The sequence below is a fragment of the Protopterus annectens genome, chromosome 7.part0, assembly GCF_019279795.1.
Source record: "Protopterus annectens isolate FY-2018-M chromosome 7.part0, PAN1.0, whole genome shotgun sequence".
Lineage (NCBI taxonomy): Eukaryota > Metazoa > Chordata > Ceratodontiformes > Protopteridae > Protopterus > Protopterus annectens.
The window spans coordinates 1,889,163,512-1,889,235,600 of record NC_056739.1 but is presented as its reverse complement, the minus strand read 5'-3'; positions in this window follow the sequence as shown (position 1 = coordinate 1,889,235,600).

Here is a 72,089-nt window from a genome sequence, read left to right as displayed (position 1 = left end):
GCATGATTGTGACAGCTAATATTTCACAGTGGATTCCAGTGAATGTGAATGCATGCATTCATTTTTATTGCCCTATTCTGCACTGTAATCTGTATGTCCAACTCTTCATCTTGTTTAAAATTACATTAAACTGATTAAACATAGCTTAGCACAGCACGGCAGAGTGTGACAGAGTAATGTGGATGAAGACAATAAAATCCCAAGATATTGCCATAGGCTGTGTGCTTCCATTTAACATTGTTGCTTGGTGCCACACACTGCGAAAATGCAGAGGTGGAAGAATAATGATATAGAATGGAAAAGCTACATCGTCAATGTGACAAGGAGGCAGAAACAAAATAAATTATCACTGAAGAAGGATAAGGGTGGCTCACAATATTATGCAGCCAATGGGTACACCTAAATTAGTGAACCGAAAACATTCAGTAATGCTTAGCTATGGGCTGAATTAGATCCCCTGAAATTATTCAAAAATCTTTCTACACTTTTCAGCATTAGCTAATCACACCATGAAGAAATCACTACGTCACTGTATTAATATAACACTAATGAAGCACACCAACAACTTATTGAAGTAGAAGGGGAGAACAGAGGGAGTTATAGGCATATGCAAAGAGGAATGGAACAATATGTTTTGTGTGATATGTAGGAACATCTATATGGCAATCTAGTCTTTCTTATTAAATTGTCAATAATCTGTCATGCAGTGTGCGATAAACTGATTACTATAAGTTCAAATATGAGGTAGGAGAGTGCAATAAACATAAATACTTATCCAAGATAAGGTTGGCTTACCGTGTCTCCCTGCTGAGGTTGCAGTGCTTTTGAAAATGTCGTCTTGCTGCACTTTTCCAATGCTATGTTAATGAACTGTGCCATATTTAGAGAAACAAAGATTTTTTTCCAAGTAAATACAGGATGGGAATATGAGCTATCACGAAGTAATACATTGATATATGACTGTAATCGATCCCATGACACTATGTCAAAACATCAGGCTGTAAACAGGGTAATTATTTCAACACATCACTTAGCAGCCTAAGAATTGTTTTAATTAACTGTATCCCAGTACTGCATTTAGTTTGACTTTACTCTGTATTCCCATAGCACAGCAGTGTTAAGCACATGTGTGCGGCAGTAGCTGGACCAGTGCAGATTAAACTGAAATCTTCACCTTTTGCTATAAGAAGTTAAGCAACATAACATGTTGTATATGAGTCTATTTTTTGACCAGATTAAATTTGTGAAAAAAGGGGTTAATAGAACAGTTGTGAAAATGGGGTTGGCAAGCAAAGGGCAGCATAGAGGGAAAAGAATACAGAATTTGCAGGAGGGTCATGAGAGAGCATCATGACTATCAACTTCTTCCCCTACTTATATGTACAATTGCACACACAATTTCATGACTTTGCAGTGTCACCACAGCACTGATGGGTAACAACAACAGAATAACATTGTATGGCCAATTAGACTGAATCAGTTGTATCAAGATGACAGGATGAAACATAGGTGATGTGGAGAGCTATGTATGGAGTATATATATATATATATATATATATATATCTATGTATATATATATATATATATATATATATATATATATATATACATATATACATATATTATATATATATATATATATATATATATATATATATATATATATATGGGAACACTTCACATAATCGAATGTCTGAAATCTCGAATTTCATATGGTCGAGACCATATGATCGATATTTTAGCAAATCGAATGTGTGTAGTGTTCAGAAATAAGATTTTACTTACCTTAATACATTAGGTACACACAGAGACAAGTACTGTTGTACTCTCTGTGTGTACGTAATGTTTTATTTGTTTTGCGGCGTTGGCAGGAAATGAGAAATCTCCTGTTTTGCGCTTCTGCATATAGCGGAAGATGGGAGATTTCCCATCTCCCCACTGTAGCGCAATCTTGGAGTTGGTATATTTAATTAGGGGGTGCAGGGGCAAAGCCCCCATGCAAAAGTGAAGTTTGTTTTTTTTTTTTGATGGTTTCGCTTCAGAAGTTCGAGTTTCCGAAACTCGAGCTTTTGGTTTCGGTTATTTGCAGTTCAAGATTTTGGCAATTCGATCTTCTGAAGTGAATCTATATATATATATATATATATATATATATATATATATATATATATATATATATATATTTTTTTTTATATATATATATATATATATATATGTATATATATATATTTCTTTCTTTCTTTTTTTTTTTTTTTAGAAGGGGGAGGAAGAGAGAATAATGCTGGGAAAGGTGTTTTTAAATTAGAGGATCAGATTCAATTTTAACAAAGGAATTGTAAAAGTTGTGGGGATGCGTATTGAAATAAGAACAACCTTAGTTACTGTAGATGAGCTAAGGAATCGCCACAATATTCCATGTTGCTAGTTCTAGTGCAGAGCTGCAGCGATTGTGCTTTTCAGCTAGATCTGTCTACAGCAAAGTAGTGCTGCAGCCTTCTGGTTTCAGCCATGTAGCTCACAGGGAAATTTTTTGCGGCTACTCACTGGAACCCAGGAAGGACAGATGCACTAATTGGTTCTCTGAAGGACTAGTTGATGAATGGAATAGACAAACAAATTATATTTAAGCAAACACTAGTTTAAATATTTTTAAGAACAATTTGGACCCTTATTATGGGAGTGATATTTTTTGTTGGTATATATTGGCAGCTTTAATGTATTGGTAAGTATTACTTATCATAACATCTGTTGGTAGATGTGACACCCTCGGTCCTTCCCAGTCTCCTTGTCCTGTATTTTCTTATTTTGGCAGAATTTGCTCTGGTAATCTGACAAGTATTTAGATAATTATTTTAGCATTTAAACTGATTACAGAGATTGTGTGGTTATTAAACATGTCAAGTGTGTTGCCTTTTCCCTTTTGAATCACTACAGTTCTCATTTTTATCATATCCTTGGGAGCTATTGATGCTCCTCTAAATGTAAATGTAAGGCTTTAGCCACTGTGTCTTCCCCCATTTCTAAAACTCTGCAGAAAAATCAGGTGCTAATGTGGTTTTGTTAACTCCTTAGTACCTTATTACATCCATTATTTATTTTTCTCTTATGTCACCTTTTTTATTTGATTTTATTTCCACGATAATTGGATTTATTTCTAGTATAAATGCTACTGTTATCATCCACTTGCTATATTGTTAAACCATTTGTCCACCTTCAAAATTCTATGCCCCATGTTTAGCCTTCACCAATACTTGAATAATTTTACTAGCATCATCAAGCTATAGACATAGGTCTGCGACACTGCTCATGAGCCAAATCTATATTTCTAATATAAACCTCATGACAGGCATCTCTCTCTTTCTTTGTGTGTGTGTGTGTGTGTGTGTGTGTGTGTGTGTGTGTGTGTGTGTGTGTGTATACATATAAGGATCTATGTCAGTTTATTGAAGTTTTGGAACTTCAAACATTAAAAAAATTAAAAAACAAAACAAAAAAAAATCTATTTTTAACATTTTTGCAGGGGTGGGGCAAGCCCACCTGCACCCCCACACCCCCTGCTAATTAAATATACAAACTCCAAGATCACACTACATTGCAGAAAAGGATAAATTTCCTGTTCTGCATTGTACTGCCATCTCCATTAAAAAACTTTGAAGTTTCAAAACTTCAATCATCCCAACCATATGACTTCGAAGTTTTTAAACTGATAATCTGTTAGGGATCCATATATTTACTGTATATCTAGCTATCTCTCTCTCTCTCTCTGTCATGTATATATATATATATATATATATATATATATATATATATATATATATATATATATATATATATATATAAATATGTGTGTGTGTGTGTGTGTGTGTGTGTGTGTGTGTGTGTGTGTGTGCATGTCTCTCTCTCTCTCTCTCTCTCTCTCTCTATATATATATATATATATATATATATATGCAATTGTCTTTGAACTTATGTCATGCTATGTCTCTTTTCTACAGTATTAACATTGTTTACCCTACTTAGTTCCTTTGCTCACCCCCATTTCTTTGAAATTTTAAGCACTAATCAAATAATCTATTATCTGTTTGACAAACCAACTAATATACCTCTTTAAATGCTCAATGTTCAATATCTATTAACGCATGAGTATCTTTTATGCTGCAATAGTTGTCTCTATTTCATATGAATGTTATCTAATTATACATTAATGGTTCACTTTCATTCAAAAACATGCGCACTGTTTGGACCACCTGACCAGTGTTTCCATTGTAAATTGAGCATATACTAATACAAAAAAGTCTAGATCATTGAGAGCACATACTTTTCTATTGGAATAGACTGCAGAGGGCAGAACATAATACAAAAAACAAAAAAAATCAGGTACATTATTTAAGATCTGTTCATGGCTATTACTGAATGTCTGTTTAAAAATGTTTGCAATATGTCCTTCTCTCATTTTTGTCTCTGGGCCTCAAAGATGCATGCATAAATATATTTACATATTTCATATTTTTCTCAGTCTTTCACTTTTCTGTTATGTATGCATCTTCTAAGATGAATAGTGTAACTCTACATAATACTGCCTAAAAACTGATTCTATATACTTTAATTAAAAGACTGTTTTCCTTTGTTTAGTCTTGATTGTTGTGGTAAAATGTCTCTGCTTCATCTCTTTAAAATTCTAAGGTAAAGATTTTTAGTTGCTGTGCTTGTTAAAGGACTATATTCCCCCTTTTTATTAGTTTTGTCTCAAAATGAGTGACAGAGAGGAATTAATCTTCCACCTTTAATTTTTTTCTTTACTTTTACTGATTGCTAATGTCTGATTGTGAAATGTTCTATGTCTGAAGCCCATAAAGCCGTTTCTTGTTTAAGTTATAACATTATTTCCATTACACTGTATTAGTGATAGCCATTATTAGTGCTTTATTTCTATCACGCTATTCAACATCTACCCTTTTTTTACTTTGAACATTATTTAACACTTTTTACTCCATCTTATTTTTTTATTTGGTCAAATAGGGTCATAGCATCATAGGATCATAAGAAGTAAAGAGGTTAATGGCCCTAGGGCCCTTACATGCCTAGCCAAGTTCTACCCTTACTTCCACGATCAGCACCTGTTGTCCGTGTCCAAGATGGACACAGGTGGAACCCCTGGGGTGAATTTATGGTTTCCCATTCAATCATCCAGATTGCATTTGAACAGGGCCAGTGAGGTGCTCTGTTTGACATGAAGTGGGAGTCTGTTCCAAAGCTGTGGTAACCTCTGGGAGATTTTCTTTCTTTCTTTCTTTCTTTCTTTCTTTCTTTCTTTCTTTCTTTCTTTCTTTCTTTCACTGGGGTAGGGTACTGATCATAAATGGTTATTTATAGGCACAACCTATGTGAAACTGAGCTCACAAATACAAAAATCTGTAATATATAATGCAAATCAAAAGCCAAGATAACATATTGTGCATGATGTGAAAAAATGTGAAAACAGTCAGTTGAAATATGGGAAAAGCAGAATCACAGGAGGAGAAAATGAAGAGGCTGAGTATGACTGGGGTAGTAAGAAAAGGTCTGCAGAGAGTAACACATATATAGATAAATACAGTATGTTGGTCAGGATGATAAGAAATAGGTTTAGTACAAGAGAACTGTTTATGTGACAAACTGTCACTGGCTTCTTGTTGAATGAGTCTAATCAGAGCCTTTCAAAATGTAGACAGATTGACGTTATCTTTATGGGTTGACAACTGGACTGCCAGAAGGTGGGAATACCTACTGAGAAGTCATGTCTGGTAGTCTGTAGTGAATATTTCTTAGCGGAGAGTGATGGAGCATTTTGAAATTGGTTGCAAAGATTGTAATAGGAATTTTTCCATGTAGTTTACCTGACAGAGTGATAAGGATATGCAGGTGAAGAAGCAGGAATAGAATGGATCTCAGTAAGAGGCATAATAATTGTTTAATGGGGAATCATCTTGTTTGAGAGACAGAGAAAGTAAGAGGGAATATGGCACTCATGTCAGGGGAGGTTGTTAATGAATCTGTGTATGGAGTTATAGAGGATTTGGAGTTTAGTGATGTTACCTATGGATGCAGCCTCTATTAGGGAGAGTGTGTATTCCATCTGGGATTGAAGTATGCCTTTATCTACAGATGATCTGGCAGCATGGGAGAGAAAAGGAGAAATCATTCTGTCCCAGAATTGCAGTGAGTTGATTTTGGACCTGTTTCTTTTTTTTGTATGTGGATGTGAAAGTTGAGAGACTGGTCAAGCCAAAGTCCAAGATATGGAGAAGAGGTTGTGTTTTCGATGTTGGAATTGTTTAAGTCAGAGATGGAGAGGGTTGTTGTGCATTCAGAGAGGAGGGCTATGACCTGTAAATGAATGTTATCAGTTTAAAGGAGGAAGGGAGAGTGAGAAGGTCACATGGAAATGTATTTATGCAGATAGGAAACAAATGGACAGAGAGGACTGAACCATGTGGGGCTCTTTTTGAATTGGGTTTGTGTTGCAGAAAACTAGCCCTATTTTTACTTTGAAGTGTCTGCTATGTTGAAAGTACTTGGACCAGGATAGAGAATCATAGCTAATCCCAGTTTCAATGAAAACATTTTGGAGGAGATGATGGACGATCAGATCAAAAGACTTTGCAGGATCAACAAAGAGAGCTCCAGTGATAGTACCTTTGTCTATGTTTAGTACAATGTCATCTGTGAGTGCCCAGTAGTGGTAATGGCACTACAGCCAGGCCAGAAATCATGCTGTTCATGGGAAAGAGGTGGCACAGTTGGATTGTAGTGGGTGAGTTGAATGCACAACAATTTTCCAAGGATCTTGCCTAGGCATGGTTATATGGATATGGGTACAAGTGGGAAGTGTTGGAAGGATGTGGTTTAACAAAAGTGGTGTGGAAAGGGTGTGATTTTATTGAAGTGGTGTGGGAAGGGTATAATTTTATAGAAATGGTTTAATTATTGCTGTTTTCTGGATGAGTGGGATGAAATATTTGTGAGACGTAGGTTGCAGATATGTGAAATGTGATACATTATATGATTTCTGCAATTACATTTTAATCATGGGAGCAGATTGCCTGAGTCTGGTAGAGAGTCAGTTAAAACACTGTTAAAAAGATATTATACTTTAATGCTTTATATCTTTAAAGTAGAATGAAGGAATGCAGAGTGAAGGAGTTCTAGGAAGGAGGGAGAAAAAAGAGGTCCAGGAGTGCGGAGGCTTGTAAATTCATGGAGGAAGTAAGTGAGTTTGTTTGGTCTGTATTGTAAAAAGGGTGATGAGTTAGAGTAATGTGGGTTAGACTGACCAGTAATAATGTTGACATCCTTCCAAAATTTTATAGGAGAATGGAATATATGTCTTTGTTTTTTTCATCCTTGAGCTTCAGGATTTGTTTCAGTTCTTTGGTCTTCCAGTTGGGTTCATGTGGTTAAAATAGCCTTTGATTTGAAGAAATAATTTATTTTGTTGCTGCAGTAAGTTGTTAAGCCTTTAGTGTGCATCATCTAAGGAGAGAATGCTAAACCAAAAGATGAAGAAGAGGATGTTTTTACATTTCATGATGTTAAACATGGATTGAGGTCTGAAAGCTTAAGTATTGTGGGGCTATGGACTGGTTAGTGATAGAGAATGTTATGGGAAGCATCACTAAGGGAGGGAGAATACAAATGTTGGAGATTAAGGATGGAATGCTTCTGGAGAGATAAAGTGTGGGGTGTTAAAGTCCTAAGGTTAGCTTTAGTGGCTTTGGTTATAAACTCTGTTATGCTGTTTTAGGCAGTTACTGGCTATGGAATGAGATGTCATATGAATGTGGATCAAGAAATTGAGCCTGAAGTTCCTGAGAATTACAATGTTGTTGTTTTGAGGATGAAAGTTAATATGGTAGTTCAGTTAGAGAATCTGAGTAGAGAGGAAGGTGATGAAATGTAAGCCGAGGCTAGGAAATGATTATTGTTAGGAGACAGAAGGTTAAGCATAATCCACTTAAGTCTTGATTAAGAGATGGATTTGCCTTGTGCAGTGATGGTGGGTTTTATATTGTGTTTGCAGCGGAATGATGATGCACTCCCCAGTGGTGTTCCCAGGTACTTGATCACTGAGGAATGCATAGGCTAGAAGGAAGTGTTGCACATATAAATTGTTGGGCTTAAGCCAAGTTTCTGTTATTGTAAGGATTTCAAGATTGTGATTGCAGTGAGTCCTTTGATTTTTTAATCTTTGAGTAATATTATATCTACTTGAATTGATGCTACATTTCATATTACTTATTTATGTGTTTACTGAATATAATGGCAGGTTTGTCAGATACAAATATCCCTTTCTTCTGTTTGTATCTTCGATGGATCAAACGTGCTTTCCTCATTATCAACTAAAGTGTTGCACTTCTCTTTGTTGAAAGATTTACAATTAAGACTTAAAACTGCGATTCTTCCTTACTAAGTTCCTGCATACATCCACCCAGTTCTCTTCCTGTATCTTTTCTACCATGGCATTTCAAACAAAATGTGTAGAATTGCTTGGGTTGAAGGGGTTTTAGTAAAGGTATTCTGCAATCCTTTCTTACACAGATTTTGTCATACATCCACCCATTTTCCTTCATCTTCTCCAGTACCACATTTTTGCTTTAGCATATTTGTTTTCCTGAAAAAAAAATATTTTTAGGAGTCTAAGGCAAAATGTAATTCCTCTGCTATGACTGTCATATAGTTAGTTTAATTCTGTTTAACCTAAGTACTAAAAATGAAAAAAAGGAACCAGAGTCACCCTAATCTGGACCGTAAATATTTACTGCCTCTCATCTCATTGGATTATTATTATTATTATTATTATTATTCATATCATCCACAGGCCTTATCCATTCATCATTACTTATTAAGTGTGTGCCAATAAATAACATCTAAAGAGAACTGGCACTTCACTTTTCCCTTCTCCTGGTTTAAAATCAACATAGAATTTTATGAAATAATTTATTAATTTAACCATGTCCTTTACTTTTAGTTTATTTTCCAGTAAATGGACTATTTGACTATTTTCCCTAGCTATTCTTTGAAAAAAAATATTCTCATTTCTGATATAATGCGAATATCTGCCTGTGTTCTATATCAGAAATCACAACATTTCACATTTTGTTAATTACTGTGTTCCATCACAAGCTATCATCCTACCCTTTGAGATTCGCTCTTGTAAAACTTTGTGTGTTAAATTCTGTAAGGCAGCCTCTGAGCAGAGGTAATATAAATACCTAAGCCAAGATACAACCTTCACCAAAATCATTACTGACAACAGTTCCATCAACACAGATGACTAACTGACAAACCCTTTATAGTGATGCAGATAACTGTCATAAAATTATAGGATATTTCAAATCGATCCAAAACAAGTAGTCATTGTTCCGGTAGTGTTGTTGCCTCACAGCAAGAGGTTCTCCAGTTTGATTCTTGACTAGGGTACTTTCTGTGCAGAGTCTGCATGTTCTCTCTGTGTTCGTGTTGCTCAGACTTTCCTTGTAAATAAATGTTAAATAAATAAATAACACAGCTCTTGAATAACTAAAACTCCTCTTAACTTGTTAATGCATATTACATTATTTAACTACTACAAGTCTTCTACACACTCAAAATCCATGTGTTAGGGAGCATTCCATTTCATATATTTGCCCCTCTGTACTTCTGCTATGTAATGAATACACTAATGTTGTAATTATGTTTGGTAACTCTTAACCACTGCAATAAAAACAGTTTTAGGTTTCTTTTAGTTATTCTTTTTCAGCATCACACTGATAACTGCTTCTAAATCTTCTATTACCCTTCAGGGCCATGTTTTAGAAAGCTTTAAGTGTCATATGTCTGTATTTTTCTATGTGTGATACCAGCTAAATAAATACATAACTTAACTTATTCAAACTAGATGTGCTACCGTTGCCATTATACAAATGAGAAATGTGTGCTGCCTTTAGTTATCTGTACAAGCCTGATTAACACCTCCTATATAATGTGCATTCATTGTTTCACTTCTTTTCTTCCAACCTAGTAATACAGATCAGCAATGTAGAAGTATCACATAAAGGCTACAATGCACACAGGCGTTCAACAAAATTTACAATATGCAAGCAATAATTCCCAGCAGGGTGCGTGTTACTGTGGAAACAACATCCCCAGAAGGGCATTTTCCACAATTACAAATACCCTGGATGGCATTATTGAGCTTAGAGAATGGGCCATCAGTTAAATTGTTTTGTATTTATTATTTATTTTTTATTACTATATATACTTTTGATGCATAGTAGTCCCTCTGCCTTATGTTTCAAACTTGCTATAGTGTATATATATAATTGTCACTGGAGGAAGTATTTTGCATACAAAAATAAGTTATATAAAATGTAATGTCTACACACACACACACACATTCAAAAGCACATACAGACAGAACCACAGACATATGCATGGCAACACACACAACCACCTTCAGAAGCATAAGCATAGATGGACGAGAGACAGAGAGCAAACTTACACACATACACACACCCAGAAGCATACCCTGCACTTCAACAGTTAGTATTGGTGGCTATATATAATATTAGAAGGCAGTATAAAAGAACATAACATGACCAAACAGGGCAAAATAATTAAAGGAAAAAATGATAAAATGTTATCTATTCATAAATGATGGTGGGAAAGAGAAGACTGCTATGAAGACATAAGTGTCTTAAATGAATAGGGCATCTGTGGGACCAGCATAGCTCTTCCCTCATGTCTGATCTTGCTTCTTGACTGTCATAATGATTTCTTCTAAAACTTCCCTGCTAATGGACTGCCTGTTGCAGTCTCTATCTTTGTTTCAGTTTCTATCACACACACAAACACATATTTAGACTTATTCATGCATGCACAGAAACACGCACTGACACCCACAGAGTTTTATTTTTTTACATTATTTACTATATTTTTGAATTTTACAATCACTAGCAATTGTAAAATGGCAGCCATTTGCTTCTTAACTGTCCAAGCTTCACAGCAGCTTAATATGATGCTGTGAAGTGGTGGACTTGTTTTTCATCTGGAATTACCTGTATATTAACATCTTCCAGGAGAATGTGCTTTCGCCAGTCAGTGTGGCAATGGACAGGCCGCTCATTCTCTAACTTTTCTTTATGTTGGCTCTTTTCATTTCCAGCTTTTACATATTTATTGTAGTTCTTTTCCTTGCTGCAGCAATAGCTGGGTGTTTCTGATTTGCAGCACTCTAACCAGAAGAGGCAATTTCATACCTCTCAACCTCTTAACACAAGAATCTTGGTCAAAGCGAAAACTATTGGGGGGATACAAAATCAGAGACAATTTCTAAACAGTGCTGTTATAAACTTAGAATGTTGTTAGAGTAACAGAGTTTGCATTACCATGTATTTTTTTTGAGGGATATTAAATCTGAAACTCTAATGTATGTCATTATTTAGTGATTGCAATCCTCGATGATTTACAAGAAAAACACAAATTTTTATATGGAACAGTCCAAACACATTAGGAAAAATCTCAGATTTATGTGACTTTCTGAACAGTTGCAAGGTCATGGATAACTTGACAACAAAAAAATTATATATATAGAATCAAGCATGTTTTGTATTGACTAGCCCTGGTGGTTGTTTTTTCTTTTTTACTACTTTTTTTTTTATTATGGTTTTACTATGCTTTGTTTAACTTAAACTAGTGAAACAGCCCTGTTGTAAATTGTAGTGTTAATTGATTGATGTATTAAAGGCAGCCTTTGGAAGGAAGGAAGTTGCATTTGTTTTGCAGAAAGTATTCACTTGCTGAAAGGTTGAAAAGTGCATGATACACTTCACGTCTATCAGTAAAGTAAAGGAAAAATAAAAATAAAATATTGTGGAGAGCATCTTGAATCCAGAGAGAACAGGACCTGTGGAAGTATCACGGTAAATGCTAGAGTACAGAACAGTGGAGTTATAAGTAGTTCCTGTCAAACCGGGTAGTACCACTACAACAGACAAGTAACAACAGAAGCGAGCAGTGCCTGGCCCTGAACAACAACAACACATTGGTGAAACAACAGGAAGAAACAACAGGAATTGGGGTCCTGGTATTGCCAGCCATTCAAGCCCATAGAAACTTCCAGCTGGATATGTACACAGACAGAGAATTTAACAACACAGGGAGTGAGGCAACTCAGTGGATGTGCTGGACAGGAGGGCCATGACTCCAACTAGGCTGACTATTTTTGACACAACACTTTTTTAAACTTTTGCAAGCTACTGGAGGTTGCTTACTTTTGAAATAGGTGAGTGGAAGTTTAAAAACAAACTATAAACTCAATTGCAACAGTAAACAGGTAGTGTACTTTAGCAAGTGTTGTCACTGCCCAGTCTTCTATATAGAAGAAGAACAGAAGGTTAAGAGAGAGAGGGGAACACCTATACAGCATTAGTGTAATAAACTGTACAATGCTTGTGAAATCACGTTGCAAGGCACGCAAACTAAACATCCAGGATTTAAGCTTACCAACAGGAGGACCATGTGGTCAAGACTCACTTAAACTCAACTGAAAGGAACCACTCACTTTGGCTCGAGTGGAAAGAATTGAGAGCTTAAGAGTAAAATGAAATGTGGAGAATGTGAATAAAATCATGGATGCTTTATATACATTTAGGCACTTACAAGACTAAATATCAGCACATATTACAACTTTGTACACTTTGTACTGATGCATAATTACGTGCAAACTAAGTAGGAAGTAGACCTATTTGCAGCAAGATACATACATAATTTTTTTTAGTTTTTTTTTTTTTTTTTTTTTTTTGCATGGTACTTCCTATTATTATTATTATTGTGTTTTACTTTTTTAAAAAAACTTCAAAAAAACCCTGCAATTTTTAGAACTCTCTAAAACCTCTTAACAAACAGTAGAAATTTGTTGAACACAGTTTACACCTTCACATCAGTGTTGTTACTTATACTGTGATGGATTCTAACTTCTAAATATTTTTTATTGTTATTATATAGAATCAATGTTTTTATCAGTAAATAAAAGGAAAATATTCCAGCATCTTTGTGGAGAGCGCCTGAATCCAACCAGTGAGTTTTGGTTCCAAGACTACGGGTCAGATTCCATAAAGGTCACTAAATTTGTCAGATTCCACTATGTTCTCAGCAAGAATTGTGACTAACTAAGTAATATGCAAATATGCCCCATTTTATGGAGAATACCTCAGAGGAAACCAGACATAACCAGAGACATAAGAGCAACTGCAATTAGTCATGTCAAAGCTATATTCCAGGAAAAGTCCTTCATAAAGTGTAACTTTCAGTAATAGGTAGAAAGTACTAAAGGAACAAAAATGTTCACCAGCCATTATGACCAAAAAGTGACAAATATCTGCAAACAATTGCAGTTACTGTCATAGTATGTAGATGGGCAAATATAAATGCGCCAGTCCCAATTTGTGGAATCTGATGTAATCCACAACATTTCTAATAAAAATTAATCCAGTAAGGTAAAAGGCAATCACAGCCACATCACCATGGCTAACATTAGCAAATAATATTATGGGTGCGGGACACATGTGTTGAACACAAATAATGCACACACCCAAGGAAATAGGGGGATAGAAAAGCAAATATGGAGTGAGGGTAAAGAAGAGAGACAAACAAGAGGTGTGATGAAATAGGAATGCCAGAGGGAGGCATGTGCATACATATATTATCCTAATGTGATTTTATGTGCATGTGTATTACATGACAAGAAAAAGCAAGGAAAAGAAAAGTACAAGTGCTGCCATGTGCCCTACATAAGCTGCTATGCACATTTAACATCACATTGTACATGATGTATCCAAAATGCATTGTGCCATATGAAATGGTGACACCTATAACATTTATGCCTAACAGAATGGAACAAATGCACCACCATTCATAACAAATATCAGTCATGTCAGGTATACCTGTTTAATATATTCAATCTGGCCAATGATGCATGTAACATCTGTGGTGAGATTTGAACAACAAAACTATACAATCATGATTGAATGCTGTCACACTGCTCACAGCAATACCCTTTTAATACAGCTATAACACTTAAGTTCCAAATAAAAGAAGTAATGGACTATAACAGACTATTGTGTAGTTTAAACTGTAGGCCCAGTATTTACACATGCATCATTGTTAACAGAAGTAGGGTGTTTCTAGAAACTTTCCAGATAAGGAGATATGTGCAGTCATCCTCAGACTGAGCACAGTAGGCTTCAATGCACCACAGCCATGCTAGATGGGTAAAATCCTTAATGTATAACTTACCAACCAACTATTGATCTCCCCTATTGGCTGCTCAATAGGAATGTGTAATTACCAAAATATCATCAAAAATAGGATACATTGAAATGTGAACCCAAGTATAGGCAAAAAAAGGATATGGACCTAATGTTTAACTATTAGAGCTAATGGACATCACACTTTCTTTAATGTTGTAAAAGTCTGTTGAATAACAAAAGAATACATATTTATCCACCTTATAAAACTATCATACATCAGCATGGTAAGTTTAGCTGTCATAGTTTGCAAAAAGAAAAATGTACTTTTAAAAAGTAAATAGCTATTATGCAATTCAAACCCACACATCTCCCTATATAATGCTAAAGCCTACAGCCATAACATTGTATAAAGATTATAGATCCACACTTCTTGTACTTGTATTGTATTTACAAGATTCATACATATTTCAGCCAAGATATCCTGAATTGGTCATACATTCATTAAACTAATGACATCAGACATGGATTATAAAAGACTGTTGTGAATTTTATAATTTAGGTCTTACTAATGAATGTATTACTCAGCATTAACACATGCAGAGGTATACTGTATGATGTTTCTAGAAGCTTTGCAGATAGAGAAATGCATAATAATCCTTAGACTATGTGGTATAGGTGTCAGTTCACCACATACACATATGTGTAAAGATCTGTGTGATGTCCCTACTCTGGGCCAGTAATCAAGTAGCCTCAATCTTCACTGCTGACACTGGAGAGGGACATTCACTTGGAAAAAATGGATATACCCAGTATTTCCAGATGCAGCTGTCTGCATCAAGCAAAATTTCCCTTAAGATCAGACAGAGAATGCACTCAGACTGGGGTCGGGATTTCTCTCCCTGTCTCTACCTAGGTCCCCATTAATATTCCCCACTAGCACAGCTGTAGAGCTAAGTCATCAGCCAAGTATCCAAGCCAAGTCCTCCAGCACCCTCTCTGTGAAACCAGTGCTTCCTATTTGTGCTACAAATAGATGACATACACACACACACACACACACACACACACACACACACACACACACACACACACACACACACACACACACACACACACACACACACACACACACACACACACACACACACCTGAGAAAGGCTGGCACAGGTTTACCTGCTGTGTCCCATTCTGCCCAGACTATACGGTAGTTATCATGGCCAACAGACACTACAAAGCCAGCTACCTAAGGCTCTTGCAGGGGCACCCAATTATACTGAGTGAAATTAATATTAATACAAATGGTAATGCTGACCAAACAGCCAGACGTAAGGAGTGGCCACACTGTAACCAATAGATGTAAGTACTCTCAAAGGTTAAAATATTCTCTAAAGGACCAGCCACAATGAAATGTTTAAATATATTTAGTAATAAAAAAGTAAAAGAACATGAAAATATGAAATATCTATTTACAGAGAATGTCATAGTGTGAATCACTGGCAATATTAAAAATAACACAGCTGGAAAGATTCACATAGTTACAGAAAAACAATATTTAACTAGTCTCACTATATTTTCCTGACTGACCTAGAGAATTACTGTTCTTACTTACTTAATAGAGAAAAGCAAGATGAAGTAGGTGGGGGATCCTTCTATGTCAGGATTCAAGAAACAGACTGCCTACTTTTCCTGGCATAGCTGGCAATACCTCACATTGTCACAATCTTTACTTTATAAGTCACCAAGCAAATATAGATCTCCCATGTCTGATGTGCAACATTACATATATCACCACCAATAATTTTACAAAAACAGGCTACACTGAGTTACAGACCCACACATAGCAGAAAAACAGTCACTTTGCCACATTGCTTAACAAGCTGAACTAAGGGACATAGCAGTTCATCAGATATTCTAAAAGCAGATGTTATGGGAAAGCGGTAATAGTCATATGTGAGATGCCCATATTAACATACAGTCCTAATCAACAGTCCTGCATAATGTGTACAGTGGCCTAGTATAATTGCAGATAACCTCAAAGTGCATCAATATGTGGATGTTAACTTTAATCTAATGTGATCCTCTGTGCAGACTCCATGTAAATTACTATTATCAATACAGACACCCATGGAATACACTTGAAAAACATACTCACAGAAATACATATACTTACTACATACATGTAAGGTGTGGATTATGTTACTTACTATAGACATCTGGTGGCTGGCATCAGACCTTTGCAACCCTCCAACGAAGATCCCCTGCATCCCTTCAGTGTAAGTCATTATAGCAATGGGGGACCTGCACACCAGAGTGGTAGATTCCAGTTCATCTATGGTGTTCCCTCACAATGAATTTGCAGATGTCAGTTATCGTGAAATTCCTGGGACATGCTCTCATTCTTTGCTCATGTCTACCATAGACATTGAGCATCTGGGCGGTCTCTTCCTGTGTTCAGTTTGGAGCCTGGACTCACTGAACCTTCCCCTCTGTTGATTTCCTTGGTATGGGTGTTGAAACTTTTACAAAAAAGTATTCCAAAAAATGCTGAGGTTTGCAGGTAACAATGCTATGGTGGGAATATGTAGCAATATTACATTTTAAAGCTGGAACATATAGGATGGTAGCAGACTATTGGAGGGCATCAGCCATTTGTTACAGATATTCCCATTAATTGATACGTATTGGGCAGTTGCATTGAGCACTGTTCACTCATGCCAAACTATTGGTTAATGTGTCTAGATTTGAGAACTTACACAGACAGTCACTATTGGGATTCCAAAACATTGATTGCTAATGAACCTCATTAATTATGTATGGTGCAAATGGTACTTAAAAGCTATGAGAATTTAGCTAACCTCATTCTGGGGTATAGGTGACTCAGTTTCCAAATGTAAGCTGTCACCTGCTGGCTTTGCTGTGGTGGGATATATTGCTATTATCACATACCCATGTTATGATTATGCAACTGAAACATGTTTTCATGCATATGTTGTTTGCAATTCTCATCATTAGACCCTGCCTGTTACATAAAAGAAGGGGGTGGACTTCAGCAATATGCATACATATGGATATATGTCTATCAGTGACAAGTAGCTTTTCCCCATATGTAAAACAAAACCAATCTCAGTGAATTACACATGCAGAAGGAATTAAAATGTATCTATAGTAATGCAGAATAACCTGTAATGTTCAGGGGTATGTTTACAGAGACTGATGACTTATGGGATTGTCTGCAAGTTATATGTTTCAGTGACTGATTACGGATACTCTCTGATGCTTGGTTATATAGTTATAGCTATAGTTGGGCTGCACAGTGGTGCAGCGGTTAACGTTGTCACCTCACAGCAAGAGGTTCTCTGGTTCCTCCCACATTCCAAAGACATGCATTTGGAGCACGGCCTCTGCTGAAAACAGGATCTGTGGAACCTAGTCGGACATTCCCGGTCAACAAATGTTAAATAAATAAATAAATAGTAGTAGTTGTGAGTACATTCAGTGGGATAGCAGCAACTTTAGGATGGCTTAACATTTACATTGCTTTTTTGTAGTGATATGTAGGCATGACTACATAAAAGGTTATTTTCATATGCTGATGTTTTACTGCCCTGTTTCTCATAAATTTCAATAGGAATCTTCACTTTTGCTATAATGTATGTCACTGACTGCGATAATGTCTGAGATACATAGTATATTCTTGAGGTAGAATTGGTACTTGTGCTTGGATGTGAATATAGCTGTGGCAAAGCCATTGTTAGAGTACTGGAGTTGTAGCACATTGGTTATATATTTAGACCTAACTTATCATAATATTAGAAGAGAAAATTTGTAGAAACACACTTTATTAAAACAAAAAAAGTAATATGATTTAGAGCTTTCATTCACGCCAAAATGTGGACTTCATCAGAATAAATTATTACTCATTCCATTCATTTAAATATCCCTTAGGCACCAATGAGATGCTAAAAACAATTAAAAAAATGCAACTTTTAAAGAGACAGAGTCTTGTCTACTGGCCATGACATGTAAAATAGTTATGATTAAATAACCTTTGTTACAACATAAATAATATACGTAGAATAAAAGTAGAATTAAAATATCAAATTGTAATGTAAAATTGTGTTCAAACTGAATATTGACTAAAAATTCCATTATGTCTATAATTAAAAAATTGTAAATGTCTTAAAAACTTTGATTAATATAAAGTGACTTCTTGTAGTTTATGTAGACAAACAGTTTTGACGCTTAAACCTATAAACAAATTTCTACAACCTTCCTTGCAAAACTGGTTTTATGGGGATACTATAATTTAATCCTGGGGCATTTGTGGCATTTAATAACAATTGCAACTTAACTTCTTTTTCCCCCAGTAATGCCTTAATATTGTCACCCCTCAGATTGGGTGTGATCTGTTCTATTATACAAAACTTAAATGTGTTGCACTCTGTACTTTTCATCAAATGTCTGTAAAGTGCACTGCATTTGTCCTTTCTTTTAATATTATACAGGTGATCATATATTCTATTCTTAAGACACCTATCAGTTTTGCCGATATAAAATCCTGGACATTTGATGCACTTAGTTAAATATATTACATGCTTAGTATTGCAGTTACCGCTCTTAATCTTTACCTCAGTCCAATTGATGTTGTCTAGTTTAATGCATTCTTCTTCCAAGATTGCATGACGTTGATCATAATTCTCACACTTCTTAGTATGCCCATCCCTAGAGGCATTGCCTTTTTAGTAACTGTTACTTTCAAACTTATTCTTTAGATTATTTCCTGTTTTGTACACAAATGTTGGAGTCTCCCCCAACTTCGATCAAAGTATTATATGTTACACAAGGTTTTTGGACAATATATTTATTTTGTGGGAGGGCACAATTGAGGAGGCTGGTAACTTTGTGGGCTACTTGAATGATTCTAGTACTTATTTGAAGTTTACTTATAATATCTATCTATCTATATATATATATATATATATATATATATATATATATATATATATATATATATATATATATAATATATTTGGATACATACATTTCACACATTACCAATGGTTTTAAATCCAGGATACATAGAAAGGATACATTTAGTAATTCATATCTGGAATTTTCTAGTTGTCATCCTATGAGTAAAAAGAGAAGTATATTAAAAGGGTAGTGCATTAGGGCTGCCAGGATGACATCCAATTATGAAGAAATATTGCAGGAAATGGACGTTATAAAGTCCTTATTTAGAGACAGAGGATACCCCAAGGTTTTGATTGAAGACGTAACTAAGTATGCTAAGAAAGAATGGGGTAATAAATACAAAACTATATTAGGCACAGGATTAGTAGATGTAAGCCTTCCTATGCAAGACCCGAAGGACAATGGTTATAGCAAAGCCTGCATATAGAATGCAATCCACATGTACAACTTGTAAGGGATATTATTGTTAAGAATTGGAATATTCTAAAGTTTGATGATGAAGTACATAAAAAGTTGGGGGAGACCCCAACATTTGTGTACAAAACAGGAAATAATTTAAAGAATAAGTTTGAAAGTAGTAGTCACTCAAAAGGCCATGCCTCTAGGTATGGGCATACTAGGAAGTGAGAGAATTGTAATCAGTGCCATGCAATTTTGAAAGAAGAATGCATTCATTTAGATGACATCAATAACACTGAGGTAAAGTTTAAGAGAGGTAACTGCAATACTGAGCATGTAATACATTTAGCTAAGTGCACCAAGTGTCCAGGATTTTATATCGGCAAAACTGATAGGTGTCTTAAGAATAGAATGTATGATCAGCTGTGTAATATTAAAAGAAAGAACAAAAGCAGTGCACTTTATAGACATTTGGAGAAAAGTACATAATGCAGCACAATTAAGTTTGGCATACTAGAACAAATCATACCCAAGCCGAGGTGTGGAAGTATTAAGGCATTGCTTGGAGAAAAAGAAGTTATGTTGCAATTGTTATTAAATGCCACAAATGCCACAGGATTAAATTATAGTATCCCCAAAAAAACAGTTTTGCAAGCAAGGTTGTAGAAATTAGTTTATAGGGCTAAGCATTAAAACTGTTTGTCTACATAAACTACAATAAGTAACTTTATATTAATCAAAGTTTTTAAGACATTTACATTTTTTTAATTATAGACATAATGGAATTTTTAATCAATATTCAGTTTTAACATAATTTTACATTACAATTTTATACTTGAATTGTATGTTTATTCTATGTATATTATTTATGTTGTAACATAACTATTTTAAATGTCATGGCCAGTAGACAAGACTCTAGCTCTTTAAAAGTTGCATTACTTTAATTGTTTTTAGCATCTCATTTGTGCCTAAGGATATTTAAATGAATGGAATGAGTAATAATTTATTCTGATGAAGACCCCATTTTGGTATGGATGAAAGTCCTAAATCTTATCACTTTTTTTGTTTTAATAAAATATTTCAAAGCAGCGGGACCTTGTACAGTGTTCAGTGTTGCTCAGTTTTATTTTTTTAGTGTTATACAGTTGGAGGAAAATTTGGTATTATTTTTATCATAATATCCACTGACATGGGTTTAAATTCTACCTCTGCATATAAGATCTTCACAAATTTGTTGAATGGTGTGATAGATGTGCAGATTGCACCTATATGCTGCTGTTACTCTGAGAAGATTTTTATGTTCGTTCAGATTATCTGTACATATACATGACACAGATTGTTTTGCATAGTTATGCACTGTGAATGAGAGTTGAGACATTAGTTGTATGCTTTTAACATTGTCATGTCAATATGCAATCCCCTATATAAACTCTAAGATGTGCATATCACAATGTCTTCCAGATGTTAAACAGAAATATAAGAAACAATTTCTCACGCAGAGAAAATGAAATAATAATTGAGGCTCTGTGCCAGCATTGCCATAATCATCTTAGATGGACAGGTAATACAGATTTGACACACATGATCAATGCTGTGGGTAGTTACAATAAATCCAGGGAGGCCTGCTGGTGGCATTTCCCTGACATGATCCTCTGTGCAGCCAACAAACTCTGCCACTATGAGAGGATGAGGACTGCCATTGGAGGTGGACCACCATTGCCTCCCCTTAGATGAGAAAATGATGTTCCTGGCCTCATATCTTACTACTAGCCACACATTTCATTACTAGTTAGGATAGCCAGATACCCAAGGAGGTACTGAGGCAAGTGTTCCATGACTTACAGGTATGTCCAACATTCATAAACACTGCGGCATACACAATCCTCAGTGGAGGACATTAATTCACAGTGTTTACTATTTTGTTATCTTTGTGTTACAGCAACAGAACTATGCTGTGAATGTCAAAGCACACCTAATGTGAATGCACAATGCAGGCATTATAGCCTAATATTTTATCAACTCAGTACATCCATGACACTCTCAGGATCATGTGCGATGTTGTGTTTTTCAGTTTCATAGACCCATAAACATCTGAACAGAAGTAGCACATGTCAAGTAAGTGTCTGCATATCCTGTTAGAGTGAGTCCATATTGTATTAGTGTGATACATAGTTACTGTTTGCCTCTGCCTCCTGTTTTGAGTATGAAGTATAGTCACATGTTGTTTATGTGCCATGTTATAATACAGGATATGCATTATGACAGATGATATGCTCCCCAACCATGGAGAACATGCCTTGTAAGGTAGGTTATATGGTTGCTACATTTCACTATTGATAACTGCATATGTGCCCTTCATGACTACTGTGGTCTTGTTCACCTGCAGAGGTCACTTGCAATCTGCACATTATCGTCACCCATCCAGTATGTGTCTTATTTCCTGTATCTTATACCTCAGGTGCAATGCTACATCACTCCTTGTATGTGTTTAATAATGATTTGTCTATGTCTATCTTTTCACATGGCAGTGGTATTTCCACCCTCACCTCCAGTGATGGAGTCACAGAGGGGGGCATGTCAAGTAGGGATTAGTAGTCATACTGACCTCATATGCCATACTTGTTTGATATGTAAATAATGTGCCATATCTCTGTTATATAAGGTAACTGAACCACCCACAGCCAAAACAACCTAGCAAGTTCATATCATCATTAGCATTTTAATTATAAAGTTGACCCAGATTTAAGTACTATGCTGCATCATTTGATTTCTGTGATGTATGTAACCTATGTCATCTGTCTCTTTTAGTAGCATGTCCACTGCCTGTGTCCTATAGTAGCCCATCCACTGATCCTGATATGGGATGTGATATGCCTCACTGTGTTATCATGGCCCATAATACACAGGCCATTGCACTGGGTTCCTTGTCTAGCCTGAAAGAAGGTGTTTGTGCTGCAGACGGGTATTTTACACAGAGCTGAATGGCACGATTTGCATTTAACTCCGTGGTATTTTTTTAGCCCACGTCTGACAGCAGTAGCTTTGGAAGCTTGGCAGTGTCTTGGATTGACATAGTGAAAAATAATAGACTAAATCAGATTAATAACTGATACATTCCCAAGAGTTTCAGTGCTGACCACCTCGATTTTGTGCTGTGCACGTATAGCAAGATCTCCTGAAGGGTTTTCCTGAGACAAATCCTTCATGACTGTGTATTACCTGTCTTATCTCAGTCCTCAGTGAATCGAAAGAGGTTGGATCGGGCTTGGCAGCACGTTGTACCCGGATCAGGAGTGTGAAGATGGACGATCGGTACTCTACGCTGGACGAGGCAGCCCTCCGAAAACTGTGCATTCTGAGGAAGTCGAGTGACGAAAGCGGAAATTAAAACTATTTTTACGCTATTGCTGCTTGGTGCTTTTTCACTGCTCTTCTGTTCCGTGACTTTTCAATTGGTTTGGTGCTCTTTTTGTTTATTTTAATTATAAAGTTGACCCAGATTTAAGTACTATGCTGCATCATTTGATTTCTGTGATGTATGTAACCTATGTCATCTGTCTCTTTTAGTAGCATGTCCACTGCCTGTGTCCTATAGTAGCCCATCCACTGATCCTGATATGGGATGTGATATGCCTCACTGTGTTATCATGGCCCATAATACACAGGCCATTGCACTGGGTTCCTTGTCTAGCCTGAAAGAAGGCAGCCATGTGATTCATAGTGTAGACTCCAAAAAGAAGGATAATAATAACTTCTAAAAAGAAGGATAATAATAACTTCCAAAAAGAAGGATAATAATAACGTTCTGATGATATGGGGACATCAGATGACAGACATGATGATGACCAAAACCCAGTGTTTCATGTACATTCTGGTAATGATGGCAGCTTTTCCTCACGTTGAACTAATATTGTTCATTAGACTGCACATGGGACTGCAGCTGATAGGCATGAATGAGTGTCAGAGGTTGTCCGCTTTTTTATTACAATCACATGAACATTCACTGAAATGTAATGGCTCTGACATGAGTCAAGACATGTCAGACATGCCTGTGCCACCGATAGTGTAGAAGCAAAAAGAAGACTGAAACAATGAGTAGCTTGATTTATTCAGATGCAAGTCTTAAGAAAAGAACTTCTTGTTTTGATGTTTAATTAAATAATTGTTTAACTGATTATTGTAAGTTGAATGTATTTAAGTGACCTTTGTAGCAGGTAGAATTTCATGACTGAAGAAGTAGTGTGAATACTGTGAAAGTTTTTTTACTTGCTTCTGAATAAATCAAGCTACTCATGGTTCCAGTCTTCTTTTTGTTTTTACATGTGATATATATATTGAGAATTTACTGGATTTATACCCATATATGTGTGTGTCTGTGTGTCTGTGTGTGTGTGTGTGTGTGTGTGTGTGTCTGTGTGTGTGTGTGTGTGTGTGTGTGTATGTATATATATATATATATATATATATATATATATATATATATATATATATATATATATATATATATATATATATATATATATATATATATATATATATATATATATATATATATATATATATATATATATATATATATATATATATATATATATATATATATACATACACACACACATATATACTTTTTTGGTGGACCACCAATTGTGTAGCACACTGGCTGCATGTGTTAAATGAAGGTCAGGAGCGCAGACATGGAGAGGTCATGGCAGCATTACCTGCACCACATAACAGTGTGTTATCTGTTCCATGCTCTGTTGAAAGCCTTGGTACTGTTGTGCTAGATCAGTGCAATGGTATGAAACTGGGGTTAAGTGCCCTAACCATATTAAACAGTTTACCACCAGTGGAGAGAAGCAGACCCTCTTTCATTAGACCCACACATGGACCTTGGACATCAGTCTCTGTGCTGCAATGTGCATGCACATCTGCAGTGGTTCACTCAAATGTAAGCCCAGCAGTCATGTCCAGACTGTCACATCACAGTACTACTCCCAGCCACAATATGTCCAAAAATGTTAGTGTCATCACATCCAGCTTCTTGGTAGACCACTGTTGGTCCAGTGTTTCTGGTCATGGCAGAAGTAGCCAGGACTGTTGTGTGAGACATCAGCATGGGAACCCTAGACTCATACCATTCAACTGTACAGATTTTCACAGAATGTCCAGATTTTTGACTGGTATGTTTGGTCTGGTCCTCATAAAATTTTTAGTTTTTCTGGAAAATTACTGAACACTAAAATTATTAAATAATAACAGACATTTGAGTTTCAGACTTTATATCCCTCAGAAAATACAAAATAACACAACCGCTTTTGTCTAAGCAACTTTCTAAATTTATAAAAGCAATATTTAAAATATGTCCCTATTTTTGGGCCTTTGTCCATCCATTATTTTTAGCTTTGTCTAGATTTCTTGTGCAAAGAGGTTGGGAGGTATGCTTAGACTGTGTTAAAGTAATGCTGACAGTTGATCCAATGTGTGTCTTATTGTGTCATTCTGATCCTATGGCAATGATGACTGCTGTATTGACCACTGATTAATCTATTTGTAGGTGGTTTTTCATACATCTGTTGCCACAGGGTTTTTCTGATCATTTCTCTGATCTCGGAGACTAGCTTCAAGTTGTGATGTGTAGTACTTACTTGTCATTGTAATAGTTGGCACATATATTGATGATAGCAATGCTATATGTTGATACCTCCATGCTTTTGTATTTGCATCTCTTGCTAGTTGACATATAACACACATTTACATGGTTAATGGCATGTTATCTGTGTAATCCAGCATTGATTGTTACATTACACATTTCCTTGTTGTCTGCTATTCCCACATGCACAGGTATGCCTCAGTATGCATACCTGCATTACTTATGGCATTTTAATATAGTACTGCAGATGCCTCACCCTCAGCACTCATTGCACTTCTGTGGACCTGTTTCCATTTTCACTCCCCAAGCTGAGATACAGTTACCATGAATGCCTTGACACACATTAATATTTACCTATGTTGTTGTATCCAGAACATTGATGCACATCCCATGTCTGCTGTACAGTCACTGTCATTGATGCTCTGCATGTTTGAATTCTTACTGCTAACTGAGTCATTTTACTGCAATAACTTGTGCACTGAAGCATTGCTTTCTGGGTGACATTTCATTTCTGGCATGGGATGTGAAGCTTGTTTGTGTTTTTTTTTTTGGCCAGTCCTTGTGATGTCTGTAATGACTCATGTGCTGTATGCTGTTTACTGTGTTATAACACACTGTTACACATTGCACAATGCTATACGTGATGCATTAGTGTTAGTGTACAGTTCCTGTATTTTGGTTATGTTTGTGCTGATACATTTGTGTAGACTGCATGGGTCTAGATTTTTTGTGATACTGGCTATTTTATGTCACCTTCCCATGCTAGTTGTCAGTACGATGACATCTTTTGTTGTGCACACCTCCTGCATCCCACACATTTTTCTGTGTGGTCCTCTTTGTTGATGTACCTTATAGAGAGACTTCCAACATTGATATTTCAGGTTTTTTATGTTCAGATGTGTTCCTTGTTGAGTGTTGTGCATATGTTCTTATATACCATATGCTTCTCTTTTGTATGATGTTCACTGTGAACAATTAATGGTTTCTTTCCATTAGCCGTGCTCTGTGCTGATGTTGTGGGGCAACACATGAACATCACTATTTAGTCTGTGTACATTTGTGCATGAGGCCTGTCATGGCTCAAAGGTGTGTATCAGATAATGCAGTGGTGTCTAAGCTAGGACATATTGCCACATCCTTGGTTGCCCAGGCCTGTTTCTTCTCAACCCTATGTCCTCCTATCATCCCGTGTCAGCTCTATGTCATCATCAGACATCTGAGATTCTCAGGGTAGGTCACCACACATGCAGCTAACAAGCTACCATGTTTTGCTGTTATAATGTTGTATATCATGGCACACACTGTATCCATCTATGATGCCTTTTCTGCTGTGTATTGTAGTACACCCCCCAGATGTGTCCAGACAATTACATCTTACTTTAAGCATGCCAAACACACACTGGCTATTTCTTCCCACACTATTTACTTTCCTGGACATCTGTCTAGCAGGGCGACTGACGTGATCCCCGGGGTGAATTTCCTTTCTCCCATCCAGTTGTCAAGGTTACTTTTGAAGAGGGCCAAAGAGGCACTCTGCTTCGCATGTATGGGCAGTCTATTCCAGAATCTGGGGAGTCTCTGGGTCAGGAACCTATCCCTCCAGCATGTTTTGTTTATTGTGATGACAAGGTTTAGATCCCTGGAGCATGTGGCTCTGAAGGATTGGGATTTCTTTAAGTGTAGCATGTCCAACAGCTCTGGGTTTGACATGGTCTTGTATGTTAAACAGAGATCATCTCTGAGTAGACGATGTACAATAGAGTATACTTGGAGTTTTTAAGGTGGTCATCATAGGGCATCTGCTTTAGGCCTGTGATTCTTTTAGTGAGGTATTTCTGCAGTCTTTCCAGTTGATGCAGATGTCTTGAGAGGTACATACCAAATGGTGTGCTGTATTCTATAATGGGTCTGATGAGGGATGAGTACAGTGGGACAATGACCTCCTTTTTTCTGGATGAAAAGCCCTTAGTGGTGAGGTGTGCCACATAGAAGGATTTCCTAACTGTTGTGGAGATGTGGTTATCGAAGGTGAGAAAACAGTCCACCTGTGTCCCTAAGTCTCTTATCACACTTTTGGTGTTTAGTATACTGCCACCTATGTGGTAAATCATGGGTACATGCTTTTTCCCAAAGATGATAACTGTACATTTATTGGCATTGAGCTTGAGCCCATGGCTCTGGCACCACCAAGCATCTGTTTCTGTAAGGCCCCTTTGTAGAGTATTCACATTATTTGGGGATTCAATAATGGCTCTCAGTTTGCAGTCATCTGCGAACTTTGTTAGCCAGAGTCCCTTAGTGTTGGCCTGTACTTCAGAGAAGTAGATGTGAAACAAGAGCGGTCCTAGGATTGAACCCTGAGGTACTCCACTTGTCACTTGTCTGGAGCTGGATTTGGCGTTGGCTACTTTTACAGTGTGGGATCTGTCAGTAAGCCAGTTGGCAACCCATCGTGTAACGTAGGGATTAATGTCCAGCTTAGTAAGTTTATCTATGATTCCAGAGTGGTGGATGGTGTCAAAGGCCTTAGTGAGGTCCAGTTAGGCTGTGTGGACTGCCTTACCCTCGTACACAGCTGTGTAGACTGATTTGAAGAAACCAAGCAGGTTCAGGAGATAAGATCGGCCCTTCACGAACCCAAATTGGGTGGGGTCCAGTGTTTGAAGCTTGCCAATGTCTTTGTTTATAAGTTCCATGATAATACGCTCCATGGCCTTGCAGATCAGGCTCATCAGACTGATTGGGAGATAGCTCCCGGGATTCAAGGTGGATCCCCCCTTGTGGAGTGGGATAGCTGTAGTTGTGCGCCACTCAGTGGGCACAAAGCCTGAGATGAGGCTATGATTAAATATGACAGTTAGGTGAGATGCCAGTTCATTTTGTAGTTCATGTAGTACACAGCCCGGGATGTCATCTGGTCCCATGGATGCTGTATTCTTAGCTTTGAAAAGTGTGTTTTTTACCTGTGTGGCCATTATTACCAGAATTTGGCAATCTTCCGGTAATGAGATGGGCCATTTAGGGGTGAGAGAGGGGTGACGTTGGCACTGAATCGATCTGCCAGGATATTGAGAATATATTTGGGATCAGTATATTTAATGCCATTCTGTTGTAGCGAAGAGCAGATCTGAGCATTGCCATTTTGATTCTTGACATAGTTATAGAATGCCTTGTGGCTGTCTTTGGAATCTTTGGCAATTTTATTTTTGTAACTAGCTTTGGAGGATATTATGAGGGATCTCAGCTTCTTACTGTGGCTGGTAAGGGAGATTTTTGCATCCTGGGATTTTCCTCTTTTCTGCAACAGTTTCTTCCTTTTGTTGTAAAGTTTGTTTATGGCAGGGGGACCACCAGATTGGCTTCCTTTTTTTGGAGGAGAGCATCTTGGTTCTATTTGGGTTGGCATGATTCATGCATGAGTGGATCTGCTCGTACAGTACCTTAGTGTTGGATTCAGCAGTCAAACTTTCAGTTCCCATCTGCATGGGTGTCATGAAGTTTGTCACTTCTGATTTGAGTAGCATGAAGTTGGCTTTGGGGAAGTTTTTTATGGAGGTTCCTTACAGGGAGGATGTGGATGTTAAGGTTGATTAGCTTATGGTCAGACCTGACCAACAAGGGGGTGACCATAGGTGTGGAGCATCGATTTCCCATGTTGGTAATGACCAGGTGTAGGATATTGGAGCCCCTGGTGGGACTATGGATTAGTTGATCCAGGGCATTGGAATTTATGAATTTCAAGAACAGTTGGGCAAAGGTGTTGGTACGCAAGTAGTTTTCCCAGTTAATGGTAGGGTAGTTGAAATCACCAAGTATTAATGTGTTTGGTTGTATCTTAATATTTTCCAGTTTTTCAAAATGTTAGTGACAAAATGCTAAACCAAAACTACATTTAATTTGCCCAGTTCTTATTACAATCAGATTGTATATGATGTTTTATCCTTGAGACAGTATATTTTAATCTCTGGAAGTTTTAAAGCTTATTAATTATATGTACACATATTATTTCCACATTGAACAAAGGAACTAAAAAGCAAAGCATTTTAATAAATCATTACATTTAATTGTTAACTGAAAAGTAATTGTGATCTGATTTATATTATAAAGACATCAGATTGCATAAAGCTCCCCACACTCATTTTAGAGTAATAAGAAATTAGTAATAGTAACTTAGTTAACTTAGTTACCTTTTCTCTCATATCCTTTAGGATATCTTAAATCTTTTTGGGCCAGACGTTTTCCCAGTATTTAAGTTATAAAGTCTTGTTATTACCTTCTACTGTTTAAATTAATTCTGTCCTGTAGTATTCATCTATTGAATTTGAATTATCTGAAAATATGTTATTCCATGACTTACTCTGTTGATTGTCTGTTTAAGAGAAGTGCTATGCTGTTTGCTTTTTTTCCCTGTACTGGCTTGATGACAGAAATTCTCTGGGGACATATATGAGTTTCTTTAGTGGATTATCTGATAGTTTGCATGGTGCTGAGTCCAATTCCTGGTTTCCAGTTTGGCTATTTGTAGAGTCTACATTTCATAAAGGCAGTTTATTTCTTGTCTATTATCTTCAGTAAACAAGATTTGATGTTCTTAGGATACAATAGGTTTCCTATTCAGTTGTCATCGACACTTTGTAGACTATAGGGTCTGGATTCAATGAACTCTACATGGCTCGTTAAAACTGTGTGTGCATCACACTACGAAGTGCACATGGTAGCACACTGCTATAAAGAGGCACATGCTCAAACAAGAAACATCGAGTGTGTGCATTTGGGCTGCTGAGGTCTTGATTTCAGTGCCTAGATACATCAGGGGTGCTCTGCAGTACAATCCCAGTACTTGTGCCAATATTATCACAGCCTGAGCTATCCTACACAGTATCTTCCTGCAAAAACAGTTGCAACAGGAACACTAAGGGCTAGCAGCAAACATTCCACCACCACTGGCAATGTCACCCTAGCCAGATCCAGGTGAGGAGTCAGAGAGGGAACCACCAGCTGCTGTAGGTGTAGGCAGATGTAGGTGTGCCCAATATGCCTTTGTCCTGACCAACAGGCAATGGGTACCCCACATGCTGACAACCTTTCATTCTATGCATATAGGTACAATAAAATTTATAGCAGGCGACACTCAGAACCTTTACTTACTCATGTAATGGGTGCATACTGATAGAATCAGACAGATTCAGCCCTGAATGACAACAGTTGTAACTACAGGACTATCAAGGTAAGTGTTGAACTTGAAAAAGAAAAATAGTTTGTAAGTGCATGTATGAATGGCAAATACCTGCATACCTAAGCAGAATGTGTGTGATTTGTCCAACAATGACATTAATATCTGACATCACTGACTTACTTAATATATATTTCTGAGGTTTATCAGCTAACATGACTCATCCATCTAAAATACCCAGTATAAAAAAATTAGTCCAAACTCTACTTATCCCTACATTCTTACGGGACTATATCGCTACATCGAAGACTAAAAATATCGAAGGTGATATGGTCGGCACCATATCAGCGAAAGTGAAAGACATTGAACATTTTAAAGGAAATCTCCATAAGGGGATATTTCCGTTTACTGCAATGTAGTGTGATCTCAGAGTTGATATATTTAAGTAGCAGGGGTGTGGGGGTGCAGGGGGCTTGCTCCCCTTCTTGCAATGTTTAGTTGGTTTCTTTTTTCTTTTTTTTTTCTTTTTTTATGTTCAAAGTTTCAAAATATCAATGATATGGTCTCGACGAAGATGTGATATAGATGCATTCTTACAAGTGAATCAATAAGCATGACTGCCATATCAGTGATTTCAATGTAGGAATCACAACACTAAAATGCTGTAATAAATAAGAAAACATTTCCAAATAACATCACCAATACTTATCCTAAACACTCATTTAGCTTTCCACCCTGTGCATCAAATAATATACATAGGTAACTTTGAACCAAAAAAATAGAAACAAGCTGATGGCATAGTTATCATCGCTTGCACAGGGTGGGTAATGGGGGAAGTGCCAGGAGGCCAAAGCTGACAATAAGTAGGGTACGTGTGTGACTAAGAAACACAGGCAGGCAGAAATGTAGAAAATATGAAATGACCAATGAGACAGAATGACCTACAACCCTCATTAATGCCTCATGTATCTGGTATGTGTGGGTGTCTGAATGGGAACTGTATGTGAAATGTATGTGTGATTGTTGCATGAATATAGCCAAACTAGGTGTGAGGTGTGCAAAGTGGAGGTATCAGTTCATCATTGCCACCCCATGACTGTGATAAATGGTTCTTCCAGGAGTTGCACTGGTACATCTATGCCCATGGTCAGATGTGATGGTGCTACCTGAACATGATTGATGTCTGCTTGATGAGCTCTCCTCACAACTATGCCCAAGTCCACGACTCTGTGATCTAACATGTCTGGGTGTGGCACCTCAACCACTGACAGACTAGTGGAAGTCGTGGAACTATGGGAGCAGGATCAGGCAAAGCCACATTGGCTAACACCAGATGAAGTTGCGGCCCTTTGATCACATGGATGCTGTCCCCCTCTCAGCAAACATTCCATCACAGAAACTGTCCATTCCATTGTGGCAATCATTCAATCCATTCAGTTGGCCACATGGTGGAGGAAGTTATGCACATCAGATTGTGCAACGTCTAGAACCTTAAGCATGCCCTCAAGACCCTAGAGGGACATGCCTATGCCTCCATGACAGCTCCAAACATACGAGTGCCACTTAATGACACACCAGCATCATGTGGAGGGCAGAAGACAGGCCTCCTCTGAACACCCCTACCAAACACTCTTACGTGGCTCCTTTCTCACACTTTGTCTACGGACAAAGTCTACTAGCAATGAAACTGCTGCAACCACACTACTGTGATCAACTATGTCACCCTCAACCTGTCCTTTGTCTGAGGGGTCGGAATGGCTATGTGTAGGCATGCTGACTGCGTCTGAAGGAAATTCAGGGTATGTGTGAGACAAGATAGTTGGCATTTGTTTTTTACTTAACCCCTGCACCCACCAACTGTACCTCTATTTGGCCACCATCGTCATCAGAGCCTAACAATACTCTAACATCAGGTGGTAAGAGTTCTATGCTTCCACTGTCAGGATCACCTGTGATAATAAGCAACAAACACAGGAACAAAATTACTCCCATTGCACAACTACAAATGCTACAGCAATATAGACCCTCATTACATATTTCTCTCACACACACACACGCACGCACACACACACACACACACACACACACACACACACACACTCACACACACACACATATATATATATATATATATATATATATATATATATAGCCAAACTGGAGGTAAAGCTCTCTCCAACCAAGACTGAACTTGACAGTCGAGAGGAGAAAGTAAACATTTGCACCACACCACACTCATCATATAGTCTCACTAAATCTATACCACAAAAATCCACACATAGTAACACAAAAACATTTGTGGAGGCTCTCAATAATAATCTGTCTAAGCAACAGAGACCTCCAAAGCAGAAACGCAAGCAAACTCCATCCCCCCAACACAACACAAATGACACATAGCCCACAGACTCAGTGTGTCACTCAACCACAGCCAATAAGGCAAAACAACAAACCCAACACACTAGTCATAGGTGACTCTATAGTCCCACTCACCAGGCTAAACAAGGAGAAGGTTGCTGTCAACTACCTGTCGGGTGCCAGGATCTGCCACATAACCCACGCACTCAGGTCACTCCACAACAAGTACAAATATGATGCTGTCATTGTCCATGTTGGTGTGAATGACCTGAGACATACCTCCCTGGACTACATGAAAAGAGACATGGAAGAACTCTCCGATATTGTAGCCCAGGCAGGTATGACCCTAGTCCTGAGTAGCATTCTGCCATCGCCCAGAATGATACTGCAGTACAAGGACAAAATGACTGACATCAGTAATTGGCTAAGCTTCTGGTGTCATTCTAAGGGGATCCAGTATCTGTCTGCTTGGGATGACATGGTCGACAGACCATGATGCTTTGCCAGAAATGGCCTGTACCTGTCGCCCGTGGGATTCAGGATACTGGCTAAGGCTCTTGCCTCCCCTATACTGCCTTTTTTAGGTAAGGTTGAAATGACAAATTCACCACCGTAACAGAAACAGACAAGCAAAAACTGAGGGTAATGCTACTCAATGTTAGAAGTCTAAATCTCAAAATGCACTCACTCGAGGCACTCCTTAAAATGGAGGACATCAATATCTGTACGGTGACTAAGACCTGGTTCAAGGCTCCAGAGAGCACCCCTGCACTACCAGGCTATAACTCTTACCACACTTTTCGGCCATGTAACCTGGACCAAAACACCAATGGCGGAGTTGTGTCCATGTTCATTAAGGATATCCACACCTCCAGGCTAGTTGCTCAGCATAATGCATACGAGGTTATCCAAGTGCAACTAACTCTGGGCAAAACTGCAATCCAAATTGTAGCTAGCTACAGATCCCCCACCATGCCCCAGGATTCCCACTCCTCTTCTCTTGATGTACTGGAAAATATTAGGGTTCAACCAAACACCCTAATAATGGGCAACTTCAACTACCCCACCATTGACTGTGAGAACTACTTATGTACCAACTACTTAGCTCAACTCTTTCTGGAAATCATAAACTCCAATGCCCTGGATCAACTTATCCACATATCCACACCCCCACCAGGAGCAACAATATCCTAGACCTAGTCATTACCAACATGAGTGACCGGTGTTCCACACCTGAAGTCAACTCCTCATCGGTCCGATCTGACCATAAGATAATCACCCTTGATATCCACAAAACAATTTCTCCAAATCCAACTTCATGCTTCTTAAGACAGAAGTGGTGAACTTCATGACACCCTTGCAAATGGACAATACAGTTACAACTGCTGAATCCTACACAAATGCACTCTATAAGCACTTACATGAGTGTATGGATCATGTTATCCCAAACGAACCAAGATGATATCCTCCAAAAAAAGGAAGCCAATCTGCTGGTCCCCTGCCATAAACAAACTGTACAACAGAAGGAAGAAACTGTTGCAAAAGAGAGTAAAATCCCATGAGTGGAGGAGCTCCCTGGTCAGCCTCAGTAAGAAGCTGAGATCCCTAATAAGATCCTCCAAAACTAGCTATGAAAACAAAATTACCACTAATTCTAAGGACAACCACAAAGCATTCTATAGCTATGTCAAGAATCTTGATGACAACACCCAGATCTGCTCTGAGTTACAGCACAAAGGCATGAAAATTTCAGAACCAACTTATATTGCCAACATCCTGGCAGATAAGTTCAGTGCTAACTTTACCACCCCTTCACCCCCTAAAGGGCCCATATCTATACAGGAAGAAGGCAGAGTCCCTGTAATCACAACTACACTGGTAAAAGCTGCACTCTCTAAAGACAAAAAACACAGCATCCATGGAACCGGACAACATCCCAGGCTGCATTTACACGAACTTCAGAACGAACTAGCTCCCCACCTAAGCACCATGTTCAATAATAGCCTCACATCAGGCTTTGTGCGCACTGAATGGTGCACAGCAACAGTTATCCCAGTCCACAAAGGGGGAGCCACCACTGATCCCAGGAACTATTGCCCTATTAGCCTGATGAGCCTGGTCTGCAAGGCAATGGAACATATCATCATGGAACTCATAAACAAAGACATTGGTAACCTCCAAACTCTGGATCCCACCCAGTTCGGGTTTGTGAAAGGAAGATCATGCCATCTGAACCTGATCAACTTCTTTGAGGCAGTCACCAAAGCCGTAAATGAGGGAAAGGTGGTTCACACAGCCTATCTTGACCTCGCCAAGGCTTTCAACACCATCCCCCATTCTGGATTTATAGCTAAACTCACTAAACTACGTATAAATCCCTATGTCACAAGATGGGTTGCCGACTGGCTCACTGACAGAACCCACCCTGTAAAAGTTGCAGACTCCAAATCTGACCTCAAACCAGTGACAAGTGGAGTACCACAGGGTTCAGTTTTGGGACCTCTCCTGTTTGTTATTTACTTCTCTGAAGTACAGGCTAACACAAAAGGCCTCTGGCTAGTGAAGTTCACAGATGACTGCAAACTAGGAGCCATAGTCAAGTCCCCAAATGATGTGGACATTCTACAGAAGGGCCACACTGAGACAGATGCCTGGTGTCAGAGCAATGGCCTCAAGTTCAATGCCAAAAAGTGCAGTGTCATCCTCTTTGGTAATAACTCTGTACCCATGAACTACCACATAGGCAGCAATCTACTTAACACTGAATGTGTGATAAGAAACCTTGGGACTCAGGTGGACAGTAGTCTCCCTTTGATAGTCACATTGCCACAGTAGTCAGGAAGTCCTTCTACGTGGCACATCTCATCATAAAAGGGTTCTCATCCAGCAAAAAAAGAGGTGATTTTTCCTTTCTACTCGACACTAGACCCATTATAGATTACAACACCCCTTTTGGAATGTACCTCACAAGACATCTGCTGCAGCTGGAAAGGCTACAGAAGTACCTCACAAAGAGGATTACTGGCCTCAAACAAATGCCCTACACCGACCGTCTCAAAAAACTCCAACTTTACTCCATAGCATATCGCCTACTCCGAGGTGATCTCTGCCTAACATATAAAGCTATGTCAAACCCAGAGCTGTTGGACATGCTACACCTAAAGAAATCCCAATCCCTCCGAGCTACATGCTCTAGGGACCTAAACCTTGTCACCACAATAAACAGGACATGCTGGAGGGATAGATTCCTGTCCCAGAGACTTCCCATACTCTGGAACAGGATACCCATCTATGTCAAGCAAAGTTCTTCATTAGCACTCTTCAAGAAAAATCTTGATGAGTGGATGGGAAATAGTAAATACACCCCGGGGATCACTTCTGTGTCTGCTCGACAGTTTCACAGGAAAATAACTTTCTTAGGTGGCGTAAGCCACGGAACCTTGTTGGCTAGGCTTACGTAGGCCCTTGGGCCAATAGCCTAGTACCTACCTATGAACCTATATAGATATATATATATATATATATATATATATATATATATATAGATACAGATATATATATATAGATATATATATATATATATATATATATATATATATATATAGATAGATATATATAGATATATATATATATATATATATATATATATATATATATATATATATATATATATATATATATATATATGTGTGTGTGTGTGTGTGTGTGTGTGGACACACACACACACACACACACACACACACACACACACACAAGCACACACACATACACACAAGTTGACTGTTGTATGATTCAGTCACTTAACTAACTAGTTACACAAGATGGAAAACACAGTATTTGACACCCCATTACAGTCATCACATTCATCTAATTTTCTCACTGTCACAGTGCTCTTTATAGAGGATGAAATCATCATAGTGTTATAGGTAACATATACTGTTATGAGACTTGTGCACAAAGGCAGGACTTGGGATATGTGTGATTGCAATTTTCAATTTTGCAAAGTTAAAATGCATCCTGGTAACATATTTGAAAGACGCTGTCATAAATGCATCTTGCAGAATTTAGCCATACATGTCCCTGTTTCTCAAGATTTTGTTTAGATAACACATTTACAGATACACACACAGATACACACACACACACACACACACACACACACACACACACACACACACACACACACACACACACACACACACACACACACACACGCACACACACACACACACACACACACACACACACACACACACACACACACACACACACACACACACACACACACACATATAGATAGAGAGCTATAAAACCATGTCATTCTTAGTAAGAACAAAAACAAAAAAATTGCTTCCCATGTGCAGATGTCTGAACACTTTGCAGCAAGGACTGGTCTAGAAATGGAGCAATGAAAGCATGGTAATTAATCATCACAATGGCAGTATGACAGGGAGTGTAAATACACAATTGCTTATATGCCCTGCAAGAAATAGCTCTAACTGAAACTTGTCTGAGCTGTCACCCCACACCCATATCTACTTAACAGCTTTCTTGTGTAACTATATTGACTTATTAATAGATACAGATAGAGAAAACATGTATTACAAGCAGCAGCAGCAAAATTATATTTTAGTGTACAAGCCAATATAATGTTGCCATATGTAACCTTACCTGGAAGTTGCCCCTGGGACATACTTGGCCTCCCAGCCACATCAGCAATAACATCAAGCACATGGTGTGCAGGCTCCCTTGAGCTGTTGGGATCTGTGACAGTGGAGAGGAACTCTTTGTCTGGTTTCACTGGTGGGTTGGTAACAAGACCACCAACAGCAGCAAGCTGCTCTTGGGCAACTGCAGCTGACCTCCTCCATGCTGATAAAATCATATCAGTGGCTCAATGCTGCATCTGATCATAATTGCGGCTACAACCAGCAACTCTGTTTACACTGGTGATAACTGGTTGCAAATCTCCATTCTGGCAGCTATATCTCCCTAGTCTCTCTCAAGCAGGAAGGATCCATGCCACCTGAGAGCTTCAATGATGACCACATTTTCTGTGTCACTGAAATACATTTTTCAAGGATTCCTAAGTTTGGGTGCCATAATCCTATGCAACAGAAAACAGAGAAATATAGAAACCATTAATAACACATAAGTAATGTATTTCTTCACAAAAATAATCAGTCTGTGTACCATTTGTCAAAATAAAGCACTTGAAACACACTTCTCATTTAGTATAACAGAATGGTAAGTGTCTCCCCACCTCCATCTCCCACACAAAGGTTTGTAAAACCAAAGAATACCACATGAAACACACTTCTCATTTACGACAACAGAGTGATAGGTTGCACACCCACATACTCCAAAAAAACGTAAGGAGTCTGTAAAAGTACCCATTCTATCAACATTTGCATAGTGAAGATAGAAAAGTTATGTCATCGATTACTGGATGACAGTTCTCATTGTTAAATCGTAAAGTAGTCAATTTATGAATGCCAGAAAATTTTCACTGTGTCCACCACTCCTGTGGATGTTGCCCTGGGCCATTATAGAAGCATGATACTAGTGTCAGTGACAGGTAAATTACCATTTCTCTACAATACTGTATAAAATTGCAAAAGCAAGTGTTAAGAACAATAGTTGGGCAGAAAGTATAATCTGTTTATGTCACAAATGTAAATGCCTGCCAAACCTGCCTATGCCAACAGAGAAGTATAAGAAGTGTATATAAATAAAACCTCTTTTTCTCCTAGCTGTAGCAATATTTATTTATTTATTTGTTTATTGACATTTGTTAACCGTGTTTGTCCAACTGGGCTTGTGGCCCATTTTCAGTGTAGACGCGAGGAGAAAAGCTCCAGTAGTATATTTTTAAACAAGTACAATTTTAAACAATATTGATATAATACCAATAATAGCAAAAAGATTCACATATGTTGGGTTACATGAATAAAGTTAAAGTTGCATTAAAAATAAGCTTAGTAACATAATTTTACATTGTTATAGTTCAATAGGTCAACAATAAAATGTTTTTGTTTGTATAAAATTATGCAAATGCATAGCAGACACTTTGGAGAGAGAGGTGTAATGAGGTACTAAGTATGGACCTTTTGAGAGTACATAAAGGGAAGGAAGACTAGGTGGGATCATGGCAAGGGCAGGTCCTTGAATTGAGAAAATAAGCTTTTAGTTCATTTTTAAAGTGTGAGGTGTGGGAGATTGAACGTAAGTCAAGGGAAAGTTTGTTCCAAGCATGGGCAAGGGAGTGTTTGTAGAGTAGTTTGCCTAGTGACCTTTATGGGTGGTAGACATCAAGTAATTGTTGGTTAGAAGTACAGAGGGTCCAGGATAGGATGTAGATTGAGACTAAAGATGACAGAGATGGACAGAAGGAGGTTTTATAAAGAAAAGAGTGTAGCATATGAAACTGATAAGATAGCAGAAATTGGGGAAGTTCAAGCCATTGAAGAGAGTTTAAAGAAATGATGTAGTGTGAGTTGTATGGGTAGTTAGCAATAAATATGGCTATTTTATGGTAAGTCTGTTGGAGTTTGTTTAGAGTGGAGGCCTGGATATTGGTAAGAACTGGGGCGGTGTATAAGAGGGAGGTGAGGAGGAGTGCCTGGCCCAGGGTAAGTCTAGATTCAGGGGTTAGGAATTTTTTGTTCTGATATAGCAGTCCTAGTTTCTGGTTTGTTTTTTTTATACACTGGAGTATGTGTAGGTTGAACTTTAGTTAATCATCGATAATAATCCCTAGGAGTTTTGTGTGGGTGTCAGGTTGGATAGTTGCATTGTTAGAAGATGTAATAAAAAAGGAGGTTTTGTGATGAGAAAGAGAACAGGGAAGGAAAAGTTGGAGTTTGCTCTTTTTGGGATTTAGGATCAGTAGGTTGTAAGAGAACCATTGTTTAGTGGATACTAGGGCCTGTTGGGTCAGGGAGTGTAGTTCAGGAATGTTATTTGAGATGGATATAAGTGTGGAGTCATTGGCATACTGAATAAGGGAGGATTTTTTGCATGAGGTGTAAAGATCATTGGTGAAGATGTTAAACCAAAGGGGTCCCAAGATGGAGCCTTGGGGAACACCAGTGGAGATGGGAAGGAAAGGTGAGGAGGATGAGAGCCATTTGACAGATTGTTCCCTGCCAGATAGGTAACTATTAAACCAGGCAAGTGCGAAGGGGGCTAGATGGAGATATGTGAGTTTGGATTGTAGTAGAGGATGAGAGACAATATCGAAGGCTTTGGAGAGATCTAGGAAGAGACAGGAAATGAGTTTAGTGTTGTCTAGGGACTCTGCAATGATATGAGTGAAGGAGAGGTGGGCAGTGGTGGTGCTGTGGTGAGGACGAGATCCATGTCGGATAGGGGTAAGTAAGTGGTGCATGAGGAGGTGATTGAGAAGCTGTGAGTGAATACATTTTTCTAATATCTTGGAGAGGGGTGCAGAATGGCAATGGTTCGGTTGTTTGAGGGGTCAGTGGAGTTTTCACCTTTATGAAGAGGGATAGTAAAGAAAGATTTCCAAAGGGTGGGGACAGTAGATTCCAGAATAGATTGATTAATTAGTATAGATATAGGATAGGCAATTGAGTCAGCAGCAAGTTTGAGAAATGTAGGAGATAAATTGTCAGTCGAAGGAGAGCAAGGTTTTAGCTTGAGTAGTAGAGATTTGATGTAAGCAATGGGAACTGGTTCAAATGAAAACAAAGTTGTGTTAGTGGGACTTGGAGGGGTGGGTGTCAAAGTAGAGTTTGGCGTAGAGGTTACCAGATTTTGGATGGAAGAGATAAAGTGTTTATTCTGGAGGGTAGCTGTTTCCTGAGAGGAAGAGTCAGGGTATGGGGAGGGATTAGAGGGCTTTCCAGGATAGAGGATGTTGTTGAGAGACGACCAAAATTTTCGAGGATTGGATTTGTTGTTAAGCTGAGCAGACCTATAGTATAACTTTTTGCATTAGTTGTATGTTTTTTGCAAGGTTCCTCAGTTGCCTATATTTTTGAGGAAGAGGTTGATGTTGCCTGTATTTTTGAAGAAGAGGTTGTTGTTTAGTTTTAGTCCAGGTTTTTCAAGAACTATCTCTTCATAGGTTCATAGGTAGGTACTAGGCTATCTGCCCAAAGGCATTTATAAGCCTAGCCATAATGCGTTTGGCTTTCACTGCCCCCTTAGATTAGTTCCCTGTGCCTCTGTCCAGCACAGCCATTGAAGTGATCCCTGAGGTAAACTTTCTGTTTCTCATCCACTCGTCAAGGTTTCTCTTGAAGAGGGTTAGCGAGGAGCTCTGCCTAATGTAGATTGGAATCTTGTTTCAGAGCATGGGAAGTCCCTGGGACAGGAATCTATCCCTCCAACACATCCTATGTATTGTTGTGGTGAGGTTTAAATCCCTGGAGCGTGTGGCTCGAGAAAAATATAAACATACACTTACGTTCATAGGTTCATAGATTAGTACTAAGCTAACTACCCTTGTGAGCCATTTTAAGCCTAGCCAATTATCTCTTGTGAGACTCAAACCCTGCATCTTGTGTTTGCACACATTAACCATTCATGAGGGACCTAGTCTCCTTGGAGAGCCAGGGAGCATGAGTTGATTTTACTCTGATCTTCCTATATGGAGCTAAGGAGTTTAGAGTACTCATGAAGATGCTATTGAAAGTGCTTACAGCATCGTTTAGGGGGAGGTGTTTTAGGATGTACCAATCTATGTTGTGGAGACTGGAGTTAAATTGGGATGAATTGAAAGTCGATAGTTTTCTACAGTCTTTGATAAGGTGGGGTTTAGGAATATGGGAGTAGTGTCTTAAGATGGTGGTAGGGAGATGATCGCTGAGGGAGTCAGGTAAGGTGGTGGGATTGTGGTATTGGTGGGGGGAATTGGTAAGGATCCAGTCTATGATGGAGCTGGAGGTGGAATTTTTATGGACGCAAGTGGGAGATGTTATAAGTTGGTGGAAGCCGTGTAGGTGGATACTGAGTTGGGGGGAGTCAGTTGTGAGTTTGGACCAGTCGGTGTTGACATCACCAAACATAAGTGTCTCATATGGTATGTTGTGGGAGAACCAGGATAGGATGTTTTCAAGAATGGGCAGATTGTTACTAGGAGGAAGGTAGACAGAGGCAATTGCAAGATTTTTGCGGGAATTCAGATTACAGTTAAGGATGATGATTTCAGCAGGGAGGAAGTCAGGAATTGGGGAAGGGTAAGATGAGAGGTTAAGGCTGAATGAGTAGAGGATGGCCATGCCACCCCCTTTTTTACAGGTCTATCAGATCAAAAGATATTATAACCTGGTGGGAGTATTTCACTATTTGAGATTTGTGGCTTGAGCCAGGTTTCAGATAGGGAGAGGATGTGAGGGGTATTGAGAACTATCCATGAGTGCAGCTCAGTAACTTAATTTGCTAGACTCTGAATAGTCAATGAGTAAATAGTTAAGTATCTGGATGGAGATGATTGTTATGACTGAGTTTGGTGACAGAATAGTAAGATGGGGGCAGTGTAGAGGTAGTTTTCGGGAGAGTGAGAGTGGGGAGAGAAGAAGAGGGGTCAGGGTTGGGATAGATCTCTCCAGAACAAAGTAGGTTTTTAGTGAGGAGAAAGTGTGTAGTAGATGCTAGATGGAGTTTGTATAGTTTTGACTTAGCTTTGTGGGAAGGTTTAAAAACCTGTATTATGGATAGTTTATATAGACTTGAGGTAGAGGTAGTAAAGAGATTGTGGAGATAGTAAAAGATGAAGTAGCTGGATATATGTTGTATGAGTGAGAAGTTGGTGAACATAGGAGTGGGTCAGAGAGATTGGAGTGGTAAAAGGTGGAGACAGAGAGAATAAAGAGTAGTGTAGAAGATATTAGAAAATAATACATGTTGGAATAAAATATGGTTAGATAGAGTAGGTAGAGACAGTGGTATAGAGGAAGTGGTGCTGACAAGATTGACAGATTAGTAAGGTGGTTGTGGCAATAGGCAGGAAGTGGAATTGTAGCGGTTAGTGGTACAGGAAGGGGAGGGATAGTTAGGTATAAAGGTAATTGCAATGGGGTGGGTGGGGATGGGGGTAGGGTAGGGGAGCAAAGTGAGCCCAAGCGTAGGAAGGGAAAACGGAGCGATGCTAGCACCCTGGTCAAGATGAAGTCAGAGAAACAATCAGAAAAAGATTGTGAAACACTAGCTTGAGCGACAAGGATATAAAGTATCTAAAGGTATAGTCACCAGAAATAAATAAAAAGAAATAAAATATGAGCAGACGTATGCTTACAAAAGGACACTGACATCAAGCTACACAAGTAGATTTACTTGAAGCAAACCCAGTGCTGTATGGTTAAAATAAGCTACAATAGAGAGGGACTTTGGATGGGGGAGAGAGGTCTTACTAGCAGCTAAAAGCAGGGCAAAAAATAAAAAAAACATTAATATGTAAGAGTCTGAAGACAGTAAAATAGGGCAGGTGCACTAACAAAGGCAGTTATGAGTGAGGCTATTAATGAATTCAGGGAAGGGTAAAGTACAGAACAGGAGAATATACACAGAAACAGTATGAGGATAGTGGGTAACCAAAGAGAAAGGATAGGAGCTGCTGGTGTCTGCTTTTCGTGGTGACTAGCAAAAAAAAAACACTGTCAATTCCTGTTGTGCTAATAACTTCTAGCATTAATTAAAAGATTAGCTTATCATATAGTAGTTAGTCATTGGGACACATACTTCAATGGTATTATTTTAAGCTTAAATGGTGGCTTTTGGACCGATGGTTAGAGTTGCAGGGTATCTGTTAAGGTCCTCAAACCTGTGTTGCCTGTACTGTGGCCAGGAGAAAACTGCAGGGAAAAATCCACTAGGGTTCAGTGGTAGTATTTTAAGCTGGTAACAGGTGCAATTTCTGCAGTAATATATTTGTAACAATTTACAAAATATAAAATGTCCTTGAATAATAGAAGCATACCTTAGCAAAATATATGAATTTTCTATACAGAAATCACCTTTAAAAAATACCAACAATCTTCTGTTTTGCCTGGACACACACGTGTCCTCACTGTCAAGTTCCCTACCTATATGGTTACCTTTTTTACAGTGCAGATTCAGCACTCACTGCACTGTGAAGATGCAATGAAGTGTGAACTTATTAGAATTGCTAAATACCAAACTTTTGACTTTGTGTAGTAGATATAAACATAGTATAGGCTCTACACCATTCTTAAATGTTAATGGTTTGCAGCTGTGAATGATTAGTGTGAGTGAAGGAAACTACAACAGCAGTTCAGACACCATTCATTCAAATTGGTGTGTCAGTGAAGAGACAATTACAAAATGCAGAGCTAAACTTAGCAAGCTTTTAAAGAAAGCAAAAACAGCACACAGTTATGATTTTTGGTCCATAATAGCAAAACTGTCCTTCCTTTGCTGAAAACTCCTGTTCAATGTTATGTATTTCTATTACACATTTAAAGCAGAATTATAGACAATGTGCTATAGACTGCATGTCTGATATTAAAGCAGAGATAAAAGAAAAATGACAAAATACAAAGAGAAGACAGAGCTGCATTTGTGGAAATGTACTGATAAATGGTTATGTGATTGCTCATTGCATTAAATATGTTAGCCACACATGTACAACCAACTGAGAATGTCCAAGTGCATGTATGAACTGTTAATGCTGGTTATGAAATGTGACTTGCTTGTATGTACACAATTTTATTAGTGTTGCAAAATAGTGTCTGTGACAATGACAAATTATCCACTATAACTGTTTTTTAAGTGCAATAGTTTGATGGTTCATATCCAGAGTTGTCTAATTGTTTCAAGTTTGTTTCATTTTTTTTTTGGCTTTAACATTTGCATTCTTTGTGGCTTAGGGCAAACACAGTTAGTTGGCCAAAAGCTGAAAATTAATGTCAGTTGCACAAACAGCATTGCACAGCAGTCAGCAACATGAAGGGTAATGACTGCAGAAATTGCACCTGTTACCTAATTGCTCTGTGGCACAAAGTGTAAATACATTGAGGTAAACAAGAGGGAAGGGGTCTATATTAGTTCACTGAAAGATATTTCTGGAGAACACCTCTTCATCGACACCAAACCATTGAAAATCACTTCCATAATTCACGGAATTTTCCCAGGGCAATGAAACAATTGCCCCACAGCACAAATGAACACACAACACACTAAAGCAAACCCACCCAAGTGGGGGGCCTTGCCCCCACACCATCCAATGTGGGGGCTGCACCCCCCACACCCCAATAACTACACATATATATATATATATATATATGTGTATGTATATATATATATATATATATATATGTGTATGTATATATATATATATATATATATATATATATACCAATTCCAAGATCGCACTACAGTAGGGAAAAGGAAAAAGTTGTGTAGTTGCCAACTACTTCATTGCCCTGGGAAAATTCCTCGAATTGTGAAAATGATTTTCTACAGGTGTCAATGAAGAGGTGTTCGCTGGAAATATGTTTGGCAAACTAATACAGACATTGTTGGAGTCCTACAGTAGTTATTTAAATGTGGAGTGGTCATAATGTTTACAGAAATAATACTTGTACATGTTTGCATCTGCTTGTTACATTTGTGCTTTGCCCACTTATACACAAGAGTTCACAACTTAAGGAACAGACTGTAAGATTTAATTGGTTTCACCTTCCTTCATGCTAACAGACTTAGCTGCAAGGCACAACCATCAGCACTGTGGACAGCAATGAGTGTGGAAAATGTTGTTTCTTCCAAGCTTTCCCGGTGGCAGTGGCACTAGATGTAAGTACAATGAATCATGGTCAGAACACAGGTGATCCAGGATTCAAATCCAGCACAATACACATTTTAGTTTGGATGTCCCACTGTAATTTTATCCAATAAATATGATTATAAAGGTAATACTGCATATCAATAACTATGTATATCAGGTTGACTGAGCACAGACATACTATTTTAAGTATCATACGTAATATGTGTGTAACTGGCTTATCATTATGATGATGGTTATGTAATAAAAATGTAGTTACATATCTCTAATGGACACAGTAGTTTATTGACAATAACCTACACCCCACTCATAACTCAAGCATAACTATAAAACAGAATGTATTGGGAGGTATGTACCACAAATCTATTAATAATGTAATGCAAGTCTATACATTTCCAGCATATTGTCAGACATTACTCCTGCATCACACCTGAGAATGTATAAGCCAGGACCTTTTACTGTCATACACATACAGATTTAACAGAAGTATGGCACTGTTCCCTCTTTAAACACTACTTCTGTGATTACCATGATTGGGAGACACTTCTTCTGCACCAATGAGGAATCACCTGTGTGGAAATTGGGTCTATATTAGAACATATTCAAAATGTTGAGTGTTCTAATATCGAACCCTATGAATCGAAAATGTAAAACATTGAACAGTCAGAACAGCAAATTTTTTCCTAGGGAAATAATTTGATGTTCCAAAACACATACACACTAGCACACTAAACAAAAAGCAATCCACAGACATACACCTAAACTCTAACACCTAACCCTACACTAAACTATACATACACCACTAACTATCCACTTACCTTAATCCAAACCCTAACACTAAGGTCTGTCACTATCGCACAGTCACCTCACCTGCGTCCTAACCCGAACTCTCCTACCCCACCCTCACCCTCACGTCCACACAATCGCACACTTACCTGACCTGCGCCCTAACCCTAACTCACCTAACCCACCCTAACCCTCATGTCCACACAATCGCACACTTACATGAACCTGACCTGTAACTTTCCACCACAGCACTGAAAATACTGATGCAACAGAAATGGACAACCAAATTCTTTCCCTAGGAAAAAATTTGGTTTTCTGTTTCTTCGATATTTTCAGCGTTCGCTGAAAACAGGTCGATATTAGAACACTTGAAATTTTGAATGTTCGGTGTTCTAATATAGACCCTGGAAATCTATGCATTCTCTACATAGTGCCACAAAATATGTGCCAAGGCATCTCACTGATCCCTCCAAAGCCATGACTTAAAAGAAAAGTTATTTATCATTTCAGTGTTGACTAGTGGACAAAGTGTGACCAAGTATAGCAGCACACATGCCATAAATTAATGTCAAGTGTCAAATTATCATTGCTGTTTCATAAATTCCCTTCCTATTTGGTTGGCAATGTGTCTTGTCACTTACCATCATGCAAATGTATTCGGCATGATTGTGCATGTTTGCTCACTGGCTGTAAAACACAATATAAAGAATTGGTGGGAAAATACTTGCACTGCTTATTGGAGGTCCTTTGTAAGCTTGGCAAGACATAGGAAAGATGGTACCAAATTTAGGGCACAGAGGTAGGGTGTGGATGGAGAAGTCTAAAATATCGGTTGTATTCCTCATGAAGCACTATAGCCATAGATTACTGCAGGAGGACTATACCAGGTCTCAGTATAAGGCTGAAGCTTGGAACAGCCTAGCCAAGGCTGTCTCCAGTGAAACTGACATACCATAAAATGGGGAGCAATGAAGGCACCATTCCAGTGACCGGAAGCAATGTAGGCAGGCACAACCTGACCAGTGGCTGGATAAGTTTAGAACAGATGACATCCCACAGATCTGTAAGTATACAGATAAGGCAACTTTAAATGTTATGGAAATCTATAGACAGCCAAGACTGACATGCATAAGGCTTTCATGTCTCTTTTTTCTCCTTTATTTTATAGCTGTACACAATACTTCATCAAACAGGAAGGCACATGCTGAGAGATTGCAAAGATTCAGAGATACAAGGGGTATGCATGCAGCACAAATTGACATGGCTGTATTAAATATATTGATATTCCATAGAGTATTAGCAACTTAAGCATACAGATATTAACTGTAACATGCTTTCTTCTGTAGCCCTTGGTAATTGTATTAGGCAAGTATAGTAGTGCATTTGGAGTCGGTGGGTTTAATTAGCTAAAATTCCCACCATCTGGAAAATATCCTATGTAATCCCACTTTACAAAGGAGGCAGCTCTACTGAATTCTCCAATTATAGGCTAATAGCTATACTCTCTCCACTTGTAAAGTTTATGGAAAAATGTATTCATAGACAACTCATGCACCACCTAATCTAGAATCACCTTATGGCAGACACTCAGCATGGCTTCCATCCTCATCACAGCACTACTTCAGCCCTCCTAGCCTTTACCAACACCATAAACCATAATCGCAACAATAATTATATATCCTCAGCCCTCTTCTTGGATCTTTCCAAGGCATTTGATATGGTTGATCACCAACTTTTAATCCACACCCTGCAAACATTCTGTCTAGATACTAGAGCCCTTCAATGGTTTCAATCCTACCTGAATGGTTGACAGCAAGCTGTCCTCTGGCAGAACAAACTCTATAACCTTCTACCTAACACCCTTGGAGTACCACAAGGCTCTATACTGGGGCCCTTGTTGTTCTCCATCTTCATTAATGACCTTTATACTGTCATCCCAAAAGTCAGCTGTATCCAATATGCTGATGACTCTACTCTGATTTGCTCAGCCACATCTCCAATAGAGTTATGGTCAGCTACCCAGACCACCTTTAATACAATAGAAAACTGGCTTTCTGAACGTTGTCTGATCCTAAATCCCAAAAAAACTAAAATGCTGTTATTTTCACCAACACGTAGGTCTACTGCTTTCACCTTTACCATAAATTCAAATGATGGCACAATAATCTCCCCTGATCCCTCTACAAAACTATTAGGTGTCATCATAGACAATAATCTAAAATTTGACCTACATGTTAACCAAACTATCAAAACCATCAATAGAAAACTAGGGTCACTTTCCAGAATAAAAGCCTTCATGACCCCTACAGGTAAAATTGCCATAGCTCACTCTCACCTTCTTTCAACCCTTCTGTATGCATCCCCTCTACTCTCTAATTTAAACAAGACTGTCCTTAACAAACTCTCAGTTTGCTACAACCACATTGCCAGGTTTGCCACTGTTCTGCTTTTTAGGACACATCATTGCATCAATCTAAATCAGTTTGGGTGGCTTGAACTAGCCAGCCTAATCCAGTATAACCAACTGATTATGGCCTATAAAATCCTCTATAATCTGGACAATACTCCTACACTTAAAAATATTATCATCCCCTATAACAATCCTAGACTGCTTCGATCATCTAACAAACTACTAATTCAGACTAGCAAAATTAATAACACAGCCGGTGACTCTCTCTTTGCAAACTCTGTAAGTAGATCCTGGAACTCTCTTCCAGCTGATATTACCTTACTTTCCACCTTAGGTCAATTTAAAACTAGACTCAAACAACATTTGTCACATAATTGGCTATGTCAGTGTATCAAGCCTGGCTAACTCTCTCTAGAATGTGTAAAAATCTGTTAACCAGTTTACTGTGTAATTTAATTTAATCCTGACTTGCACTCAGGATTAACTCTAACCTGTGGAACTTGTTTAACTTGCTTACTTATGTAATCTCTGTAAATAGTCTGTTTGTAATATGTAATGCTGGTATTATGTAATGCTGTATCTGCTTACCCTTGGAGCGTTTCTCCCCGGGCCTCCACTGAAAATAGACATGCATCCAGTCGGACTATCCCAGTCAAGAAATGTAAAATAAATAAAATAAATAAATTAAACACATGTTAAATAAATAAATAAATGACATAAATAAATTCCCAGAGGTAACCTATACATTCCCATTAAGCAAATATAATTTTTAATTTTTAATTGCAGAGATATTGGCTTTAATGCCATGCCGTTAAGTTAATTTGTAGTGTCTTTAAAAGCATATATGGAATATCTGCTTATTCCAAGGATTACTTGTAACAAATTGCAATCCTTTTTGGGACTGGGAAAGCTTTTCGGCTTATATAATAATAAAAGTACATTTTTTGTAATAAACCACGAATGCAACATATAATGGTTCAAATTATCTCTTTTCTCTTTATTCTTACTCCATCTTTTATCTCTCTCTCTTTTTTCTTTTGTTAAACAGAAACATACCATTATGGTGTCATACTTTTCTGCCAGTAAAACTAATGTCTTTCAGCACAGGGAGGTATGCCAGCTGCTGCAGCACAGCCTGCCATCCCTCCACCAGCTGCCATGCCAACAACCAGCACCTCTGAGATGCAACCTGGTAGTACTGCCTCTGCAGCCTCTGGAGTACCTGGCCCATCCACATCAGGTAGCATTGCTCCAGCTATCGATGCAGTGGTACCCTTTGGGAGTATGGGTAGAGGTGGTGATTACATCACCCTCCAGGAGGTGCCAGAGATGGTGTGTGATGTTATAGAAACTGGTTTAGTGCCCACATCAGCTGCAAGGAGAGGTTGCTCATTAGAATGGAAAAGAGACTCCAACATCAAGCAGTATCACAGGGAACTGAGGAAGGGAACAGTGATGGCAGTTCTGAGGGTGAGAACTAGATTCTCATTATTCCAACACTTGACGGGCATGTGCCTCTGATGTCTCTTACCTATTCCAAATCACAGTGTCCCCCAACATTTTATGTCCATCACCATCCCTGTATCTGTTTGTTTGTGCTGTTTGTCTGTGCATGCTTCCTCATGTACCCTACATAACTTACTCTGACATTCTTATGTCCCCTCACCAACATTCCTCTCTTCCTCAAATAAAAAAATAAAACATAGACACCTGTCCCGAAAATAAATTCTGTCCCATATATTGTTCTCCACTTTGCATATGTGTGCTCTCAACACATTTAATTTGGTCCAATTGGCTGTACAACATCACTGCATTGTTGTCACCCATCTGTGTTGTGGTGAAAGAAAAATTCATCCCATTTTCTATTCATGTTCACATTACGGTGTTGAAAAAGTGCATATATATGGCTCTTTCTTAATTCCTTCCTGCAAATTCCTTTTTTGCTTCCTCTTTGTTCTTCCCTCTACTTGCCCCCCATTTCACCACTTTCCTATCACAACCCATTTTCACACCTTTAATTTGGTCAAAAAAAAAACAGAATCACACACCACAAGCATAGCCAGAAATGGCCCATAAAAAAACTTCACTTTTCATTATCTGCATTTGTGCAGAGTTTGGCATTGCACACCAATGCTGAGCAGAGATGAATGTCTCTATATGTCCTGTGTCAAAACCTGGTGAGTTTTGCCATCAGCCACACTCCATGCAATGCTGCTTAAACTCACTGTGCTAAAGGAACACAGAGTGAAAGCAGAGTAAAGGCAGTACTTTGAAACATTTACTCTGACTGTGCTTTAGACTGCTGAATGTAACAAAATGCATCTTCCTACGTTGAGTGCTGACATAAATTACATGCTTAAAATTTTTTTTTTGCCAGTAGCATCAAGGGTTTGATTCCAGATGCATTATTTTTTACTGTGATATTATATGTGCATGATACGCTTAATCAACTACGTTTTAACATTTGCCACACTTATGAGTTCTCATGGAGATATAATAAAATACTGGCCAGAAAATGAGTATTTGAGGTAACATCGATCCCCTCAACTATTACATATTTACCTAACATTTTTCTGCTTGTCATAAGTGTTTTGTCCTTCTCCTTACCTTTATGTCACTCACTTAATACTAAACAACATAGCAGCTTAATAATGACAGCAGATCAAAAACATGTTCATGAATGTTACATTAAACCAAACATTGTCATATGTATGTTCATTTCTCTTTATATTCATCCCTTTACTCCCACAATGTCTTTGCATGTATGTATCTGTTAGGCTGATGAATTTACAAGTCACGTAATGGTTTATCTGTACTGACATGACACTGCTGATGGATAATACAAACTTGTTACCTTGATTAAATAGTTTATCTGTACCCCTGTACTGTGCAAGGTTTAAAAATCTGCTGTAAGATTTTTTTGTGTCACATTCAGGTGATGATGGATGAAACACTGCACACATTTTTTGGATATCCAGCCATACACAGATAGTTAGCATATCTGCTGAGTGAAACAAAAAATCGTTTAAAAGGATGTACCACCCATTGTAATTTCTAGAAAGCTGTAACATAATTAACTTTTGATTTGCAGTGAGTCCTGCAGAACAGATAATAGTCGTGCAACTGTATTGAGGTAGGTATTACTGATAAATTTGAGGAAGACGCATACTTTGGTGTAGACATTGATTGTCACATTTGCAGTCATGATCACATTCACTTCTTAGCTAATGACATCCTGGATTTGAACTCTAGCTCACCTATGCTTTGACTAGCAACTCACTGTTCTTACACAGTGTGTCACAGAGAAAGCTTGGCAGCTGGTGTATTTCCAAACTCAGTGCTGTCCAGAGTGCTGATGGCCATGCCTTGCCACTAAGCCTGTTTTGCAAACCAAATTACATCTTACACTTTTTACCTTAAGCATAGAGCAATATTTGCTCTGCGGTTAATGTTGCTCAAACAGGAAAGGCATTGGTAATGGTTATCTATGTAATAAATGTTTGGCCACAACACTTCAAATATAAACTACACCATGAACATAGGTTCATAGGTGTGTACTAGGCTAATGGCCCTGGAGCCTTTACAAACATAGCTCATAGGATTACCCTGATATCGTGCCACCTGACCTTAGTTCCTAGTGCCTCTGTCGTGTGGAGCCACTGGAGTGATCCCTGGGGTGAATTTTCTATTTCCCATCCACTCATCAAGGTTTCTCTTGAAGAGGCCAGTGAGGTGCTCTGTTTGACATGTATAGGAAGTCTATTCCATAGCAAGGGCAGTATCTCTTAGCAGTTTCTCCCATAACATATCTTGCAAATGATGAAATGTGAATCGTGCATGGGTTAACACTTTTCCATTATCCATGCATATTAGTTTCTCCATGATGGGTTATGTAAAGAGGTGTCTAACATGCCTTACTCTAGTTACTGGGTTGTTATTTTTCTTTACATGGCAAGGCATTCATAAACAAAATACAACGACAGAGACATGTGCGATTGACTGAGCGCACACTCTCTGAGATTCATGTGTGCACTTCAGCAATGCACTTGCAAATGATATATCAGTACCTAGGTCACTGTCAAGCACACTATAGAAATAAAGTTCAATAAATGCATTGTTATATTTGTTATGGGTTTATACTGAGACTGTACATTGGTCATCCTTGATCATATCACATTGGTATTGCCACTGAATTCTATTAAAGTGGACATCACTTCATCTGAATATGAAGACACATACCTTTACCCTCGAAGTACTGCTGTTTTCAAAGTGTGTGTGTGTGTGTGTGTGTGTGTGTGTGTGTGTGTGTGTGTGTGTGTGTGTGTGTGTGTGTGTGTATGTCTGTGTGTGCATCTGTAAAGATGTATTCATGACCGCTTCTTTCAAATATGTTACCAGGATGCATTTTAACTTTGCAAAATTGCAAATTGCAATCACACATATCCCAAGTCCTGCTTTTGTGCACAAGTCTCATAACAGTATATGTTACCTGTGACGCTATGATGATTTCATCCTCTATAAAGAGCACTGTGACAATGATAAAATCAGATGACTGTAATGATTGTGATGGTGTGAGTGTCAAATACTGTGTTTTCCATCTTGTGTAACTAGTTAGTTAAGTGACTGAATCATACAACAGTCAACTTGTGTATATGTCTGAGTGTGTGTGTGTGTGTGTGTGTGTGTGTGTGTGTGTGTGTGTGTGTGTGTGTGTGTGTGTTCATGCGTGTGTGCGTACGTTTACTTTTACAATGGTACATCACTCCACAAAAATTTCCTACAGCCCTTACGACATTATCTTCTCAGCATGTAGTGACGATGTAATCATTCTATAAAGTACACTCTGACACTTTTGATGTCAGACTTGTGCTCTGTCACTAGCACTCTGTTCTCTATCAGGGAAGGGTGGGAGGGTGGCCTAATGGTTAAGGTGTTTGCTTTACAAGCACAAGGTGCAGGGTTTGAGTCTCACAAGGGATAACTGGCTAGGCTTACAATGGCTTGCAAGGGCAGTTAGCTTAGTACTAACCTATGAACCTAAGTTGTCATGTGTAACTAGCTAGGTAGATGGCTGATTCTCATGACAGTCAACTTGTGTGTATGTCTGAGTGTCTGTGTGTTTGTGGAGTCAAAAGAGCTTTACCCCAACGCCTGCTGCCCTCACTCAAGTATTATCAGTAAATATTTTTACACTAGTACATTACTCCACAGCAATTTCATAGAATCCCCTCTACAGCATCTTCTCAGCCTACACTGATGATGTAATCCTCTATAAAGTGCACTGTGATGTGTTTTTGTCAAACTTGTGCCAATGTACTAGCATTAAGTACTCTGTTCTTTAGCTCATGTAACTAGTTAGGCAGAGAATCGAATTTCATGACAGCCAACTTGTGTGTGCGTATTTAGAAGAGCTTGACTCCAGGTCTTGCTTTTCTTAAGCATCATTCAGAAAATACTTTTATAGTGGTACATTAATCCACAGCAAATTTATACAGCGCTCCCCATATCATCTTCTCAGCATACACTGATGATGTCATCCCTATAAAGAGCACTGAGATAGTGCTAATGTCAGATAATGTGTTACATATTGTGTTCTGTGGTTTATCCAGGTAAATAGGGGTCCTAATCTCACAGTAGTTAACTTGAATATGTGTGATCATTCGACTATCAGTCTGGAAGCAATTTTTTGGTTGACATGAGTCCTCATCTATAATCCTCCAACATTTTCTTCTCAGCATACAGTGATGATGTCACCCCCAATAAAATACACTCTGACAATGTTAAAGGCAGACTTGTGCTGTGGTGCTAGCATTAAGTACTGTGCTGTGTAGTTTTTGCTATTAGAGAGGTAGAGTATCGAATCTCATGACAGTCAGTGTGTGTGTGTGTTTGTGTGTGTGAGCTGACTCCAAGTTCTGCTTCTGTCTCTCAAGCATCAATCAGAAAATACTTCTACACTGGTATATGACTCCACAGCAATTTCATACAACCCTCCGCATATCATCTTCTCAGCATGCACTGATGATTTCATCCCATGTAAAGTGCAATCTGATACTATTAAAGTCAGACTTGTACTGTGGAACTATCGTTAAGTACTGTTTTCTATAGCTTGTGTTACTAAATAGCTAGGTGTTTTAATCTCACAGCAGTCATTCTGAGTGTGTGTGTGTGTGTGTGTGTGTGTGTGTGTGTGTGTGTGTGTGTGTGTGTGTGTGTGCGCGTGCGTGTGTGTGTGTGTGTGTGTGTGTGTGTGTGTGTGTGTGTGTGTGTGTGTGTGTGTGTGTGTTTTCAATTAACTATAAGTTGGGATGTGAGGCCAGAGCTATATTACACACTCCTCAAAAAAAGCTTCTTCTCAGCAGACAATAATGATATCAACCTTTTTAAAGTGCACTCTGACAATATTAAAGTCAGACAACTGTTGTAGTGCTAGCCTTACATTGTATGGAGTCCAGCTTGTACACCTACACAGGTAGTATGTTTGAATCTGACCTCAATTAATGTGTGTATGGTTGTTGGTGCATTACAGGTATTATGTGATGCTTTGAATCTCTTTTCATTTGACTCCCATGCAAGAGAATATTTTACATAGCCCCATGAATCCAACATCCCCATTCCCGCTGTACAGAAAACATACTTGCTGCAGAACTCTGAGGATGTCTTCATCTCAAAGATGCATACACACATTGTGAAGCAGTGCCTTTGCATTACACTGTGCAAGACATCTCAAGACTACTGGATGTATGATTGCTAATTGTGTCATGGACTGGTGCACGTCACATATGGACAGAGGCAGTCTGTAATAAATCAAACACATGCACACACATGCACATACACTTAGTATCTTCCATCCTATTGATATAGCAATTTTTGTTTAAAAGGTATAATACTGGTTAGAATTTTATGTGCTCTTGAACATTAACTAAGTGATGCATTGTGAGACCCAGAATATTGCATATATCAGTATTGTAATCCATATGTGCTATTGTTAGGTGTGTCGGTACTGTAGCCCTACAACAAGGTACTCTAATCCTTGATTTGAACTACTGTATTGATGTCTGTTACTGCTATTTGTTCACTTGTTCCTTCCATAACAGCTGTAGTAGTTCATCTCCTGAGGACTGTTCACTTGGGATGACACTAAGCATATTCTTGCATTACTAAAATATGTGTTCCTGTAGAAGAGTATACTGACATTCTACAGTTTTCATTACACTATCACAGTGACAGCTGCAGTATGGCACAGGTGTGCATGTGTAAACCTAGCATTTGGAAATGTTATCTGACATATAGCAATATTACGTCATACTGATTACATGGACACATATGCCTGGGTTCATCCCCATCGTGTAGTGCTGTTATATACACAAACATATGACATGTTCAGATTCACTTACATCCTTAGGGAGTTCAGGTGTTCCACAGCAGCACTGTGCGACTGTCAGCATGAACCACATCCACCACAATTGTAATGTGCCCATATATGGTGTCAGGTCCCTTACCCATATATTTCCACAGATAAACATATAGGCATATGATGTACAAGGCAAACACCTTAACCATTAGGCCACCCCCCTGATGTAATGACATGAAATAGGTTGAGCTGTATGACTGTGTTAACAGTTCCACTGTGTTGCATGTGATTCTTACCCAATGTTGTATTTGGAGCTGATTTCACAAAGCATTTTGTAACTACATATGAAAGCTTAAGGGGAATACCCAGCTATGTGCAGAGCTGATGGTGGATGGCACCACCAGTACTCAACCAGAGGAAATAGACAACCTGCCAGCTGACAGATTTGGATCCACCTTTATCCCCCTGTCCCCATCATCACCCAAAGTATACCTCTCACCATTCCTCAGCTGATTATCTCAAGAGAGCAGACCATTTCTGCCCTCTCTATGTCAAAAAAACAACATCGGTGGGCCTTGACAACATTCCAGGTTGCCTTTGAAATAACTTCAAACCTGACCTAGCAGACCCACTTGGATCCCTATTTAAACACAGCCTTCAGACAGGCTATGTTCAGGCAGAATAATAGACAGCAACAGTCACCCCTTTACGCAAGGGGGACCATCAACATAAACAGGGAATTATAGATACATAAGCCTGAATAGCCTCATCATTAAGGCCATGGAAATATTCAGCACAGATCTTATCAACAAGGACAGAGTTAATCTCTTGACTCTGGAGTCTGGAACAAACCCAGTTTGAATTTGTTAAGCATAGATCATGACTGTTAAATGTGGTTGACTTCTTTGAGAAGGTCACTAAGGCCAAGGATGAGGGAACACTTTGCATTCCACCTAACTTGACCTATCCAAGGCATTTGACACAATTCCCGAAACAGGTGGTATGAGAATAAGCATACTTATGACAATGTACAAGAACAAAGGGGACATCCACAACTGTGGTCAGTACAGAGACATCTAACTCCTATCACATTGCATGAAAGTTCTGGAGAGGGTGATTGATAAATGGATATGCAGAGTAATAGAATGTAAGATGGGAGATGAGCAGTTTGGATTCAGATCAGGATGCATCATAATTGAGCCAGTGTGTTTGCAGTGAGACAGATACTTGAGAAGAAGCTAGAGATGAGGAGAGAGTCCAACTGGGCATTCCTAGACTTGGAGAAAGCATATGACAAGGTCCCAAGAAAGCTGATTTGGGAAGTACTGTGGTGGTTTGAAGTCCCAGAAACATTGGTAGAATTGGTGCAGGCTATGTACAAGGACCCAGTGACACAAGTACAAACAGTGTTTGGTCTCACAGAGGGGTTCCCAGTGGGAGCTGGTGTACATCAGGGTTCATCTCTGAGCCCACTGCTATTCATACAGGTGATGGACTAGATTAGCAAACAGGTCAGAGGGGACAGATCAACAAAATTGCTGTATGCAGACAATGTGACATTACAGGCAGACTTGGATCCCGAACTTCAATAAAGAATAGGAGAATGGATTGCAAAACTGAAGGCACATTGGATGAAACTCAACACAGATACAATGGTGGTAATGGCAACAAACTGGGGAAATCAGAAGAAGCTGAGACTAGAGATAGAAGGGAAAATAGTGGAACAGGTAAACAGCTTCAAGTATCTGGGAGGGGTGGTTGATGAGAAGGGAAATCTGAATGAAGAAGTCAAAGCTAGAATCAGAGTGGCTGCAGCCAACTGGCATAGAGTGTCAGGTGTAGTCTATGATAAAAGAATGCCAAAGAAGCTGAAAAGTAAGGTGTACAAGACAGTGGTGCAACCGGTACTACTGTATGGTACAGAAACCTGTACAGTAAAGGCAGAACAGTTGAAGAAGCTAGAAGTGATGGAAATGAAGTATCTGAGAAGGGTGATAGGATGCACACTATGGGACAGACAAAGAAATGAGGGCATAAGAGCAGAAGCCAAAGTAGCTCCAATTACAGAAAAGATCAAAGAGAACAGATTACAATGGTCTGGACATGTGCAGAAAAGCAGAAGACAATCTGGTGAAGAAGATTTGGGACAGACAGAAAGAAGATAAGAGGAAGTGAGGACATCCAACAAAGAGGTGGATGGATTGTGTGAAAGAAGATCTGTGACAGTCAGGTATGAGCATTGAAGAAGGCAGGACTGTGACTCCATGTATTATTTGGTATGTGTACAATATAACAGTGGCAGTTTCCTCGATCATTGACACGACTTTGCACTGGTGTACTTTCTGTGCACATGGGCATAGTTGAAGCATTACCATCATTATCACATACTGCTGTGACATACATTATAATGGATCTCTTCTTAATTAACACAATTGCAGTTGCTTCAGACAATAACCATTGCTATTACATGTGGGGGATGCAAACAATACCCAACTATGAGAAGGAAATCCACTCATAATAGTGTGGTGTTTGTATGTGTTGTTACCCATATAGCCGATACCTACTTCAGCGAGGGATGCTTTAGTCAAAAGTATCACATTTGGCACAGTGCTCCCACATCTGGCATGCTATATGGAACTATTCTTTGGGATGTATACCCATTAGGATTTGACAATGAAGACTTCCCTAAAAGGTGTTCTACTATATGCCTATGTGATGCATCTTTCTGTGCTGCACCCAGTAAATATGCAGCACAATAACAACACTGATGGCAAGGGTTTGATACTTGCAGGTAGTGATCATGGCTTATATGGCATGAAAACCAATCAACTGGTCATGATTGGCCTTCATTTCAGCTCCACTTTTAAAACTCTTTAGGACTTTGTTGCTATGTGTCCCTGATTGGTTGAGAGTTATGGTGACATGTCAGTCATATTCAAACAAGTCATTTTTTAGATCTTCAGGATATGCATATAGGCCTAATTTATATACCATCCTTGCTAAATGCTCTCTCCAGTGAGCATGTCATTGATGTTTATATCACAAAAATTTGCCTCCATTGACATGTAAACTTGTGTGACTATTACATATATACTATAATGTGTGTTTATATTATAACATACTCACTAAGGAGTTGTAAACATCAGTACTTACTGTACTATCTGTATATGTGCTAAATATTATGCTACTGACTTTTGCTAGAAGTGTACATAAATGTACATATCCTATTTTGGGGATATTAACATATTTACCATGTCTTCTTACTCTTTATTCATTCCTATTATACATGTCTGTTCCCATTTATATAGGCACACTTTCCCTGCACAGTTTGTGTTTCCTTGTATTTGCCCTTCCTGTTTAACCCACTCCCCTTCATTATTTTATAATTCAAATAATTGTTTTCACGTACATTGCACTGAGGGCACTTTTTTACTGTGTTATTACGGATGGTATTGCAGTATTGTTGCCCCTGTAAGTTATTGTGGCTGTTCACACAATCTCACTGAACAAGTGCGTGTAAGCAAGCTTGATTGCATCCACTTCTTTTTGCTCATGCTGCTCTGCATGGTTTCCTGGCGGGCAAAACTGATGCTGGCCATGAAACCACGCATGAATTCATGTAAGTGTGATGAGCAGCATGAGAACACGATTAGCACTTCTGCTCAATTGCGCTAACTCAAACTTCCTGTAGGCTTTATACAAAGCCTACATGGAAATTATTGAATCCCTGGGTATGTTTTTTTTTTACTTAATGACATCTTCCATGCATTCAGTTTTTCTAACAACTGTTCCACAATTGCAAAGATTTATCCAGCTGTCCCCTCCTTTGCAGTACTGTCATATCATTTATAAGTAAATGTTCTGATTTTAACACCGTCATAATACCATTTATGTTCATAATAGTCATAGTTGGGTATAATACTTTTACTTCTGCAAACAGTTATGATAGTTTATATCTGCTTTTTCCCATTATTTGCCTTATCCTGACCAAATTTCAAATGGTATTTTCCAAAAGAAATACCTGAATAGAGTCTACTATTTTTTATTATCCATTCTGTGGGATTCAATAAACTCCATGCAGGTTCTGTGTAGAGCCTACACAGAGTGTTTTTGTGTATGCAATACTGTTCACCATGTAGCATCATGTGGCATTGTGCCATGAATATTAATGATGCATGCCACATTTAAGCAAGGTGTCATGGCTCATACCACTGTTGCTGGCAGAGAAACTTGTAGACTCAAGAATGTGGATCGTACCACCCAGCCTTTCAGTGTAAGAAATCCAGACAAACACTTAACTAATGGGGAGGGGGGGGTGGCCAAAAATAGGGACAGATTTACTATACTGGTCTGATAACTGTAGAAAGTAGGTAGAGTAATATGATTTGTGTTAGCATGCATGTTAAGGATATGAAGTACGAAACCTGAAATGCACGTGATTATGTACTGACTTCAATCTTCAGTTATTTCCCAGTAACTCACTCATTGTACAAGGAACAGCCCAAAAATATGATGCAATCATCTAGACATTCTGCAAAAATCTGGACAATCTCCTATTTGTTATATTTTTTTTATTTTTTGGCCCGTATTTGGGTGATATGCCTCTTGGCAAAAACAGGTTAAGCTGTGCTCACCTGGTTTGCATGAAGTGCAGCAGTGCACAAACTGGAGGAATGGACCACCCAGGTTGTAGGCAGGACCCAGACAGCCACAGATATAAACCAGATAATTCAATTAATAATACTGTGCATTGCACACACACTGTAAGTGGCATTGTGCCATGATTAACAGTGAGAAGTATACAATAACTACTAAGATAGGGGATATCATCTCACTAATCCCATGGCAGCAGGTGTTAAGTGTAGGTCTAGAGTGCAGATGGGCCAGGGTTCTACTACAGGGTGGGCAAATTTTGTATCAGTGTTGTGAGATTGCAGATTATAGCAATGAAGTACAACATGCATAACTGTTTTCTCAACCTTGTTGGGGTAATAGCTGTTAGTGGAGAAGAACCATGGACTTGATTCATTTGACTAGAACATTTTCACAAGTGCCTGTATACCAAATAATCTTGAAATTGCAGTGCTTTCCACTGTTGCTCATTGCTTAACATCACCCAAACACTCTGCCCGGTATTGCACACCCCCACCTACCATTTTTGTGCGATGCTAAGCAATGTGCAACATTTTCAAATGTTGCAAGATCAAAATGTGTGCACTCTCAGTAAGTGAAAGACATGCAATATGTGGGAAATCATCGGCATATAAAATGCAATTGGTGGGCAATGCTGATTATATATTGAACTTAAGCTATGGCAGGCATGTCAAGAGTTGCTGGTGAGGGTGTACACTTTCAGGCACATAGGTGTGGTGTCCAAAAGTTTTGTTGGACTCCTAGTTAAGGTGCATGGGCTCCAGTTGCTGCATCAGGACCGTTTAGGCTTAGAATATAAATCTCAAGCTTGGAATAGTATTGCCAGGGCTTTAACCAGTGCTACCGGAATTCTCAACACTAGTGAGCAATGCAGACATCACTTTGATAACCTCCAGAGGAGGAAGCGGGATGCCTTCAACCATTGGATTGGGGAATTTCCTATAGGGGCACCCCGGAGATGTGTAAGTATCAATTTCAGTGAGTAACTGTAAGAGTTAATAGCTGAATATAGTCAAGATGGGTATTCATAATGGTGTTTAGTTCTGTTCTTTTTTTTCTCACTGCTGCTGCAAAGTGAGCTTCAAGTGTCAGGTACCATGCTGAGCATTTGTTAAGGATGTGAGAAGCACATGGTATGTATGCTTCAGAATAGTACTGTCTAAATAGTATATTAATAATAATAATAGTTTGTATAGTAATTTAGTAGTATTAAAAGTTAAGGACCACTTTGTTGTTGTTTAATACAGTAACTGTAAAAGAAAGTATGTATGCCTTAGTCTGTAGCACAAAGCAACAGTTCAATTTTCTCAAATAACAGTGAGCATGCATCTCCAAACTGTAAAAAGGAAAGTATGCATGCAGTAGTCTGTAGGACAAAATAACAGTGCAGTATTTGAGAGTAGTCATTGGTTCTGGGTTCAGAAAACACACTTCCCAAATATATAATACTGTTATGTTTTCATCATTATTGGAATGTAACTTCATAGCTCTACACCAGTAGCACAAATGGCCTGCTGTAAACTGTAATCAGTATAATTTTGAACATGCATATGTCTAATACATGCATAAATCATATATTGGTGGCTGCAATCTGTATTATAGTGTGCCTCAGTTATGAGCTGGATAGTCTTAAAAGTAAGGAAGGAACATGTTAGGAGTTCACAGTGCTAAAAGCAAAGGTAACAAAATAGAGCCAAATAATTGTATCAATGCTTCGCATGTCATATATCAAGTTACTAATGTTCTCACTTTTTTCTCTCACCCCAATGCTTTTGTTTCTCTCTCTCTCTTTTTTGTTTTTTATTTTCTATTTTTCCCAAGGGATCCATCTGCCCCCACTCCACCGGCTATAGCACCGCTGCCCAGCACATCTGGTACACAGCCTGGTAGCACCCACACTGCTACCCCTGCACTACCTAGCTCCTCAGGTAGATATGTCCCAAAGGAAAGGCCTGTGGCTCCTTCTGGTAAGGATTGGATTGTCAATGTCACCCAACATGGCGTTCATGGGATCGCGATGTCCCCACCCTTACCCCAACCATGGTGTTCACTCACTTCTTGTGTCCTTCACCATCCCTGTCTCTTGTCTTGTCTGTCTTGTTTGTCTGCAATTCCCCAACATCCCTCTTTCTCTCTCAAGATATACATGCTCTTCAAGGTCTGTAGTGTACCTTGCTACCTGTCAGCTTTGTCCCGCATTATATGTGGGCAAGACTGACAGGAAGTTGAAAGAAAGAATCTATGAGCATGTATAAAGCATAAGGAAGGCTAGGTTAGAGAATGCCCTGGCCAAACATTATAGTGAGAATCCTACTCACTCTTTTGTGTTTAGGGTTTTAAATCAAATTACATCAGATGTAAAAGGGGGCCCTTACCAGTTACTGTTAGAGAGACAGGAATTGATTTGGCAGCTGAGGTTGAATTCTTACAGAGCTCTGGGTCTTAATGACAAGGTTTCTCTTTCGTGCATACTGAAATTAAGAAGTCTACTGAGATAGAGCAATGGCCATCTGATGTTTGTGTTGATGGTAGTTGCACATATATTGGCGTGTACTTATTTCCATTTGTCTACATGTTCGTATGAGATTTAAGCAAGCATTATATTAACAGCATGTTTTTATAAATCTTGAAATGTGAATGTTGGGGTAACATTTCATGATTGTTTGATTTTTTACTAGATTAGGTTTATTTTATATTAGTCTAAGTAGGATTTTTATATGTCTACCATTTGAGGATGTTGGTTTTTATTTAGTGGGCAATATTTGATTGATCGTGTATAAAAGTTTTTTTTATTTTTAACTTGCAGTCTTGTTATTTATGGTATAGTCCCTTTAAATGTTAATTAGTTTTAACATGTTTTTGTAAAGAGAGATGTATATATGTGTGTGGTGTTGTTTGCTCTGTTTGTCTGAAGAAGTTTGGCTATCAGTTGAACAAAAAGCTTTGTGGAAATAAATTGTTGCTTAACAAGTTTGACTTCAGTTCTGCTCTTGCCTGGAGTTCCTTTGGAGATTTCTTGGTGTGTGTTCCAGTGTGCCTTGTGGAATAAACTCGAGTTTCTTTGGTATACCTAGTTACTGGTGATAAACTTACCACTGCTCCCAGACAGAACCTCTGGCCTATCCTGCAAGGCAGAACTACCTGAGGGACCAGGTAGTGCAGGGGCAGCAGAGGGTGTGCTACCAGGTCATGCAGCAGATGTGCTGGGCAGCGGTGCTGTAGCTAGTGGAGTAGGGGTAGGAGTATCCTGTGGGAAATGCCTACCCCCCTGTGCTGTGGAAAAATACAAATAAAAAATTTAAAAGAAAAGAGAGAAAAGGGTTAGGGTGAAAAAAAAAAAAGGAAAACATTAGTAACTTCATATGTGACATACAAACCACTGATGCAATTATCTGACTCTATTCTGTTACCTTTGCTTTCAACACTACCAGCGCCTAACAAGTAGCTTGTTAACTGTTACGACTACCCAGATCCTAATGGATGCACAATATACTACAGATTGCAGCAAGCAATCCTTGATGTGTGCATACATTGCACACATACATGTTCCAGTTATACTGATTACAGTTTACAGCAGACCAGTGGTGACACTGCTTTAGAGCTCTGACATTACATTGCAGTATCAATGAAAACTTAACAGTACTGTATATTTGTGAAGTGTGGGTTTTGAAGGCACAACCTATGACTACTCTGTAATAGTGAACTGTTGTTTTGGCCTCAAGACTAATGCATACATACATTCCTATTACAGTTGAGTAATAAATGCTCAGTTTGATGCAACTGTGTAATAAAACAATAAAGGTGTCTTTACTTTTAATGCTAAAATAACAGTACTGTTCTGAAGCATACATGCCACATGCTTCTCAAATCCATGCCAATATAGTCACATGGGTTCTCACATTCAGTTCTTGGTCTGTGACCGCTGCGGAAAAAAAACAGAACAGAATATCCTTAAGCATATCAATCCTGACTATATCCAGCTTTTAACTTTTACAAGTAGTCTCTGTATATGATACTTACACATCTGTGGAGTGCCCCCAGTCCTACGTTCCTCGATACAATGGTCAAGGGTATCTCTCTTCCTCATCCTGAGGTCTGTGTAGTGATTCCTACATTCTTCACCAGTTTGGGGGATTCCGGTCGTACAGGTCAGAGTCCAGGCCAGTCTACTACATAGCACTGTCTTGTAATCTGAGCCATGATAGTCTGTCTGCAATAGCTAGGGCCTATGTTCATTCATTAGGAGTCCAACAAACACTTTGGACTCCTGGATACCCCATCTCTGTGCACGGAAATTTATAACCTCTCCAGGAACGCCTGCCCTACATACCACAGATCAAGACCAGTGTAGAATGATGTCTTCCTGCTAATTGCAGGTATCATCCTTACTGGGAATCTGCACTTTCTGGTTTTGCAACACTTGAAAGCGTTGCACATTGCTTAAGATCACTTAAACACCTTGCATAAGAATGTGCACTGCTGGGAAATGTATTTGCTTGCTGGCCAATAGTATTAATCAAATGCATCCGGTGTATGTTTGTGGGTGTCTGGGTTCTGTCTGTTACCTGGGTGTCCCATTCATTTAGTTTGTGCACTGCCACTTTACATGCAAACAAGATGTGCATAGCCAGAGCCATTTGTGCTAAGCAGCGCATTGCACAAACAGCGTCTCCCCAAAATAAATACATAAAAAAAGTGCTCTACTACTTCTGAAATCCACATAAAAAAAACAGCATGGAGTCTACATAGTTGCTTTATAACTTCTTGAATAGCCCCACCAAACTGGTTGATTAGCATGCAGTTCAGCTGCTTATGTTGTAATTATCATCACTGAAACACAGCCTAGATAGCTACAATCCGCTAATAATATACTCCTTTGTAAAAAAGGCAAATGTGTAGCTAGCAAAACTGATTGTGAGGATATTTGCTACATGTTCAGAGAAAGCTAAATATTTCCAAAGCTATCTTTACAGAGGAGTATTGAACTTCAGCAGGTATGGTGTCATTTCGTCACCTACATAATGCATATCCTGGAATATATTTGTGAATAATATGAAGCAAAGCCTTTTACAGTGTTATCTGTATGCATTAGTTAGAAGTGTACTGATGGCCATGTTTGTCAAGCTATTTCAGAGGTAGAAAAGACTGACAATACATGAAAATAGAAAGCTGTGTAGTACATATCTACAAATGTTTCAGGGACAGGACCTTTGAATAGCATGTTTGGCATTTCAAAGATGTTTTATTAGCAAAATGGTTCATGTGCCTGTTCTTTTGTGGGTTGGGGGAGCAAAGAGAAGTCACTGTTATGTCACAAACTAGAATGGACTGTTCTTTTTGGGGGCACAGTAGAGTTACTGCTATGGCACATACAAGGATGTGTTGCTCTTGCTACTCGCCTTGTTTTGCATCCTGCCTGTTGTTAGTGTTTCATATGTATAGTATGTTCTATGTTTTTCCAGTGGGTACTACTGACTGACTACCTGTACTGTTTTATCTGGTAAGAGTTACTTTGTAGTTATGTAATACTTATGTGAATTATTGTTCTGTTTCATTTAAGATAAAAAATGTCATTGAGGTACAGCCCTCCCCCCCCTTTGGTGAGAAAGACAATAAAATAATTGTTGATGTACTCCATCAACATGGGACATTTCTTCTTGGAAGGGGTTATTACAATATGCCAGACAGGCTGAGACTATGGTTGCAAACATAAATTCTTGTGTCACTCAATGTATTTTTTAGGGCTATCATGGAGATACAGGAACATTCAGAAAGGTGCTCCAAACAAATGTTGAAGGTTGGGGATGTGGCACAGTCTGACATGTGTGACTGCCTCCACAGTGTTGCCAATTCCCTGGATCGGATGAATGAGATGCTGGAATGAGGAGTGTCTGTCATGGACTGAGGGGTGTCTGTCATGGAATAAGCAGTGTCTGTGATGGAACATCTAATGGGAGGGGAACAGCATCCTCTTGGGCATAGGTCAGTCCAACATCTGCTGATAGCCAATGTGGCCATGCCCGATCACATTTCTGTAGTGGCAGTACTTCTGCTGTTCTATTGGTGAGTGTGCTGTCCACATCCACATGAGGCAGGCCATGTGTCATGGTCCTGGGCATTCCCATGAAGGGAGCACATCCAGCAAACATCAGTCATGCTTAAGTAACAGCACTACATTTGACTTTGGATGTGGAGGTGCCAATGCAACTTCTAGCAGAGCCAGTTCTCATGGTAAGGGTGACAATGATGAACTGCCACTGCTACCATGCATGGCTCACACCTGTCTGACATACCAAGATGTAGAGCTAGCACTGATCTTGGCTGTGTTTATGCAAACTCTCAAACACCACTTTCACATGGAGGACTCCTACAGACATATGTACAGCCAGTCTGCCTGCTTCCCTTTCTCTGTCAGACACACTACCAATCTTTCATTTTTATCAACCTAGGCCTCCTGCCCCCCAGCATTCTGTGCAAGTGATGTTAACTGTGCCATATCCCTGTTTTCTCTTTGGATTCAGGGATACAAAAGCTGTGTGTCTGATGCACAGGGTGCATATCTACATTAGTGCCTAGTATATCTACTTTTGTGTTGTAGAACTGATAATTGTACCTGTCAGTTACATTTGCCTTGCCAAATTATACAGGGCATAATATCTTTTCTCTTTAATGTTTTCTAGTACGTATGTATGGCGCACATCATAAGACATGCAATCACATTTAGATCTCAGAACTGTATGACGGCACTGTAGTTAAACTCAGAAGAACAGTAATACAGTGTAATACTCTGTTTTGCATGAATCTCACCAGACCCATGCAGCAGATGGGCAGACTGGACAGACCACAAGGCTTTCTCATCAAGATAATACACAATATTTGACTGTTGTGTCAGGAGAGGATAGCCTATACCCTTCTAAGCTGACAATTGCTGGTTGAAGTCTGATTGTGTCTGTTATTCTGAAAGTGGTTTAGTTCTGGTTTAAGCACTTGGGTTCCAGACCACTGATTTCACACTATGAAGGTTTGTTGTCTACACTTTTGTTGGAGTATTCTAGTGAATTGCTGCTTTATTTAAACTGTTGCTTCTACTGTTGTGATTGCAATTTTCTGCACATAACATTTCTTGTACTTCTGCATTTTATAGCATAGGCTTGATTCAGGTTTGCTGAATCTAGACTGTTTGTATCACTTGAGCACTAAAAATCCCTCTTACATTAAGAAGCCTCCCCCCTGCACCTTTGGGGAGAAGTGTGCAGCCAAGGACCCATCTGAGTTGGGGAATGCTGGAATAAACCTCAATATTGCCTTTCCTTTTGTTTACTTTTTTAAAATAATTTAACTCTGCTTCTGTTCTAGCATTGTGTTTGGTCAGGTTTCCACTCAGTTTAGGGGAGCTGCTCAGAGCTTGCACTACTGTCCTGTGAGCAACTTAGTTGTGCATTTTGAAACTGACACATTTTTCTGCCCCTAGCCCTCATTAGAACAGACACTCTTTATTAGTCTAACATTAAAACCCAGTCCATCTAGCTCACTCACCACTAGTTACTACAATATAGACTATCCACAATGGATGGATAGTTTCTCACTATTTCTCCAGGTAGCCTGATTGACGTGGGCATCCTGAGGCAATGTAGCAATTGTATCATGTATACTGACAACCAGTTACTGCTAAAACAAATTAATACAACATCTGAGAGCTGTATCTATACTATGAATTTGGAATCAATTCTCTCACATAACAACAAACCAGATATCAAACATGTTGTCAGAACACACACTTCACCTCTTGCACATAACAAGCTCACAACACATAAACCCACATATGCAGAGGTACTCACTAGAAATGTACATAAGGATCAGAGACTTCCCAAGCCCAAACTTACTGCACACACTGCAGACCCAACAGAATCCACTACACATAATAATACACACAACAGTGTTTCAGCCAGTAAGGCCCTAAGGCAAAACACCTCAAAACCAAATGTCTTGGTCATAAGTGACGCCATAGTGAGACACACAGATGTCCCCCTTGCCAAGCTGGACAAGGAGATGGTCAAGTTCAGCTGACTGTCAGGTACCAGGGCCCATCGGGTCATGCACGCACTGAAGTGTTTCAACAGCAAGTACCATTATGACTCTGTCATAGTCCATTTTGCAGTAAATGACTGGAAACATACCTCACTCTACTATATGAAGAGAGACATGACTGAGCTTTCAGATTATCTGTCCTAGACAGGTATGTTGCTAGTCCTAAGCAGCATTCCATCTTCACCCAGGATGATGCCTCAATATAAACAAAACATGATTGACTTCATCAACTGGCTTAGCTTCTGTTGTCAGTCGGGGGGGATCCAGTATCTGTCAGCCTGGGAAGATATGGTTGCCAGACCACACTGCTTTGCTAGAGATGGTCTGCACCTGTCACTACTTGGTTTTTGGTTACTGGCATAGGTACTTGCCTCTCCCAGAGTGGCCTTTTTAGGCAATGTCAGAACAACTAAATTCTCAACATAAAGAAATCCATTAGAGACAAACTGAAGGTTATGCTGCTTAATGCAAGAAGTGCAAATCAGAAACTGCACTCATTGGAAGCACTCCTTACCTTGGAAGACACCCATGTCTGTGCAGGCATAGAGACATGGTTCAAGGCCACAGAGATCCCCCCCCCCCAGCCATGCAAGGCTACAATGTCTTCCACACATTCAGATATCAAAATGAGCATGAAAGAACCAAAGGCAGAGGTGTACACATCCTCATTAAAGACAAATACATCTGATGACTGGTCAGACAGTATGAAACAGTAGTGCTAATCAATTCCAACTAACTGTAGGTAAAACTCCCTTCCATTTCATTTTTAGCCATGGGTTCCCCACATTGCACCATGAGAACCACTCTGCTTACATGGACTTATTTGAGTCACTCACTATACAGCCAAACACCTTGGTCATATGTGATTTCAACTATCCTTCGGCCAATTGGGAGTCATATATGAGCACAAACACACTTGCTCTAAAGGTGCCTGGAATTTGTTAATACACATGCTCTGTAACAGATAGTCTGCACCCCAACAAGGGGCTTGAATGTCCTAGACTTAGTACTCACCGACATAGGGGGGTCTCTGCACTAACCCCTGTGCGTTGCCCTCCCTGGTCAGGTCAGATCACAATTCAGTCTTGTTCAAATTAATAATCATACCTGACATACCCTCAAGATTAGAAAGGATGAAATATTTCTCCAAAGAAAACTAAATCCTCCTAAGCAATGCCATAAATAGCTGGAAACCCTCTGTTACTACTGTCAACAATGACTGTTATACAGAGGTGTACACAAATGGCCTGTATTAACACCTATACATATGTATAGAGTTGGCTGAACCTGAAAGGATCAAAACAAGGTCCTCAAAGAAAAACAAACCACCCTGGTGGGCATCAAGCATAAATAGGTTATACAAGTAGAAGAAAGTAATGTCTTAGAACAAGATGGAGCTGACTCAGCAGAGGAAAGACACCCTCCACAACTTGAAGACTCAAATTAGCTATCTTGTAGGGTCTATATTATAACACCGAACATTCAAAATGTTGAGTGTTCTAATATCGAACCCTATGAATTGAAAATTCAGAACATCGAACATACAGAACAGAGAATTTTTTCCTAGGGAAAAAAATTTGCTGTTCCAAAACACATACACACAGCACAAGCACACCAAACAAACAGCAATCCACACACATACACCTAAACTCTTACACCTAACCCTACACTAAACTATACATTTAACTTAACCCAAACCCTAACGCTAAGGTCCATCACTATCGCATAGTCACCTTACCAGTACCCTAACCCTAACTCAGCTACCCCACCCTAACCCTCACATCCACACAGTCACACACTTACCTGAACCTGACCTGTAACTTTCCACGACAGTGCTGAAAATACCAAAGCAACAGAAACATACAACTGAATTCTTTCCCTAGGAAAAAATTTGCTTTTCTGTTTCTTCGATATTTTCAGCGTTCGCTGAAAATGGGTCAGTATTAGAACACTCAACATTTTGAATCTTCGGTGTTCTGATATAGACCCATCTTGTAAATTCCTCTAAAGCCAAGTACGAAGCTAATCTAGCATCCCTAGCTAAAGATAATCAGGAGGCATGTTTTAGCTACATCAGTAATCTAAAAGGGAAGGGACAGCTTTGTGTCGAGCTAGTAGTGGATGATACCACTCATACTGGCCTTGAGAACATTGGCAACCTGCTAGCAGACAGATTTGGTGCAAACTTCACCCCCCTGTCTCCACCAGACATATCCCAAAGCATACCTGGAACCAGTCCTCTACCTAATATCTCAAAGGAGCGGGTGATAACCGTATGCTCCATGGCCAAAACACAGCCTGTATGGGACCAGATAATGTCCCGGACTGCCTACTAAATGCTCTGAAACAGGATCTTGTGGAACTAGTTGGCACTCTCTTCAACCACAGTGTAAGTACTGGCTTTGTCCCAGCAGAGTGGAACACAGCAATATTAATTCCCTTACACAAAAGGGGTCCATCAACCAACCCTGGTAACTATAGACCCCTAAGCCTAACCAGATTTATCTGCCAGGCCATGGACAGAATAAGCATGGACCTTATCAACAAAGACATAGGTGACCTTCAAACTCCTGAGCTGACACAATTTGACTTAATTAAACATAGACCATGCTTATTAACCCTGGTGGATTTCTTTGAGAATGTCACCAAAGCTCTGGAGGAAGGCAAAACAATACATACAGTCTATCTTGACTTAGCCAAGGATTATGACACAATCCTCCACTCAGGCATCATTGAGAAACTCACACAGCTGGGGTCTGAATGGAGAGATGATAAGTCAGCAAGCAAAGGAGAGTAGTATTGCTGAAAATGAATTCATCCTCAAGTCTTGGTGAGTACCTTCATGAGGTGGAACCTCTTTTTCACAAAATCTCACCAAGAGGACACTGATATATAGATTGTATTTTATATATCATAATGGCAGAAGTAGGTCAAAAATTAAAAAACATTGCTGGATACACAAGACCCATGATAAAATAGTGCCCAATCCTAATAGGCACACTGGTGTCAGGAGTGGAAAAAATTATTGTCAAGAATCCTCAAAATATGGAAACATTCTTACAATGGGGTCAGCCCAGGCCCAGGGGGAGGAAGCCCCCCCCTGTTGTACAAGAAAGTAGCAGTCCACAAAAATCACAATAACTGACAGAACAAAGAAGAGCTATAAAGATGACAGAGTGGACTATTGAGGATAAGAAAGAAATTATGTATT